Below are 62,426 nucleotides of genomic sequence, written 5' to 3' on the forward strand. Positions count from 1 at the left end.
TCCTTCGGCCAGTTCATCTGTTTAGCTATCTTCTCAAATGAACTAAAGATTCTTTCAACATCCCTTTCCCCAAACCTTGGAACACCATGTACAAATTTAAACATCTCCCTACTGGGTTCTGATCTGAAAATAAGTCCTGCCTCACTCTTTTTTTTCACTGCCAGCATTTTAAGCTGGAATTCTCTCTCTTTTCTCTCTCTGTTCTTTCCTGTTCAAGTTTATGGTTCTCCATTTCTAACCTCGCCATTTTTAAATTCCCTTTGAAATGCCTTCTCTCTTTCCTCTTCTTTTTCTGCCTGTTCCCTTTGGAATGCGTGTTCTCTTTCCTTTTCTTTTTCGTCTGCCTCTAGTTCCAATATTTTTATTTGCATCTGAATTTGAGCCCGTTCCAAAGAAACACCCCTTGGAGAACTCGGTCTCTCAGGTATTCCTTCCAATGTCAAATGCTGTGCCATCTCTTCGATTATCTCTGCCTTCCTAGCTTTGACAGGCAATCCTACTATTAACAAAAACAGAATTACCTGGAAAAACTCAGCAGGTCTGGCAGCATCGGCGGAGAAGAAAAGAGTTGACGTTTCGAGTCCTCATGACCCTTCGACAGAACTTGCGTTCGAGTCCAAGAAAGAGTTGAAATATAAGCTGGTTTAAGGTGTGTGTGTGGGTGGGGGGGTGCAGAGAGAGAGACAGAGAGAGAAGTGGAGGGGGTTGGTGTGGTTGTAGGGACAAACAAGCAGTGATAGAAGTTTATCATCAAAAGATGTCAACAGACAATAGAACAAAAGAACACATAGGTGTTAAAGTTGGTGATATTATCTAAACGAATGTGCTAATTAAGAATGGATGGTAGGGCACTCAAGGTATAGCTCTAGTGGGGGTGGGGGGAGCATAAAAGATTTTAAAATATTTAAAAATAATGGAAATAGGTGGGAAAAGAAAAATCTATATAATTTATTGGAAAAAAAAAGGAAGGGGGAAACAGAAAGGGGGTGGGGATGGGGGAGGGAGCTCAAGACCTAAAGTTTTTGAATTCAATATTCAGTCCAGAAGGCTGTAAAGTCGGAAGATGAGGTGTTGTTCCTCCAGTTTGCGTTGGGCTTCACTGGAACAATGCAGCAAGCCAAAGACAGACATGTGGGCAAGAGAGCAGCAGGGTGGAGTGTTAAAATGGCAAGCGACAGGGAGGTTTGGGTCATTCTTGCTGACAGACCGCAGGTGTTCTGCAAAGCGGTCGCCCGGTTTACGTTTGGTCTCTCCAATGTAGAGGAGACCACATTGGGAGCAATGAATGCAGTAGACTAAGTTGGGGGAAATGCAAGTGAAATGCTGCTTCACTTGAAAGGAGTGTTTGGGCCCTTGGACGGTGAAGAGAGAGGAAGTGAAGGGGCAGGTGTTGCATCTTTTGCATGGGCATGGGATGGTGCCATAAGAGGGGGTTGAGGAGTAGGGGGTGATGGAGGAGTGGACCAGGGTGTCCCGGAGGGAGCGATCCCTACGGAATGCCGATAGGGGGGGTGAAGGGAAGATGTGTTTGGTGGTGGCATCATGCTGGAGTTGGCGGAAATGGCGGAGGATGATCCTTTGAATGCGGAGGCTGGTGGGGTGATAAGTGAGGACAAGGGGGACCCTATCATGTTTCTGGGAGGGAGGAGAAGGCGTGAGGGCGGATGCGCGGGAGATGGGCTGGACACGGTTGAGGGCCCTGTCAACGACTGTGGGTGGAAAACCTCGGTTAAGGAAGAAGGAGGACATGTCAGAGGAACTGTTTTTGAAGGTAGCATCATCGGAACAGATGCGACGGAGGCGAAGGAACTGAGAGAATGGGATGGAGTCCTTACAGGAAGCGGGGTGTGAGGAGCTGTAGTCGAGGTAGCTGTGGGAGTCGGTGGGTTTGTAATGGCTATTGGTGGACAGTCTATCACCAGAGATTGAGACAGAGAGGTCAAGGAAGGGAAGGGAAGTGTCAGAGATGGACCACGTGAAAATGATGGAGGGGTGGAGATTGGAAGCAAAATTAATAAATTTTTCTAAGTCCCGACGAGAGCATGAAGCAGCACCGAAGTAATCATCGATGTACCGGAGAAATAGTTGTGGAAGGGGGCCGGAGTAGGACTGGAACAAGGAAACCGAGGTTTCCTTAACCGAGATTTTCCACCCACGGTCGTTGACAGGGCCCTCAACTGTGTCCGGCCCATCTCCCGCGCATCCGCCCTCATGCCTTCTCCTCCCTCCCAGAAACATGATAGGGTCCCCCTTGTCCTCACTGATTACCCCACCAGCCTCCGCATTCAAAGGATCATCCTCCGCATCTTCCCTTCACCCCCCCTATCGGCATTCCGTAGGGATCGCTCCCTCTGGGACACCCTGGTCCACTCCTCCATCACCCACTACTCCTCAACCCCCTCCTATGGCACCACCCCATGCCCACGCAAAAGATGCAACACCTGCCCCTTCACTTCCTCTCTCCTCACCGTCCAAGGGCCCAAACACTCCTTTCAAGTGAAGCAGCATTTCACTTGCATTTCCCCCAACTTAAGTCTACTGCATTCGTTGCTCCCAATGTGGTCTCCTCTACATTGGAGAGACCAAACGTAAACTGGGCGACCGCTTTGCAGAACACCTGCGGTCTGTCCGCAAGAATGACCCAAACCTCCCTGTCGCTTGCCATTTTAACACTCCACCCTGCTCTCTTGCCCACATGTCTGTCCTTGGCTTGCTGCATTGTTCCAGTGAAGCCCAACGCAAACTGGAGGAACAAGACCTCATCTTCCGCACTAGGCACTTTACAGCCATCCGGACTGAATATTGAATTCAACAACTTTAGGTCTTGAGCTCCCTCCCCCATCCCCACCCCCTTTCTGTTTCCCCCTTCCTTTTTTTTTCCAATAAATTATATAGATTTTTCTTTTCCCACCTATTTCCATTATTTTTAAATATTTTAAAATCTTTTATGCTCTCCCCACCCCCACTAGAGCTATACCTTGAGTGCCCTACCATCCATTCTTAATTAGCACATTCGTTTAGATAATATCACCAACTTTAACACCTATGTGTTCTTTTGTTCTATTGTTGTTGACATCTTTTGATGATAAACTTCTATCTTGTTTGTCCCTACAATCACACCAACCCCCTCCACTTCTCTCTCTCTCTCTCCGCACACCCCCCTCCCCCCCCCCCCCCCCCCCCCCCCCCCCCCCCCCACACACACACACACACACACACACCCTTAAACCAGCTTATATTTCAATTCTTTCTTGGACTCGAACTCAAGTTCTGTCGAAGGGTCATGAGGACTCGAAACGTCAACTTTCTTCTCCGCCGATGCTGCCAGACCTGCTGAGTTTTTCCAGGTAATTCTGTTTTTGTTTTGGATTTCCAGCATCCGCAGTTTTTTTGTTTTAATCCTACTATTAACTTACTTGCCAATTCAATTAACCTGGCTTTTGGGATCCCTTGTAAAATCGTCAGGGACGTCTCTTCTACTTGCAGGAAAACTTTAGCAGTTTCCAGTGGATCTTATTTTTGACAAACCTATTTTTAAATCTACACCAAATCATCGTTGTCTTTTGTTCCAAAACATCTTGGTCAAGCCCCCAAACTTTGTCACGACTCACTGGGGATAGTGCGCTGTAATATCAAGTCCCACTGCTCCCCAAGCTGTGACAAATGTGATGAAGTTTAATCAACCCATCTAATAGTTTAATTTAGGTTAACAGAATACGAGCACCAGGTTTGTAAACTTAACAAGTGAATAACTGTTTATTGAACAAATTGTCTTTAACCAGTGGCAAAAGAAAGAAATATGAACTGCTAATTTCTAACTCTATAACCTAAACTCTACTCCTTCTTAACTCCCTATATACACACATACAAGACACACAAAAACACGGATTTTAAGGGTGGGATAATACAGTTCAATAGCACCAATTCCAGAGTACAGGGTTCAATGGGTTGATTTTGATTGATGTCTTCCAAATTCCTTTCAGTTCTTTGTTGATGACACGAGGTGTTCTTCCAGCACTTTCAGTCTTTAGTTCACTGGTTGAGCAGTTGCCTCTCATGTCTCTTAACAGTGATATTCCCCTTTGCCTTTTGACAGAGGTTTTCAGAGAGAGTGCAGGTTATAGAGATATGAGGAGAAAAAGCCAGCTAGCTATTATTGTAGAATTACTGGAATCTTACACAGAGAGAGAGAGGTTTTACGTTTTTTTCCATTCAGGCTAGGAGTTATTCTGCTGCACTGCTGTCACACAAATCCTGGAGCCTTTTAAAACATTGTTGCCAGGCAGTTCCCCATTAGACCAGACTCCTCCTTGGCACCATCCTGTCTTTCATGGCACACTCTGTTCAAGGACAGCAACATTGTATATATCCCTCACTGTTTTGTCGACATGTCTTCAAACTGCAGCCATTGTAATTTTAATCCACATTCTGTTTTGTCCAACAGAAATAAATAGATATGTCCTTTACACAGGACAATAGGGATAACTCCCCTGCTCTTTTACGATGTAGTGTCATGGGATATTTTACATTCACCTGAGAGGCTAGACAGGGCTTTGGTTTAACTCATCTGAAAGATGGTACCTCTGACAGTGCAGCCAACTCTCAGTACTACACTGGAGTGTCAGCTTCAATGCTCAAGTCCAGCAGTGGAACTTGAACCCTCACCCGCTTGACACAGAGAACAAGGTTGTGGTACAAGTCCAACTCCAGATGTATTATTCCAGGAACCTTGATTCAAGTTGTTGTCAGGGCTACATGAATAATTCCTCAGGCTCTGGGATCTTTGTACAAACATCATTGTTGAAAACACAAACATGTCATAAAATGAGTGAAGAAATTATCCTGTAGATATTTACACACTGCAGTGATCATGAAGCCAATCAGATCACAATGTACCATCCTTAAATAAAACTGCTTCAGTCAGTCACACACAATTTAAAAAAACGTTTGTTTTGGTAAAACTCCTTGGCAAATTTGCAGGCACAAGTGCACAGGTTATAGCCGAGAGTTTACACTAGTTTGTGTTGGTTTTGACAGTGTAATCCAGTTGAAATTGACCATATCGAGAATTTTAAAAGTAAGTTACGTCCAGTGTAAATTGAACATTCATGATCTTTAATGCTAGTTTATTAAACATCACCCAGGAAGCTGGTACCAACCACAGAAATGACCACGGCCCCAGGTGGGAATAGTGAGTGATGAGTTTCTGCCGATTGCGTCTGTTTGAGGCAGCTCTTCAAATTATACTCAGGGTTTTTGGTCATTCAGGCACCAACAGTCAGTCATATTTCATGGCTCCAGTCTACATGTTGTGGTCAGCAATTATTTCAGCAAACTACAGGCTCACAGATAATAGTTTATTTCAGTTGTATCGTATAAACAGAAGAAATAGTTAAAAATAGTTTAATATAATAATAATTACATTATTACCTCAATAATATTATATGGAGTTTCGGCTTAGTTTTTTAATTTATAATAGTTTAAAATGGTGAACTTTCTATCCCTCTCATCTTTATAATGCTGGAGGAGGAGAGAGGAGAGGTGGAGAGAGAGGGGAGCAGAAAATATAGAGAAGAGGATGAGAGATAGGAGGAGAGGAAAAGGAGTGAAAGATCATAAGAAATAGGAGCAGTATTAGGCAATTCAGTCCCTTGAGCCTGCTCCGCCATTCAAGATCATTGCTGGTCTGATTGTGGCTCTCAACTCCATTTTCCCACCTCCCCATCCCCCTTAACCCTTGACTCCCTTGTAAATCAAAAATCTGTCTAACTCAGCTTTGAATATATTCAATGATGCGGCCTCCACTGCTCCCTGGGGAAGAGAATTCCTAAGACTAACAACCCTCTGAGAGAAGAAATTCCTCACTTCGATGTTAAATGGCAGAGCCTTTACTTTTAAACTTTGCCCCCTAGTTCCAGATATCCCCAAGAGGGAGAAATATAGAGGAGGAGAGAGAGAGAGAGGGATAGCAGAAAGGATGAGATTGAAAGTGGTTAGTTTGCAGGAGAGAAGCAGAAGGAGAAATAGAGAGGAGGAGGAGAGAGAGGGGAGACATAGTGTAGGCCTGAGGCCTGCAACCACTAATTTTTGCAATTTTATATTTTTTCATTTTATTTCTGCTTTGCTGTTGATTTTGAGTCATTGTTTTGATTATTAAGCCTGTACTGAATTTTTAAAACTTAATTTGTAGACCCTAATTTGAAACTAAGTATGATTGTGCTTTAAACCAAGCAATTAATTATGTAATCAATACCAATCAGTAGTGATATTATTAACTGCAGGCTTGTTTTTCACAAGGCTCCGTTTTCATACTGTCAATTCAGCCATGTTCACAGCTGTTATTTTGTCTAAATTACTGCTTTTTCCTCTGGCTAGACGTGCTAAAATAAAAGTTGTTATTGCTTAACAGTAGTCAGTTCCTTACTACATTCAGTGACCCTTTAAGTACAAGCCAGGGCAATGGAACACCTTGCACGTGATCAATTAAGGTGTGGAATCAGGAGATGGCGTTTGATTGATGGACAGTATTACCTGATAGATGGAAGGTGAGAGACACCATCAAAAGATGCGTAAACAACTTGAATATTGTGATAAAATTAAAAAACTGCAGATGCTGGAAATCCAAAACAAAAGTAAAAATACCTGGAAAAACAGCAGTTCTGTTGAAGAGTCATATGGACTCGAAATGTTAACTGTGTTCCTCTCCGCAGATGCTGTCAGACCTGCTGAGTTTTTCCAGCTATTTTTATTTTTGTTTTGAATATTGTGACGTCTGTAAACCTCGCTCTGCCTGTGAGAAGGATTTGATAAGGACTTATGGTTACCAGACTCCTGTTTTGAGAAAGTCTGGATAGAAGCCTCAGAAGGCTGGAATGGAACCAGAAATTGGAATTAAAAGAGGCACAGTCTCCAACGTTCAGGTCTGCAGCCACAGTAAGATTAGTCAACCACTCAAGACTACGGGAGGAAGGGCTGTTGACACAGTGATGGACCACCCCATACAAGATTATTCAGAGACTTGGTGATGAATGAACCAGGAGAAATTTCACCATTTTGGGGAATTGTATTGAACTGTCCAATTTGGGGTTGTTTTATCATCTTGGGGAGCTGTCATGAGCAGACCAATTTGGGGTTAACATCTGTAATATAGTATGTAGTTGTATGTATTTGTAATATAGTATGTATGTAAAGTTGTCTTTCTATCTTTTAAGATATATAGTGTTTTTCTCTTCCTTTCTTTCATTTTCTTTTAATCGTTAATAATTGTTTAATAGTTGTCGAATTAAGATTGTTGTTTCCATACATTGCTTCTTATCAAGTCTCTCATTCCTGTTCATCCAGAGTATGGCTCCAAACATAATTGAGACTCCACAAGGGACTCTTACGTCATTACACACCTCACACCTTAATGATTTCTCACCAGTGTGGATTACCTGGTGCTTCAGAAGATCAAAGGAGTGGGTGAAAGCCTTGTAACAAACATGGTACCTGAAGAGTTTCTCCCCTGTGAGAATCCTCTGGTGTCTCAAAAGGATTGAAGATGTCATGAAAGCTTCAACACAAACCTCACACTTGAATGATTACTCCCCTGTGTGGATCTTCTGATGGAGCAGGAGGTTTGATGACCGCGAAAATGATTTGTTGCACACCTCACATGTGAATGGTTTCTCCCCTGTGTGAGTGCGTTGGTGTGCACGGAGGTTCGATGACCGCGAGAATGATTTGTTGCACACCTCACATCTGAAGGGTCTCTCCCCTGTGTGAATGCGCTGATGTCTCAGCAGCCTCGTAGATATCGGAAAGGTTTTATCACAAACCTCACACTTGAAGGGGTTCTCCCCTGTGTGGATCCTCCGATGGGCCAGGAGGCCTGATGACCGTGTGAAAGCTTTGTCACACACCTCACATTGGAACGGTTTCTGGCCTGTGTGCATACGTTGGTGTACACGGAAGTATGATAACCGTGAGAATGATTTGTCGCACACCTTGCACGTGAAGGGTTTCTCCCCTGTGTGAATGCGCTGGTGTGCACGGAGGCCGGATGACTGTGAGAATGACGTGTTGCACACCTCACACGTGAATGATTTTTCCCCTGTGTGAATGGGTTGGTGTTCGAGGAGAGTCCATGACAGTGAGAATGATTTATTGCACACATCACATGTGAATGGTTTCTCCCCTGTGTGAACACGTTTGTGCGCGCGGAGGTGGGATGACTGCGAGAATGATTTCTCACACAGCTCACAAGTGAATGGTTTCTCACCCGTGTGAACACGCTGGTGTGCGCGGAGGTGTGATGATTGTGAGAATGATTTGTAGCACACCTGACAGGTGAATGGTTTCTCCCCAGTGTGAATGCGCTGGTGTATCAGGAGAGTCGATGATTGCGCAAAGTTTTTGTCACACACCTCACATTTGAATGGTTTCTCTTCCATGTGGCTTTTCAACAGATGCATCTTGTGTGTTAGATCTTATGAGTCTGTGCAGTCCTCCTCACTTGAACAGCCTCTCACCTGTAGGAATGAGTCAGTGGTCCATGAGACTCGATGAATGATTAAAGCTCTCTCCACACTTGGAGCCACTCACACTTCTTCACAGCCTCACCTTGACCGATCACCCACAGCCGAACCTTCAGAAAGGTTGGTTCTGATGGAAGGCTCCACACGACTGACCAGTTTCAGATCTGATGATATGTCAAAGCTCCCCTGACCCAACCGATTTCCAGATGATGGTTTCACTGCCCAACCTTCTCTGTGTTGAGCAATGATGTGAAGGGACTGGATGTCTTCCCACAGTTGTGCAGTTGTTCCTTGGGTGATGGTCAGAATCTATCTGTGGTGTCTATCCTCTCTGAATTCTCTGGTGCAGTACGGTGCAATCCTTCTGTAAAACAGGAAAAGGAAAAATGATTTTCCTCCAACTCCCTCTCCTCCTTTGCTGAAGGGGCTGACTCCTCAGTTAGAGACTATTCTACAGTGAATGCCAGTCTGCTATTCCCATGTGGGGGATCAGATACAAGTCATTTCTTTTTCCTCAATTGACTGTCACAGATCCTCTGTTTCCAACAGGGACACTGGACAGTGACCAGGAGCAGACAATGTGGCTACTTTCTTTCCTCCGCCCAGACCCCCACCCATCTTCCCAGGCACCATGAGGGCATTGGAAAAGACTGTCAGGTGGAGTGTAAAACGGGCTGTCAATTCACTACAAGCTCGATGCATGCTGGCAAAATTTTACCTTATGAGTAGTGATTAATAGGAACATAGGAACCAGTAGGCCATTCAGCCCATCGAGATTGCTCCGCCATTCAATTTGATCATGGCTGAACATCTACCTCAATGTCACTTTTCCACACTATCTCCTATCCCCTGATGTCAGTGGCCTCCAGAAATCTATCGATTTCTGACTTGAACATGCTCAATGATTGAGCTTCCACAGCCCTCTAGGTTAGAGAAATCCAAAGATACACCATCCTCTGAGTGAAGAAATTCTTCCTCATTGCAGTCTTAAATGGCCTACTCCTTATCCTGAGATTATGCCCCCTGGTTTTAGACTCACCAGCCAGGGGAAACATCTTATCTACATGCAACCTGTAAAAATTTTCTAAGTTTCAATAAGGTCACCCCTCATTCTTTGAAACTCTAGGGAATACGGACACAGTCTGCTCAATCTCTCCTCATAAAACAATCCTGCCATCCCAGGGATCAATTTGGTGAATCTCCGTTGCACTCCTTCTATGGCAAGTATATCCTTCCTTAGATAAGGGGACCAAAACTGTGCACAATACTCCAGGTGAGGTCTCAACAAGGCTGTATATAACTGCAGCAAGACATCTTTGCTGCTGTACACAAATCCCCTTCAATACAAAAAACTTAGCAGAAACATTAATTCAATGGAGATTTTGAAATTTCTCCACTCGTTTTCCAAAATTATTTGAAGAAAGCAGACAGGGCAGCAAGTGCTAGAAGCTAAGGAAACTATTGCTTCAGTGTAGCTGATTGAAGGGCTCTGGTTTATCCTGGGAAATTAGATACACTGCACTCGCTCAGACTGCACATCTCAAATTCAGCTATCAGCCACAGCACTGGGCAAAACTATCAAATCCAAGCCCAGGCTTTTGGGAAAGGCCAGGGCCTTCAGGTAAGATCTTTAAAGAAGGGATTAAAAGACATTTCAATAAATGTGTCTCCAGGTATGGCAGCCAAATTGCTCTGCTGCTGGATTATCAATCCAGAGATTGTGAGTTCAAATCCAAACACGGAAAGTTACATACTTAGAATTACAGTGCAGAAACAGGCCATTGGCCCAGTTGGTCCATGTTGGTGTTTATGCTTCACATGAGACCCCTCTCACCCGACTTTGTCCCACCCTATCAGCATCTCCTTCTGCTCCTTTCTCTCTCATGTGCTTATCTAGTTTCTCCTTAAAGGCACCTACAGTGTTCACCTCAACCACTCAATGTTGTGAAACTGAATTTAATACAGTTTAAAATTTGAGCAATAAAATCAACATAAAAACATGAAAACTTTCAGATTGTCCTAAAAACCCAAATATTCTCCTTCAGGGAAGGGAACCTGTTACAACTGCCTGGTCTGGTCTACATGTGACTCCAGTCCCACACAACATGGTTGACTCTGAATTGCCCTCTGAAGTGGCCAAGCAAACAATGATAAACAATCACTACAAAGTCCAATAATGAGGAAAATCAGATACATCTGGACAATCCTGACATTGTGTCAGAATAAGATTAAGGTGATCTCAGCCCAGTGAAATCTGTAAAGTCTCTCTTACCAAGATCTGAGGACAAGTACCCAAGTGAGGAGACTGGTCAAGTAGCAGTGATACTCACTGAATCGTATCAATCTGAAACACCCCAGACTCCTCCATCACCATCCCTAGGTATGTCCCATCCCATTGGCAGGTGGGGAAATCTCAATATTGACTCCATGGAGTCTCATGGCTTCAGGTCAAACAAGTTCAAGGGAAACTATCTCTCCCCTCCCAACTGATGAATGAGTACTTCACCATGTTAATCATCACTAGGGAGGTAAACTAAGTACAGATCCAAAAACTGGGTATCCATGAGATGCAGTGAGCCATCAGCAGCAGCAGAATTGTATTCCACCACAATCTCACAGCCCGGCACAGCCCTCATTCCATGAATATCATCACTAACCAGTAGATAGGCAGGAGCAGTTTTGGCTCCCTCTTTGCCTCTTGCCTCTCTGCCCACTGCCTCCTCTCTATTTGAGTTGAGATCTGGAACTATCCTCAACTCCACGACCCTCCATACCCCGTCCATTCAGGGACGAAGACTACGGTCTGAAGGTGCATCCTTCAGTGCTCCTTGACGCACTGAGTTTGAGCTAGTGTGCAGCCATTCCTACCCTGCTCTGCTGCCAGTTATACATTATAACCTGATCTCTCTTTACAATGAGTCTGCCCCTTCACTGGGAGACTGCCTCACAGTGAGGGTCAGCAGAGTGAACCATGAGAGGAATCACACTCATCCTACTGAACGCCTGGTCACTTCCTGACTTATTACACAACAGTAATAAACAACTTGCATTTGTATAGCACCTTTAACAACATTCAATGTCCCAAGGTGCTTTGCAAGGGTGTTAACAAAATTTGGAAGCTTGCTGTGTGCACTTTGGCTGCCTCATTTCCTACAACAGTGACCACACCTCAAAAGTGCTTCATTGGCTGTAAAGTGCTCTCAGGCATTTGTGGTCGTGAAAGGCTCTATGCAAATGCAAGCCTTTCCGTTTTTTTCTTTTCTGACGAGATTTTAGAGATAGGGTGGCGGTAGGTCTTGGAGGGATTTGAAAGGCAGGAAACATCCAGGTTCCAACACACAGACAGAACTGACCATTCACAGTCCACAGGATAATAATCAGCTCCCAACACACACACAGAACTCAACAATAGGAAATCAGTAAGAATCCTCAGGCACTCTGCACCTCCCAGATAATTACACCTCACCTTCTCATATTCAGTAATGACCCATCAACAAAACTCAGCCTGTAAATCAGTAGGGAAATGCTTCCAATAAACACACTCAATATCCAACACACAGCTCCAGTCAAACAGCTCAGCACAAAGCACCCAGTAAACAGCTCTCTCAGCTGGATCTTCTCACACAGCATAAGGGGCATTTCCACACCTGATTCCCCACAGGATAGTCAGACTGCCTGAACATTAGTGTGGATATTATGTGATGTACTTATTATAAATTCTGTTCCTTCACTCACCATCTCCTCACTTGGTTTTCAGTCCCTACAGGAAGTGAACCAGCTGTGGAAGAGGAAGAGGAGAGAATGGGCAGAGTGGGTGGGCTCTCTGATTGACGTCTCTCACAGCCAATCCAAATATTTCTGGAGTAAAATGAGTTTCCTGAAGCTTGGGAAACTGAATGGTGAAATGGAAGTGAATTTGAGCAGCAGGTCAGGTGGGGATTTAAACTTGTCATTGTCCCATCTGAATAAGACCTCACTTATTGCAGCTCCTGTCTCAGTTCCCCTGGTAAACGTTTGACAGAGATTTCTAGTGTGGGAATAGCATCCTTCATCCTCAGAGGCTTTCAAACTGATGACATCATGTGCAATGTGTATCCTCCGATGTGTTTGACAGCCAAACAGAAGAGGAAGACCAACAGTATCCAAGGTAGTGATGACGTGCAGTGGTGGGATCAGCTCATGCACAGGGAGAGAGAGTGACAGAATAGAGAGTAGCAACGAGATTGAACCAGTGTTTGGGGAGTCATTCTGCTCCTCGAGAGGTGACTCTGGGAATTGCAGAGTTACCGTGACCGGGGGAGTGAGTCTGTGCTCTGATACTGACTCTGTGCTTGGAGAGTAACACTGCAACTTGGGGAGTTACTGTAACCTCTGAGATGGAGTCCTGAGTGAACATCTCTAAGGAAATAGATTCAGGGACACTTCGACCATGGGTCCCAGGAGCAGGAGGGACAGTGTTGCTCGGGTGAGCAGGTTGGAAGGGGGGTTGGAATGGGTGGTGGGGGGGTTGGTGCTGGTGTGAACTGGCTTTATGGGTGCTGGTGAGGCCAGGGGCTGTTCGCTGACAAAAGGAAGAGCCGCCCAACATCCAACCTGGTTCCCGATGAAAGATCATCTCAAGCTGAAACCTTAACTCTGTTTCTCTCCACAGATGCTACCTGACCTGCTGAGTATTTACCAATGGTTTTTTTAATTCTAGTTTTTATTGCACAGAAACATAGAACTGTCAGTGGGGGAGCATTTCGGGGATAGTGACCATAACTCTGTAAGATTTAAGGTAGTTATGGAAAAGGACAAAGATGGACCGGAAATAAAGGCCCTGAATTGGGGGAAGGCCGATTTCAATATGATAAGACAGAATCTGGCCAAAGTGGACTGGGAACCACTACTTATAGAAAAGTCAAAATCAGACCAGTGGGAGTCAGTCATTCAAAAAGGAAATAGTGAGAGTTCAGGGCCAACATGTAAATGTGAAGAATAGAACCAACAAGTCCAGGGAACCCTAGATGTCAAGGAATATAGAGGATTTGATAAGGGAAAAAAAGGAGGCTTATGGCAGATACAGAGGGCTGAAAACAGCAGAAGCCCTTGAGGAGTACAGAAAGTGTAGGGGGGGGTACTTTAAAAAGTAATTAAGAAGGGGCATGAAAAAAACACAGCAGGCGAGATAAAGGAAAATACCAAGGCATTTAAGTATGTTAAGGAAAAGGGGATAAACAAGGAAAGAGCAGGACCCATTAGGGACCAAAGTAGCAACCTATGCGTGGAGCCAGGGGACATAGGTGAGGTTTTAAATTATTACTTTTCACTTGTGTTCACTATGGAGAAGAACGATGTAGGTGTAGAAATCAGGGAGGGAGATGGTGATATACTTGAACAAATTAGCATTGAAAGGGAGGAGGTATTAACAGTTTTAGCAGGCTTAAAAGTGGATAAATCCCGAGGCCCAAATGAGATGTATCCCAGGCTGCTATTTGAGGCAAGGGAGGAGATTGCAGGGGCTCTGACACTAATTTTCAAATCCTCTCTGGCTACAGAAGAGGTGCCAGAGAACTGGAGGACAGCAAATGTGGTACCATTATTCAAGAAGTAGGTAGGGATAAACCAGGTAATTACAGGCCAGTGAGTCCAACATCAGTGACAGGGAAACTATTGGAAAAAATTTCTGAGGGACAGGTTTAATCTCCACTTGGAGAGGCAGGGATTAATCAGAGATAGTCAACATGGCTTTTGTCAGGGGGAGATCATGTCCAAAAAATTTGATTGAATTTTTCGAGGAGGTGACTAGTTGTGTAGATGAGGGTCGTGTAGTTGATGTAGTCTACATGGACTTTACTAAGGCTTTTGACAAGGTCTCACGTGGGAGAATGGTCAAGAAGGTAAGAGCCCATGGGATCTAGGGAACTTTGGTAAATTGGATCCAAAATTGGCTTAATGGCAGGAGGCAGAGGGTGATGGTCGAAGGTCGTTTTTGCGATTGGAAGCCTGTGACAAGTGATGTACCACAGGGATCATTGTTGGGACACTTGCTGTTTGTAGTGTACATTAATATGAATATAGGAGGTATGATCAGTAAGTTCGTAGTTGACACAAAAATTGGTGGTGTCATAGTAGTGAGGAGGAAAGTCTTAGACTACAGGACAATAGAGATGGGCTGGTCACATGGGCAGAGCAGTGACAAATGGAATTTAATCGTGAGAAGTGAGAGGTGATGCTTTTTGGGATGACTAACATGGCAAGGAAATATACAATGAATGGTAGGACCCTAGGAAGTACAGAGGATCAGAGGGACCTTGGGTGTACTTGTCCATAGATCCCTGAAGGCAGCAGCACAGGTCAATAGGGTGGTTAAGAAGGCATATGGGATACTTTGTTGGCTGAGGCATAGAATATAAGAACATGGAGGTTACATTGGAGCTATATAAAATGCTAGTTAGGCCACAGCTGGAGTATTGTGAGCAGTTCTGGTCGCCACACAATAGGAAGGATGTGATTGCACTGGAGAGGATGCAGAGGAGATTCACCAGGATGTTGCCTGGGTTGGAGCGTTCCCGCTACGAAGAGAGACTGGATAGGCTAGGGTTGTTTTCCTTAGAATAGAGAAGGCTGAGGGGGGACCAGAAGAAGGTATACAAAATTATGAAGCGCACAGATAGGGTGGTTAGGAAGAAACTTTTCCCCTTAGCGGAGGTGTCAATAACCAGGGGGCATAGATTTAAGGTAAAAGGCAGGAGATTTAGAAAGGGATTTGAGGAAAAGAATTTTTCACCCAGAGGGTGGTTGGAATCTGGAACACACTGCCTGAGAAGTATTTAGATGAGCACTTGAAATACCATAGCATACAGGGCTATGGGCAAAGTGCTGGAAAATGGGATTAGAATAGATAGGTGCATGATGGCCAGCACGGACACGATGGACCTGTTTCTGTGCTGTATAACTTTGACTATTCAGCCCAACTGCTTTCTTCTAGTGCTTATGCTCCACATGAGCTTTCTCCCTCCCTTTTTTATCTCACCCTATTAGCAGATCCTTCTATTCCTTTCTCCCTCGTGTACTTACTTGGCTTCGCATCAAATACATCAAAATTATTTGCCTCAACCATTCCGTGTGGGGGCAAGTTCCACATTCTAATCATTCTCTTGGTGAAGTTTATCCTGAATTCATTATTGGATCTATTATTGACCATCTTATATTTCTGGTCCCTAGTTTTGGACTCCCCCACACAAGTGGGAATATCATCTCTCCATTTACCCCCAAAATGCAGGAGGGGGTGATGGTGGGGGTTGGGGGGGGGGGGGGGGGGGGTGGAGGAGGATAAAAGCAAAAAACTGTGGATGCTGGAAGTCCAAAACAAAAACAAAAATACCTGGAAAAACTCAGGAGGTCTGGTAGCATTTGCGGAGAGGAATACCAGTTAACGTTTCGAGTCCGAATGACCCTTCAACAGAACTAAGTAAAAATAGAAAAGAGATGAAATATAAGCTGGTTTAAGGCAGGGGGAGGTGGGGAATGGTAGAGCTGGATAGAGGGCCTGTGATAAGTGGAGATAACCAAAAGATGTCACAGACAAAGGACAAAGAGGTGTTGAAGGTGGTGATATTATCTAAAGAATGTGATAATTAAGGGTAGAAAGCAGGACAAGCAAAGTACAGATAGCCCTAGTGGGGGTGGGGTGGGGTGAAGGAATCAAAAAAGGCTAAAAGGTAGAGATAAAACAATGCATGGAAATACATTTAAAAATAATGGAAATAGGTGGGAAAAGAAAAATCTATATAAATTATTGGAAAAAAAGGGGGGTGGGGATGGAGGAGAAAGTTCACGATCCAAAATTGTTGAACTCAATGTTAAGTCTGGAAGGCTGTAAAGTGCCTAGTCAGAAGATGAGGTGCTGTTCCTCCAGTTTGCGTTGAGCTTCACTGGAACAGCAGCAAGCCAAGGACGGACATGTGGGCATGAGAGCAGGGTGGAGTGTTAAAATGGCAAGCGACAGGGAGGTCTGGGTAACGCTTGCGGACAGACCGAAGGTGTTCCACAAAGGTGTTCTGCAAAATGGTCACCCTGTCTGCGTTTGGTCTCTCCAATGTAGAGGAAACCGCATTGGGAGCAACGAATGCAGTAGACTAAATTGAGGGAAGTGCAAGTGAAATGCTGCTTCACTTAAAAGGAGTGGTTGGGCCCTTGGACGGTGAGGAGAGAGGAAGTAAAGGGGCAAGTGTTACACCTTCTACGGTTGCATGGGAAGGTGCTGTGGGAGGGGGTTGAGGAGTAGGGGGTGATGGAGGAGTGGACCAGGATGTCCCGGAGGGAACGATCCCTACGGAATGCCGCCGGGGGAGGTGAAGGGAAGATGTGTTTGGTGGTGGCATCATGCTGGAGTTGGCGGAAATGGCGGAGGATGATCCTTTGAATGCGGAGGCTGGTGGGAGGAGCTTGGGGGTGAAGGAGTGGAGTTGGGGAGGTGAGGGGAGATGAGGTTGAGGGAAGGGTGATAGAGTTGAGGAATGGGAGTAGAGGGGGTTAAACGGCTGCAATCCTGATCCCCGCCTCCTGGGGCTGGGATTTACAGCTGCACACCTCCAATTCCAGCCGCTTGGTCTCGCGCTTTCTCAGACTCGAATTCGCGAACGCTGGGCGCCAACCGCCATTGAGCGAATCAGAACTACAACTCCCATCAGGCACTGCGGGATGTGTTTCCCCCAATCCCATTGCAAAGTGCTGCTTCTCACTGCGCAACCGCAGGACCACCTGTTCCATTGTGTAATGCAGTTGCGATCGAGTGAGAGCCGGAAGGAGAAGCGAAACCGAGATGTCCCGGACCCCTGCTCTTGTGACTGGTTGAACGCAGTGATTGACGTAGACATGTGGGTTGGTTTGCAACATAGGTCTATACCTGATTGGATATCACAGACATCAATCAGAGAGCCCACCCACTCTGCCCATTCCCTCCTCTTCCTCTTCCACAGCTGGTTCACTTCCTGTAGGGACTGAAAACCAAGTGAGGAGATGGTGAGTGAAGGAACAGAATTTATAATAATTACATCACATAGTATTTGCCTGGAATGAGGACTGTATATTAACTAGGCTCGAACTTAGATTCTATAGTATGTGCAATGTTGCTCCTGACATGTCGATCTACTGGTTTGATGATAATCATGGAATGAGGGCTGTACTGGGCTGTGATATTGTGGTGGAATACAATCCTGCTGCTGCTGATGGGTCACTGCACCTCATGGTTACCCAGTTTTGGGATCTGTCCTTAGTCTGCTTCCCTAGTGATGATTAACATGGTGAAATACTCATTCATCAGTTGGGAGGGGAGAGATAGTTTTCCTTGAACTTGTTTGACCTGAAGCCATGAGACTCCATGGAATCAATATTGAGACTTCCCCACCTGCCAGTGAGATGGGACATACCCAGGGATGGTGACGGAGGAGTCTGGGATGTTTCCAGATTGATACGATTCAGTGAGTATCACTGCTACTTGACCAGTCTGTGAGGCAGCTCTCCTCACTTGGGACTTGTCCTCAGACCTTGGTAAGAGAAAGTTCACAGATTTCACTGGGCTCAGATCACTTTAATCTTATTTTGACACAATGCCAGGATTGTCCGAATCTATCTTGGAGAGGCAAGGTTTGATCAGGGATAGTCAGCATGGCTTTGTCAAAGGGAGGTTATGGCTAACGAATTTGATTAAATTTTTTGAGGAGGTGACCAGGTGTGTAGATGAGGGTAGTGTGGTTGATGTAGTTTATATGGATTTCAACAAATCCTTTGACGAGGTCCCACATGGGAGACTTATAAAGAAGGCAAATGCACATGGGATACAGGGTAATTTGATAGGGTGATTTCAAAATTGGCTTAGTTGCAGGAGACAGAGGGTGATGACAGAAGGCTGCTTTAGTGCCTGGAAGCCAGTATCCAGTGGTATCCCACAGGGATCTGTGCTGGGTCCCTAATTATTCGTTGTTTATATAAACGACATAGATGACTGTATGTGTGTGTGTGGGGGGTGGGTGGGGTGGGTGAGGGGGGGTAGGATTAGTAAGTTTCATATGACACAAAGATTGGCTGGGTGATCAACAGTGAGGTTGAGTGTCTTGGGCTACAGAAAGATATAGATGGGATGGTCAAATGGGCAGATAAGCGGCAGATGGAATTTAACCCTGAAAAGTGTGAGGTGCTACACTTTGAAAGGAGTAATTTGACAAGGAAGTATTGAATGAACGGCATGGCACTAGGAGTTCTGAGGAACAAAGGGACCTTGGCGTATGTGTCCATAGATCTCTGAAGGTGGAGGGGCACGTTAGAGGGATGGTGGGTGAAAAATGCATTTGGAACACTTGCCTTTATCAGTTGAAACATAGATAACAAAAGTAGGGAGGTCATGTTGGAGTTGTATAGAACCTTAGTGAGACCACAGCTGGAGTACTATGTGAAGTTCTGGTTGCCACGTTATAGGAAGGATGTGATTGCACTGGAGGAGGTACAGAGGAGATTCACCAGGATGTTGCCTGGGATGAAACATTTAAGTTATGAAGAGAGGTTGGATAGACTGGGTGGTTTTTTTGGAGCAGAGAAAACTGAGGGGCGACCTGATCGAGGTGTACAAGATTAAGAAGGGCATGGACAGGGTGGATAGGGAGCAGCTGTTCCCCTTAGTTGAAGGGTCAGTCACAAGAGGGCATAAGTTCAAGATGAGGGGCAGGAGGTTTAAGGGAGATGTGAGAAAAAACTTTTTTACCCAGAGGGTGACGGTCTGGAATGCGCTGCCTGGGAGGATGGTGGAGGCGGGTTGCCTCACATCCTTTAAAAAGTACCTGCATGAGCATTTGGCACGTCATAACATTCAAGGCTATGGGCCAAGTGCTGGTAAATGGGATTAGGTCGGTAGGTCAGGTATTTCCCACGTTTCGGCGCAGACTTGATGGGCCGAAGGGCCTCTTCTGCACTGTGTGATTCTGTGATTCTATCTGATTTTCCTCTTATTGGACTTTGTAGTGATTGTTTATCATTGTTTGCTTGGTCACTTCAGAGGGCAGTTCAGAATCAACTATGCTGTGTGGGAGTGGAGTCACATGTAGACCAGACCAGGTAGTTGTAGCAGGTTCCCTTCCCTGTAGGACAACATTTGGGTCTTTAGGAGAATCTAAAAGTTTTCATGTTTTTATTTTGTTTCTATTCTACGACTTTTGAAATTCGTTGAATTCAGTATCACAAATAGAGCGGTTGAGGTGAATAGCATTGATACCTTTAACGGGAAACTAGATAAGCACACGAGGGAGAAAGGAACAGAAGGATATGCTGATAGAGTGAGATGGAGAGGATTTGAGAGGAGGCTTGTGTGAAGCATAAACACCAGCATGGGCCAGTTGGGCTGAATGGCCTGTTTCTGCACTTTAATTCTCAGTATGTAACTTTCCGTGGTTGGCTTTGAACTCTGAATCTCTGATTTGTTAATCTAGCACCAGAGCAGTCTTATACTGGCAGGGAAAACTCAGCAGGTCTGACAGCATCTCATTTCTATTTTTCCTTAGTTCTGTTGAAGAATCATATGGACTCAAAACATTAACTGTGTTCCTCTCTGCAGATGCTGTCAGACTATTCCAGCTAATTTTGTTTTTGTTTCAGATGTCCAACATCTGCAGTATTTTGCTTTTATTTTATTATACTTCTGGCCCCTAGTTTTGGATTTCCTTACAAGTGGGAACATCTTCTCTCCAGTTACCCCAGTAATGGTGGGGGTGAGGAAGGGGCGGGGCTGCTGGGGTAAAGGAGGAAGGGCGGGGTAGAGTGGGTTAAACGTCTGAGATCCTGGTCCCCGCTTCCCGAGGTTGGGATTTACAGCTGCGCACCTCCAATTCCAGCCCCGCCCACGTGACAGTCCCTCGGGCTCGCGCTTTCTCAAATTCGAACTCCCGAACATTGGGCGGCAACCGTCATTGCGCGAGTCAGAACTACAACTCCCATCAGGCAGCGCGGGATGCCCCCCCCCCCCATCACATTGCAATGTGCTGCTTCTCACTGCGCAACTGCAGGACCACCTGCTCCATCGTGTAATGCAGTTGCGATCGAGTGAGAGCAGGAAGGAGCAGCGAAACCGAGATGTCCCGAGTCCCGGACCCCTGCTCTTGTAAAACAAAAACAGAATTACCTGGAAAAACTCAGCAGGTCTGGCAGCATCGGCGGAGAAGAAAAGAGTTGACGTTTCGAGTCCTCATGACCCTTCGACAGAACTAGACCTGCTGAATTTTTCCAGGTAATTCTGTTTTTGTTTTGGATTTCCAGCATCCGCAGTTTTTTTGTTTTTATCCCTGCTCTTGTGACTGGCTGAACTCAGTGATTGACGTAGACATGTGGGTTGGTTTGCAACGTACACCTGATTGACGTTTCTGATAGCCAATCAGAGAGCCCACCCAGCGTGCCCATTCTCTCCTCTTCCAAAACTGGTCCACTTCCTGGTGAGCAGACGGTGAGTGAAGGAACAGAATTTATAATAGTCACATCATATAATATTTGCCTGGAATGAGGACCGTATATTAACTAAGCTCGAACTTGGATTCAATAATATACCCAATGCTGCTCCTGACATGTCTATCTATTGGTTTGAAAATAATCATGGAATGAGGGCTGTGCTGGGCTGTGAGATTGTGGTGGAATACAATCCTGCTGCTGCTGATGGCTCACTGCACTACATGGATACCCAGTTTTGGGATCTGTCCTTAGTCTACTTCCCTACTGATGGTTAACATGGTGAAATATTCACTCATCAGTTGGGAGGGGAGAATTAGTTTTCTTTAAACTTGTTTGACCTGAAGTCATGAGACTCCATGGAGTTAATATCGAGACTTCCCCACCTGCCAGTGGGATGGGACATACCCAGGTGACGGAGGAGTCTGGGATGTTTCCAGATCAAAACGATTCAGTGAGTATCACTGCTACTTGACCAGTCTGTGGGGCAGCTCTCCTCACTTGGGTACTTGTCCTCAGACCTTGGTAAGAGAGACTTCACAAGATTTCACTGGGCTGAAATAACTTTAATCTTATTCTGACACAATGAGGCTCATGGAAAACACAAACATCAGCATGGACCAATTGGGCTGAATGGCCAGTTTCTGCAATGTAATTCTATGCATGTAACTTTCTGTGGTTGGATTTGAAATCTCAATCTCACGATTGTTAATCTAGCACCATAGCAATTGGTTGCCTTACCTGGAGATGCAGTTATTGAAATTTATTATAATGCCCTCTTTGAAGATTTTACCTGAAGGCCTCAGCCTTTCCCAAAAGCCTTGGCTTGGATTTGATAGTTTTGCCCAGTGCTGTGGCTGATAGCTGAATTTGGGATGTGCAGTCTGAGTGAGTGCAGTGTATCTAATTTCCCAGGATAAACCAGAATCCTTCAATCAAAGGCAATATTTTCTTTATCTTCTAGTAATTCCTGCCCAATGTGTTTTCTTCATATAATTTTGGAAAACAAGGGGAGAAATTTCAAAATCTCCATTGAATTAACATTTTCCTGAGTTTTTATATTAAACACATACTTTAGGGATAAAACTGATCTTCACCAGTATGACACGAGCTCATATTGAATTGATAACTTATTTTACACTCCCCCTGTCCTTTCCATTGCCCTCATGGTGCCTGGGAAAATGGGGCACTGTGCAAAGGAAAGAAAGTAATCACGTTGTCTGCTCCTGGTCACTATCCAGTGTCCCTGCTGGAAACAGATTGTGTGACAGTCAAGTGAGGAAAAAGAAATGACTTGAACCTGATCCCCCATGCAGGGGAATAGCAGACTGGCAGTCACCCTGGAACAGTTTTTAATTGAAGAACCAGTCCCTTCAGCTAAGGAGAAGAGGGAGTTTGAGGAAATCATGTTTCCTTTTCTTGTTTTACAGGAGGATTGCACCGTACTACAGCAGAGAGTACAGAGAGGATAAATCCTGACCATCACCCAAGGAACAGCTGCACAACTGTGGGAAGATATCCAGTCCCTTCACAGCATTGCTCAACGCAGAGAAGGTTGGGCAGTGAAACCATCAACTGGAAATCGGTTGGGTCAGGGAAGCTTTGACATATCATCAGATCTGAAACTGGTCAATGGTGTGGAGCTTTCCATCAGAACCAACCTTTCTAGCTGTGGACGATCGGTCAGGGTGAGGCTAGGAAGAAGTGTGAGTGGGCTCCAAGTGTGGTGAGAGCTTCAATCGTTCTTGGAGCCTCGTGAACCACTGATTTGTTCCTACAGGTGAGAGACTATTTAAGTGTGACGGGGGATCCACAGGCTCATAAGATCTCCAAACACATAAGGTGCATCTCTTACAACCACTGTTAAATCAAGGGCAGCCATATGGAAGAGAAACGATTCAAGTGTGAGCTGTGTGATAAAGCTTTTGTCACATTTTCGAGCCTGCTGATACACCAGAGAATTCACACGGGGGAGAAACTCTTAAGGTGTGAGTTCTGTGAGGCGGTTTTCACCAATTCCTCCAATCTCCTGAGACACCAGAGGATTCACACAGGAGAGAAACCATTCATGTGTGAGGTGTGTAACAAATCATTCTCGCAGTCATCAACCCTCCGCAGCCACAAACGCATTCACACCGGGGAGAAACCGTTCACATGCCAGGTATGTGACAAATCATTCTCATGGTCATCGAACCTCCTCAGCCACCAACGCATTCACACTGGGGAGAAACCATTCACGTGCGAGGTGTGTGATAAGTCATTCTCGCGGTCATCGGAGCTCCGTGTACACCAGCGAATTCACACTGGGGATAAACCATTCACATGCGAGGTGTGCAACAAATCGTTCTCAGATTCATCAGCCCTCCGGGAACACCGACGCATTCACACAGGTGAGAGACCGTTCACGTGTGAGCTGTGTGACAAATCATTTTCACGGTCATCGGACCTCCGTGTCCACCAACGCACTCACACAGGGGAGAGACCATTCATATGTGAGGTGTGTGATGAATCATTTGCGCAGTCATCGACCCTTCGTGTACACCAACGCATTCACACAGGGGAGAAACCGTTCATGTGTGAGGTGTGTGACAAAGCCTTCCCACAGTTATCGAAACTGCTGATCCATCAGAGGATCCACACAGGGGAGAAACCATTTATGTGTGATGTGTGCTACAGATCATTCTCACAGTCATCGAGTCTCCGCAGACACCAACGTATTCACATGGAAGTAACCGTTCAAGTGTGAGGTGTTTGATAAAACTTTCACAAAGTTTTCAAACCTCCAGGTTCATTTGGGTATCCACACAACTGAGTAACCCTTCAAGTCTGAGGTTTGCGATAAAGTTTTCTTGATGTCTTCAATGTGAAATATTGGTGTGAGTTCTGTAAGAAAACCTTCATACAGTTGTTAGACCTCCTGGAACAGCAGCAAACCCACATGGGAACTACCTAACCAAGTTCTTGCTAATCTGTCATCAGAGTGTGAACCTTTGTGCAATCTAACTGCAAAGGATGTTCAGTGATATTGTGGCACAGAACAAGAAGCAGCATCAAACAACTAGTAACAACAATCCCAGTGCTGAGGTACAATGATGCCAATGATGAAGTCACCCTGCAGTGAGATGCCAGTGAAACAGGACTTGGAGCAACCCTCATGTGGCAAGGACAACCAGTGGTGTTTGTATCCAGAGCATTAACAAAAATTGAACTATGCTGTGCAGATTGAGAAAGAGAGCCTTTACTTTACTTCTGAGCATTTCAACCAGTGCCTGTTTGTGAGAGAGTAAGTGATGGTGGAGTCTGACCACCAGCCATTTCAAAACAACTTTCTCAAACCGCTTCTATCTGCTCCAATGTGTTTGCAAGTGGTGTTACTTTGTTCAGAAGTGAAGACCTGAATGCATTAAAGCTTATGAGCATGCTTTTGGCTGCTCTCTAAATTTTCCCATCCCACCCCACACACAACAATGCCCGCTATTGGGAGGACCAGAAAATCCCACTCTGTGTGTAGTGCATGTGTTGGAACAGAGTAGAAAGAACAAAGTTTTTTGCTCATGTGTGATACTTTTCTTTATGGACTACGTGTTGTTTTCAATAGTTTGATCTATGTTTGATTATGTTAGTCAGTTCTCTGATCTATGTGACTGTGCCTGATTGCGTAAGCATGTGGTTGGAGCTTGGGAGCTAATTATACAGAGCTTTCAAAGAGAATACCTGGGTTCTGGCAGGGGGCACCATGTGGGTATAGAATCCTATAATTTATGAGATTTTTTAAAGTAGTGTAAATGAACTTGTTTAGATTTCAAACTAGTGTCATCTATGCATCGTGTTGAGATAAAGTAGGTATCTCAGGTATCTAGCAAACTGGTGAATAGATAACACTATGTATGTGGCAAATGATAGTGCATGCAATGTTTTTTTTAATGGAAAGTGGAATGTTTGGATGAATACTTTGGTACATTGTCATTAATGACCTAATGTTATCATATGTAAATAAAGGTTTGAGGGCAATAGCCATTTTTACACACCACATGGAACATTATTTAAATTTCAAATCACTCCATATAGGAGTAACATGAGTTTCCTGACGTGTAAAACAGACCGGTGAAACGGAGGCGACTTTGAGCAGCAGATCAGGGGATTTAAACTTGTCATTGTTCCATCTGAATAAAACCTCAACTATTGCAGCTGCTGACTCAGTTCCCACTGGCAACTGTTTGGCAGAGATTCTAGTGTGGGAATAGCATTCTTCGTCCTTAGAGGCTTTCAAACTGACATCGTTATGAGATGTGTAGCCTCGGATGTGTTTGACAGCAGATCAGAAGAGGAAGATCCACAGCATCCAAGACAGCGATGACGTGCAGTGGTGGGATTAGCACATGTACAGGTGAGAGGGGCAGGGGGCAACTTCCAGGTGATGGTGTTCCAACGTGTCTGCCGTCCTTGTCCTAGATGGTAGCGGTCATGTGTTAGGGTGCTATCAAAGGAGCCTTGGTGATCTTTTGCAGTGCATCTTGTAGATGGTGCAACTGCTGCCACGGTATGTCGATGGTGGAGGGAGTGAAGGGTTGTGTATGGGGTGCCAATGAAGTGGGCTGCTTTGTTCTGGATGGTGCCAAGCTTCCTGAGTGTTGTTGGAGCTGCACACATCCATCACACTACTGACTTGTGCCTTGTAGATGGTAGTCAGGCTTAGGTGAGTGAGGAGGTGAGTTACTTGCTGCAGGATTCCTGGCCTCTGACCTGCTCTTGTAGCCACACTATTTATATGGCTAGTCCAGTTCTGTTTCTGGTTAATGGTAACCACCAGGATGTTGGTAGTGGGGGATTCAGCAGTGGTAATGCCATTGAATGTCAAGGGGTGATGGTTACATTCTCTCTCATTGGAGATGTTCATTGCCTGGCACTTGTGCGGGCGAATGTTCGTTGTCATTTGTCAGCCCAAGTCTGGATATTGTCCAGGTCTTGCTACATTTGGACATGGACTGCTTCAGTATCTTGAGGAGTCATGAATATTGCTGAACATTACGCAATCATCAGCCAACACCCCCACTTCTGATGGAAGGAAGGTCGTTGGTGAAGCAACTGAAGATGGTTGGGCCTAGGACACTACCCTGAGGAACTCCTGCAGTGATGTGCTGGAACTGGGATGTTTGACCCCCAGTAACCACATACATCTTCCTTTGTGCCAGGTATGAACCAGTGGAGAGTTTTCCCCCTGATTCTCATTGACTCCAGTTTTGCTAGGGCTCCCTGATGCCATACTCAGTCAAATGCTAAGATAAAAGCAAAAAACTGCGGATGCTGGAAATCCAAAAAAACAAAAATACCTGGAAAAACTCAGCAGGTCTGGCAGCATCTGCTGAGAGGAACACAGTTCACGTTTCGAGTCTGAATGTACCCTTCGAAGGGTCCTGAGACATATCTGAGCAATTTTCTCCATAGCCAGTAGATGCCAGTATTGTAGCTGTACTGGAGCAGCTTGGCTAGGGGTGCAGCAAATTCTGGAGCATAAGTCTTCAGTACTGTTGCCAGAATATTGTCAGGGCCCATAGCCTTTGTAGTATCCAGTGCCTTCAGCCATTTATTAATATCACGTGGAGTGAATCAAATTGGCTGAAGTCTGGTATCTGTGATGCTGGGGACCTCCTGAGGAGGCCAAGATGAATCTCCACTCGGCACTTCTGGCTGAAGATTGTTGAGAATGCTTCAGCCTTATTGTTTGCAGTGATGTGCTGGGCTCCTCCATTATTGAGGATGGAGATATTTACGGAGCACCTCCTCCAGTGAGTTGTTAAATTGTCCACCATTATTCACAACTGGATGTGGCAGGACTGCGGAGCTTAGATCTGATCAATTGGTTGTGGACTTGCTGCTTATGCTGTTTGGCGTGCACACAGTCCTGTGTTGTAGCTTCACCAGTTTGACACCTAATTTTTAGACATGCCAGGTGCTGCTTCTGGCATGCCCTTCTGCATTCTTCATTGAGCAAAGGTTGATCTCCTGGCTTGGTGGTAATCGTAGAGTGGGGGATATGCTGGGTCGAGGTTACAGATTGTGATTGCTGCTGTTCATGGCCCGCAGCGCTTCATGGTTGCCCAGCCTCAATTTGCTAGATCTGTTCAAAATCCACTCCATTTTGTACAGCTGTAGCACCTCATCTCCACAATAACTGTATGCGGTCAATCCTACCTGTACTGTGATGGACAGATGCATCTGCGGCAGGTAGGCTGGTGAGGGTGAGGTCAATGCTGAGGACTCCCAAGGGAATTCCCTCTTGACTGTATACCACTGTGCTGTCACCTCTGCTGTGTGTGTCCTGCTGTGAGCTGGGACATACCTAGGGATGGTGATGAACATTATCTGTCAGGTATGATTTCCTGAGAATGACTAGTCTGTGAGACAGCTCCTATATGTAGGCCAGACCAGGTAAGGATAGCAGATTTCCTTCCCTAAGGGACATTTGTGAACCAGATGAGTTTTACTGACAATTGGCAGTGGTTTCATGGTCATCATTAGATTATTTATTGAATTTAAATTCCACCATCTGCCGTGGTGGGATTCGAACCTGGGTCTCTGGTCCAGTGACAATCCTACTATGCCACCTCTTGCCTCATAGGTTGAAAATGAATTTGTAATTCCTTCCAAAGTGCGCCAATAGCATGCAGTAAGAGCAGGGGAGATTCCTGGTCAGCCTTGTGATGGAAAGATATTGGAGCTTCTACCATCACTATCCATAGCTCCAAACTACAACATGTATGTAAAAGTGGATGGTGACACAGCAATTCAGACTCATTGGGTGGCCTATTGGCTCAGTTAGTTGGACAGCTGGTATGGATCAGATTAGTGCCAACAGCATGGGGTTCGATCCCTGTTCCATCTGGGTTGGATTCGGGACCTGCCTCCTTGCCATTCCTGTGGTGGAGCTTGTGGCAATGTACGTCAGACCTGCCTTTGGGCAGAGATGTCAAGGAGAAGATGGTTGGTCTGGAGTGTGGCTATATTTGAGTCAGTGGGATTTAAGATGTTTAGATTTTTCCTTGATGTGGGGATCCTCCATTAGTACTGAGTCTGTAGGTTGTTCCTCACTCCTGGAGTCTACCCACTTTTCTCCATCAGTTTCACTTCTCCTGACACAAGGGACTTTACCACCTTTCACAGCTTCAGGAACCCAGACACAAAGACAGCACTGACACTGGCAGATCTAACTAGTTACCACTTTAAATCAAATCAAACTTTCAGGCTGCCAGTTTACAGGGAGAATAGAATTCTGTATACAGCCTTGGGACTTAACCCTTTAGAAACTGAATCTAATGCAACAGAAATATCGACTTTTGCCAGCCGTGATTTAGTTAGCACACTTGGCTCTGACTCTGAGGTTGTGGATTCAAGTTGCACTCCAGAGACTTGTACTGTGGCTGACACTCCACTGCAGGACTGAGGGGGTGTTGCACTGTCAGAGGTACCAGCTTTGAGGTGAGTGAAACTACGGGTGGATGTAAGATGTCCCATGACACTACGTTGAAGAAGAGCAGGGGAATTATCCCTGATGTCCTGATCAATATGGATTCTGCAATCAATGTCAAAAACAGATCTAGTCATTATCACTTGCTGTTTGTGGGAGCTTGCTGGGTGCAAATTGGCTGCCACGTTTTTAAATTGCAACAGTGACTTCAAACATCATTTCATTGGCGATAAAGTCCTTTTGGACACCCTGAGTTCATCAAAGTTCATATATAAATGCATATCTTTTTTAGGGAAACATTATGCTTCCTGTGAACTGGAAATTATAAACCCGTTGATGGAGAAAGTATACCAGCCCACAGTGACATTGACACAGCGATATTGTGTACTGGACTCTTACTGTAGGCTTCTGAGTGTTTCAGTGAATAGGAAGACACCATGTTGACAAATCAGGTGGTTTGGGTTAAGTTAAAAAATGAATTTATTGTGAGTTATAAATCTTTCCAGAAGATACATAAAACAAGATGAACTACAACACAATATTCAGAACGTGGAATAAATCTTGGAAGAGGGTAAGGTGAACATATCACACCATTATTACATCAAGAGAATTCAGGTCTGCAGAAACACACCCCACTCCCTCTCCATACTCAGGATAGTAGTCCTCCCAGGCAGCAGAGTACAAACATTCCCCATGATATTAGTCAAACACCCATCACCTGAAGAGGATCTGTCTATAATGTACATCACCAACTAAAGCAGGGTCCGATTCTACCCCATGCCCACTCCTGAGAGCTGGCTCACTTTACTGTCACACCCACACTCTCTCAGAATACTACAGACAGAAGTTTCTTTAAAATCCCTGTGTTTTAGTCTGCCTCCCAATTCCGATGGTCATAAATTACACTGAACTTTAGAGCTGTAGAAGGAGCTCATTACCATCAAACAAATGCACCAATGGTTACAGAGATCCAGTGGTCACATGGACCAATAAGTTTCCAGTCCTGGAAGACACACTCCCCCAGGTGAGTTGGACAGCACTTTTAAATTCCAAACTCTGCCCTTTGGCCTGCCATCCACCACAATGCTTCTGTAGCTGTCAATCTGGTTTAACCACTCACTCATATATATCTTTTATACCCTTATTCCCAAAATTACCTTTATTCTCTTCCTTCCTGGTGGATCTCCCTGCTTCCAAAGTTCAAGGATCAAGATTTGAGCGTATCTGGTACACAATTGGTTTTGCCATCCATTGCCAGATCTGACTGGACCACATCAAGCACTAATGGTCCTGCTTTCCTCTGCCAAAACTGCTCATTACTCCAGGACCATCCTGAAGAGAAAAAATAACCCACAACTTTTCCTCCCCAAAACCAACTGTGTCCTTGTGGAAGTTATGTTCCAGCTGTACAGAGCTCTGTTTAGACCCTAACTTGAGAATAGTGTTCAGTTCTGGGCACCGCACCTCAGGAAGGATATATTAGCCTTGGAGGGAGCGCAGTGTAGATTCACCAGAATGTACCTGGGGCTAAAAGGGTTACATTCTGAGGATAGGTTGCACAGACTGAGCTTGTATTCCCTTGAATATAGAAAATTAAACAGTAATCTAATTGAGGTGTTTAAGATAATTAAACTATTTGATACGAGTAGTGAGATAGAAACTATTCCTCTGATGGGAGAGTTCAGAACAAGGGGGCATAGCATTAAAATTCGACCCAGGCTGTTCAGGGGCGATGTCAGCAAATACTTCTTCACAAAAAGGGGACTGGAAATCTGGAACTCTCTCCCCACAAAAATCTGTTCAGGCTTGAGGTCAATTGAAAATTTCAAAACTGAGATTGATAGGTATATTGTTAGGCAAGGGGATTAAGGGTTATAGAGCCAAGGCAGGTAGATAGAGTTAAGATACGGATCAGCCATAATCGAATTGAATGGTGTAACGGGCTCAAGGGATTACTCTAGCTCCTACATTCCTCAAATTCCTCTTCATTGCCCTCTCTACACTCATGTCCAACAACAGGCTCGAGGGATTATTCCAGTTCCTACATTCCTTACATTCCTCACGACTGCTGTCCCCATTGTCATCTCCAACTATAATTGGTCAGTGTCATTCTCTTCAACCTCCAGCTGAGCTTCCGACCCATAACCCTCTCCATCACATATATCGCCTACTTCTCCCTCTGTAACATTGCCCATTTCCAACACCCCCAACCCTCACATTAGTTCATCTGTTGAAATCCTCATCCTTGCTGTTGCTTCTAGACTAGACTAGAACATTCCATTGTTCTCCTGTCCAGCATCCCATCTTCCACCCTCCATTAACTTCAGGTCAGCTAAAACTCTGTGGTCTCTATCCTAATACACACACCTATCATCCCTGTGCTTGCTGACCTATACTGGTTCCCAATCCCCCAGTGCCTCCAATTTAAAATTCTCATATTCAAGTACAAATTGCTCCTTGGCCTCACCTCCTCCCTATCTCTGTCACTTCTAGCCCCATCTCCTTCCAAGATCTCTGCCTTACTCCAATTCTGGCCTTTAGTACAGCCACCCAGCCCCACTCCCTTCACCCGACCATGTCATCAAGGCTTCATGTTCATGAATTCCCTCCTTAAACCTCTCTGCATCTTTATCTCTCTCCCTTCCTTTAGGACCCTCCCAAAATCCCACCTTTTTGACCATATTGTTGGTCATCCCTTCCTAATATCACCTTCTTTGTTTCAGTATTAATTTTTCTCTGATTACATCTCTATGAAATACTTTGGGATGTTTGTCTATATTAAAGTGCTCTATAAATACAAGCTGTTATCCTCTCACATTCCCTCCAATTCTCAAGGTACTGATCCGGAGTATAGACTGTGGACATTGCTTGGCCTCTAGTGCTCTGTTCGAGTGACCATTCAGCATGTGTAGACCCAGACAGTGAATGTTTTGAGACAATGGAGACTCACAGCCAAGACACATCCTGCCCTCCCCTTGACTTCACAGCTGGGGTCACTGATGAGGAACAGCCGACTCTCCCCCTCCATAGACCAGAGATGCTACAGCTAATTGAAGTGCCTCTATTACTATCCCAGGAATTGTGCTGGTAGATCAGGAGCTGAAATCTTTCAAATCACTGAGTATCTGATTGTCTTCTTCGTCAGAATGAGAGTCAGTGAGTGACTTGTACCTGATGCTGCACTGAAAAGATACTGAATTTATACAGGAGCTTCTATACATATTGATGTCTTCTTCTGGTGATGTTTGGTGATCTGGTCAAAGGTTAAATTGCCTTCTTGAAACAATTGGACTGATAATGGGAGAGATGTGAGACAGAGACTGCTAAGACAGACAGTGCTTTAGAACAACAGCGAGCACTGGAGGGTAAACAAGACAGACAATTCTCAGTGTAACAGAAGCAGGTGACCCAACTCCAAGTCTGTGTGGAGACGTCGGTGTGTGGTGAGAGGAGGAGTAGGTGAAACAATCCTACACACACCACACTGGAAGGGTTTGTCTCCTGTGTGGGTTCACTGATGTTCCAGGAGGTCCAACAATTGTGTGAAGGCTTTATTACAGAACTCACTCCGACAGGGTTTGTACCCTGTGTGGGTGCACTGATGGACCAGGAGATACGCTGCCTGTGTTAACGCCTTGTCACATACCTCACACCTGAATGGTTTCTCCCGTGTGAATCCTCTGGTGTTGCAAGGGGGATGAAGATGCACAAAACCTCAAATTTTAGGCATTACTCCCATGTGGATTGTGTGATGTTGCATAAGGCTCGATAACTGTGTGAAGGCTTTTTCACAAACCTTGCACGTGAACAGCTTCTCCCCTGTGTGAATGCGTTGGTGTCTCACCAGCTCCGATGATCGTGCAAAGCCCTTATTACACACCTCACACCTGAAGGGTTTCTCCCTTGTGTGAATCCTCTGGTGCATCAAAAGCCTTGTGGATGTCGCAAAAGCTTTATCACAAACCACACACTTGAAGGGTTTCTCCCCTGCGTGGATTGTTTGATGTCTCGTAAGGCTCGATAATTGTGTGAAGGCTTGATCACAAATTTCGCACGTGAATGGTTTCTCTCCTGTGTGAATGTTGTGGTGTACGCGGAGGTTCATTAAATGCGAGAATGATTTGTTGCACACTTCACACTTGAATGGTCTCTCCCCTGTGTGAATGCGTTGGTGTGCACGGAGGCTTGATAACTGCGAGAATGATTTGTCACACACCTCGCATGTGAATGGCTTCTCCCCAGTATGAATGCGTTGGTGTCTGCAGAGGGTTGATGAGTATGAGAATGATTTGTCACAAACCTCGCACGTGAATGGCTTCTCCCCTGTGTGAATGCGCTGGTGTGTGTGGAGGTTCGATGACTGAGAGAATGATTTGTCACACACCTCACACTTGAATGGTTTCTCCCCTGTGTGAATCCTCTGGTGTGTCAGGAGCTCAGAGGATTCAATAAAAGACATCTCACAATTCTCACACCTGAAGGGTTTCTCCCCTGTGTGAACAGTCTGGTGCATCAGAAGCTTCGTAGATGTTGTAAAAGCTTTATCACAAACTTCACATTTGAAGGGTTTCTCCCCCGTGTGGATTCTCTGATGGACCAGGAGGCTTGATAGCTGTGTGAAGGCTTTGTCACAATCCTTGCATGTGAATGGTTTCTCTCCTGTGTGAATGCGTAGATGTACATGCAGATTTGATGACTCTGAGAATGATTTCTGACACACTTCGCACATGAACGGCTTCTCTCCTGTGTGAATGCGTTGGTGTGCATGGAGGTTCGATGACCGCGAGAAGGATTTGTTGCACACCTCACAAGCGAATGGTTTCTCATCTGTGTGAATGCGTTGGTGTTTGAGGAGGGTCCATGACCAGGGGAATGATTTCTCACACACCTCACATGTGAATGGTTTCTCACCAGTGTGAATCCGTTGGTGTACACGGAAGGTTGATGACTGAGAGAATGATTTGTTGCACACGTCGCACGTGAATGGCTTTTCCCCAGTGTGAGTGCGTTGGTGTGCGCGGAGGTGCCATGCATCAGACAATGATTTCTCGCACACTTCACACTTGAAAGGCTTCTCCCCAGTGTGGATCCGTTGGTGTCTCACGAGTGTTGATAATTGTGTGAAGGCTCGGTCACACACCTCACATTTGAATGGTTTCTCTTCCATGTAGCTGTTCAGCAGATGCACCTTGTGTGTTAGAAGACCTTATGAGCTTGTGCAGCCGTCCTCACACTTGAACAGCCTCTCACCTGTAGGAATAAGTCAGTGGTTCATGAGGCTCGATGAATGATTGAAGCACTCACCACACTTGGAGCCCACTCACACTCTTCCCAGCTTCACCCTGACTGATTTCCAGATGATGGTTTCACTGCCCAATCTTCTCTGTTGAGCAATGCTGTGAAGGGATTGGATGTCTTCCCGCAGTTGTTTCTTGGGTGATGGTCAGGATTGCTCTGCGGTGCCTATCCTTTCTGTATTCTCTGGTGTAGTATGGTGCAATCTCTCTGTAAAACAGGAAAAGGAAACATGATTTCCTCAAACTCCCTCTCCTCCTTTGCTGAAGGGACTGACTCCTCAGTTGGAGACTGTTCCACAGTGAGTGCCAGTCTGCTATTCCCCTGTGTGAGGGAATCAGATGCAAGTCCTTTCTTTTTCCTCACTTGACTGTCACACACCCTCTGTTTCCAGCAGGGACACTAGATAGTTACCAGGAGAGGACATGGCAACTTTCCTCCGCCTGCACCCCCACAGCCCCGCTGCCACTCCTGCCCCTGCCCCTACAAACCCTGCATTTTTGCAGACACATAGAGGGCAATGGAAAAGACAGTTGGGCAGAGTGTAAATAAGCTGGCATCACTGAATCACAGCAACTTGGAAATCTGGAAACATCCCAGACTCCTCCGTCACCGTCCCTGGGTATGTCCCATCCAACTTACAGGTGGGGAAGTCTCAATATTGACTCCATGGAGTCTCATGGCTTCAGGTCAAACAAGTTCAAGGAAAACTATCTCTCCCCTCCCAACTGATGAATGAGTACTTCACCATGTTAATCATCATGAGGGAAGTTGGCTAAGGACAGATCCCAAAACTGGGTATCCATGAGGTACAGTGAGCCATCAGCAGCAGCAGGATTGTATTCCACCACAATCTCACAGCTCGGCACAGCCCTCATTCCATGATTATCATCAAACCAGTAGATAGACATTTCAGGAACAGCATTGGGTCGAGTTTAGTGTCCAGATTTGAACCGAAGAAAGGGACTATAGAGGGCTACATGCAGGCTAAACACCACTATCTAGTGAAAAAACAGGTCTCAGAGTGAAGGCACCCCTGGGTAGCAGCAACCACAATATGATTAAATTTTACACCCACTTTGAACGAGAGAATAGTGGGTTTAAGATTAGTATTTTAAACTTAAGCAAGCACTACTATGTGGGCATGAAAGCTGAGCTTTCAAAGTACTAGGTTAGGGGATAGATCAATAGAAAAGCAGTGGCAGACATTTAAGGGGATATTTCAGAATACTCATGGTAAGTATTAGACTATACAAGAAAGAAAAATTCTAAGGGGAGCACCCACCATCCATGATTAACTAAAGTAGTTAAGGAAAGCATCAAACTTAAGGAAAAAGCATATAACTGCACAAAGATGAGTGGGAGGACAGATGACTGGTCAGAATATAAAGAACAGCAGAGAATGACTAGAAGGTGAATCAGGAGAAAGAAATTCAAGTATGAGAGAAAGCTAGCTAGAAATGTAAAAACGGAGAGTAAGATTTTCTACAGGTATTTACAAAGGAAAAACGTAAAGTGAGTGTTGGTTCTTTAGATAGCGTTAAAATGGGGAGTTAATAGCAGATAATGAAGAAATGGCAGATGAAATGAACAAATATTTTGCTTCTGTCTTCACTATAGAGGATACCAAAAATACTCCAGTAATAAGTGTAAACCAAGAGGTGGAAGAGAGAGAGGAACTTGGTGAAATTACAATCACTAGAAAAGCACTTCTGAGCAAATTGATTGAGCTGCGGGCTGAAAAGTCTCTGGGCCCTGATGGACTTGATCCTAGGGTCTTAAAAAAGGTGGCTTATGAGGCAATAAATGAAATGGATGTTAATTTTCCAAAATTTGCTAGATTATTGAAACATTCTATCAGACGGGAAAGTAGCAAATATAACCCCTTTATCAAGAAGGGAGTGAGGCATAAAACAGGAAACTACAGGCCAGTTAACTTGACGTCTGTCATGGGGAAGGTGTTAGAATCGATCATTAAGGAAGTACTTGGCTGGGTACTTTGAGAAACTCAGGGTAATTGGGAAGAGCCAGCATGGTTTTGTGAAAGGAAAATCATATTTAACTAATTTATTGGAGTTCTATAGGGGAGTGACATGTGCTGTGAATAAAGGGAAGCCTGTAGACATGCTGTTCCTCGGATTTCTTGAAGGCATTTGATAAGATGCCACATCAAAGGTTACTGTGGAAAATAAAAGCTCATCGTGTAGGGGGCAACATATTAGCATGGATAGAAGATTGGCTGGCTGGGAGAAAACAGAGTATGCATAAATGAGTCATTTTCTGATTCGCAAGACGAGTGGAATCCCACAGGGATCTGTGCTGGGGCCTTTTTACAATTTACATCAATGACTTAGTTGAGGGGAGTGAAGGTATGGTAACTAAGTGTGTAGACAACGCAAAGGTAGGTAGGAAAGAATGTTGTGAAGAGGACATAAGGTTGCGGATGGATATAGATAGGTTGAGAGGGGCCAAAAATCTGGCAGATGGAGCAAAATGTAGAAAAATGTGAAGTTGTTCACTTCGGCAGGAAGAATGTAAAAGCAGAACATCACTTAAATGCAGGACGGCTGCAGGATTCCAAGGTGCAGATGGATATAGGTGTTCTACTGCGTGAGTCACGAAAAGTTAGTATCCTGATACAGCAAGTAATTAAGAAGGCTAATGGAATGCTATCCTTTATTACAAGAGGGATTGAACATAAAAGAAAGGATGTTATGCTTCAATTATACAAGGCATTGGTGAGACCATGTCTCGAATATTATGTGCAGTTTTGTCATGTAAATGCATTGGAGGTGGTTTGCTAGATTGGTACCTGGAATGAGCAGGTTGACTAATGAGGAAAGGTTGGACAGAATGGGTTTGGTTTCACTGGAGCTTAAAAGAGTGAGGGGCAACTTGATTTAAGTGTATAAGATCCTGAATGGTATTGATAAGGTGGATGTGGGTGAGTCAAGAACTAGGGGCACTGTTTTAAAATTAGGGGTTGCCCCTTTAGGACAGAGATGAGGAGAAATTTTTTCTCAGAGGGTTGTGCAACTTTGGAACCACTGTCTCCCAAGGTGGTGAAGGTGGGAACATTGAGTATTTTTAATGCAGAGATAGATAGATTCTTGTTAGGCAAGGGAATCCAAGGATATTGCAAGTAAATGGGAATATTGAATTTGAAACACAAATAGATCAGCCATGATCTTATTGAATGGCGGAAAAGTCTCGAGGGGCCAAATAGCCTGCTTCTGCTCTTATTTCTTATGTTCTTATGTATCGAAACAGCCTCCCAACCAACAGATCAGAGCAAAACTCTGTACTCCTACCACGTGTTGCTTTGTGGACGTCCAGAATTGTGGACAACCAGTCAAGTAACAGGAGAAAGTAGCTCCATGAACACCTCCATTCTCAACCATATTGGAGTCTGGTGCAAGACAGAACATTAAAGTGTCTTCAGCCAAAAATAGTGAGCGGATGCTCTAACACAGCCTCACCCTGCGGTGCTGTCAGAACCCTCCAGACCACTGAAACCCCTCCCAGTGTTGAGAAGGAGTCAGGAGTGTGTTATGAACGCAAAGTTTGTAAGAATGTTATGTTTTAAACTGTCTTTGTAATTTAAGGCAAAATAGAATGTCCTGGAAAGGGGGACTCGGGAGAGGTTACATAACCCTGCCTAGCAACAGGTATCTTAATTACCGTCGCGATAGGTTGGGACTTGCCAAGCAAGATGTAATGCTGTGCTGAAGATAACAGCAGCTGGACTGTACCTATCTTCTGTCTCAAGATTTGGGATGGAGAGAGAGAGACCGAGACCAAACACTGCAGCAAATATGGTCAACAGAGTGTCCTTTCTGTGGTCTACCAGGCAGAATGCTGCAGAAAACACAGTCTCCAGCTGAAGAGATGCACCACATAGCAATCTAAATCCTCCAGAAGATTTTTCCTGGCATGGTCAGGGAAGTAATCGCTCAAGGGGGCTTCAATGTTGGCAGTCGGTTCAGAAGTTCTATGGAAACACAGAAATTAACATTTTGACAGACACTCAAAGTTACACTTCAGTGAAACAGGGAGAAACGAAGAGCTGAGGGTGACGTTGGACTGATTCCTTTAAAAACTATGATTCTGCAGATAGCGGGACATAAAGTATAAATGTGGTGTGGGGTGTTCGCTTAGGTTAATAGTTAATGGAGGGGATATCTTTTCTGTATTTTTATGTAATAGGTGCCTACTAGATATTGTTTAGTCAATATTGCTTCTAGTTGGTTTGTTCGAGTAAAAGTCTTAAAATTGTCATGCAATTCCTTTAAGGTGTTCACTGGGAATTTAAATATTTTTTGAAATTTTTCAGTCTCTACAGGTATTGCAACAATACCTTGAAAAATACCACGAGAAAAGAGTAACTGGTCATTATCACGTTGCTGTTTGTGGGAGCTTGCTGTGCGGACAGTGGCTGCCATGTTTCCCATATTACAACAGTGACCACTTCAAAAATACTTTGTTGGCTGTAAGTGGTTTGGGACATCTGGTTGTGAAAGGCTCTATATAAATGCAAGTCTTTTTTTTCTGAGGATGTTACAGAGATGGGGGTGTTAGAGGTCTTTGAAAAGACAGGAAATATCCAGATCCCAACACACAGACAGAACTGACCATTCACAGTCCACAGGATAATAACCAGCTCCCAACACACACACACACACACACACGGAACTCAACAATAGGAAATCAGTAAGAATCCTCAGACACTCTGCACCTCCCAGATAATTACACCTCACCTTCTCATATTCAGTAATGACCCAGCAACAAAACTCAGCCTGTAAATCAGAAGGGAAATGCTTCCAATAAACACACTCAATATCCAGCACACAGCTCCAGTCAAACAGCTCAGCACAAAGCACTGAGTAAACAGCTCTCTCAGCTGGATCTTCTCACACAGCATAAGGGGCATTTCCACACCTGATTCCCCACAGGATAGTCATACTGCCTGAACATTAGTGTGGATATTATGTGATGTAATTATTATAAATTCTGTTCCTTCACTCACCATCTCCTCACTTGGTTTTCAGTCCCTACAGGAAGTGAACCAGCTGTGGAAGAGGAAGAGGAGAGAATGGGCAGAGTGGGTGGGCTCTCTGATTGACGTCTCTCACAGCCAATCGAAATATTTCTGGAGTAACATGAGTTTCCTGAAGCTTGGGAAACTGACCGGTGAAACGGAGGCGACTTTGAGCAGCAGATCAGGTGGGGATTTAAACTTGTCATTGTCCCATCTGAATAAAACCTCATTTATTGCAGCTGCTGTCTCAGTTCCTCCTGATAAACGTTTGACAGAGATTTCTAGTGTGGGAATAGCATTCTTCATCCTCAGAGGCTTTCAGACAACATCAGTGTGGGATGTGTAGCCTTGGATGTGTTTGACAGCAGATCAGAAGAGGAAGACCCACAGCATCCAAGGCAGTGGGGTCAGCACATGTATGGGTGAGAGGGGCAGGGTGGGGAAGAGGGGGCCAACAGGGAGAGGGAGTGCAGAAAAGAGAGTGGGGAGGAGATTTAGCCAGTGTTTGAGGAGAAACCCTGTTGCTCGGTGAGTCTGACTCGGGGAGTGATTCTGTGCTCGGAGCGGAGGGATGAAGGGAGCGGGGAGAGCAGGGGTGTGAGCGGTGGGGGCTGGCAGTGAGCACGGAGGGGGCAGTGAGAGCAGTGTGCAGGCTGTGAAATCAGGGGGAATGCTGGGTTGCGGGGCCAGTGAGATCCGTGGGGCAGTGAGAGTGGGGTGGGGTGGTGAGAGAGATGTGGGGGGTGCAGCTGGTGAGAGCAGGGGTTGTTTTCTGACAAAAGGAAGAGCCACCAAATGTCCAACCTAGTTTCTGATGAAAAGTCATCTTGAGCTGAAACATTAACTGGGTTTTTCTCCACAGATGCTGCCCGACCTGCTGAGTATTTCCAGCTTTTATTGTTTTGATTCTAGTTTTTAAAGCACAAAAACAGATATACGAACATACAAATTAAGAGCAGAAATAGGTTATTTGGTCCCTCAAGCCTTGTTCCACCATTCAATAATATCATGGCTGATCCGTTTGTGTTTCAAATTCCACATTCACATTTACCCTGATAATCTTTGATTCCCTTGCCTAACAAGAATCTATCTACCTCCATCTAACAAGAATCTATCTACCTCCATCTTAAAGATATTCAGTGACCCTGCCTCCACCACCTTCTGAAGCAGAGTTCCAAAGTCACACAATCCTCAATGAAAAAAATTCTCATCACTTCTGCCATAAAAGGGCAGCCCCTAATTTTAAAACAGTGCCCCCTAGTTCTTGACTCACCCACATGAGGAAACATCCCTTCCACGTCCACCTTGTCAAGACCGTTCAGGATCTTATATACTTCAATCTTCAAAACTCCAATGGAAACAAACCCAGTCTGTCCAACCTTTCCTCATAAGACAACCCACTCATTCCAGGTATCAATCTAGCAAACCACCTTTGAACTGCCTCTAATGTATTTACATCCTTAAATAAGGAGACCAAAGCTGCACACAGTGTTTGAGATGTGGTCTCACCAATGCCCTGTATAACTGAGGCATAACATCCTTACTTTTATGTTCAATTCCTCAAAGGATAGCATTCCATTAGCCTCCTTAATTACTTGCTGTACTTGCATACTAACTTTTTCTGACTTATGCACTAGAGCGCCTAGATCCCTCTGCACCTTGGAATTCTGCAGCCGTTCTTTAAGTCATATTCTACTTTTTAATTCTTCCTGCCAAAGTGAACATCTTCACATTTTCCCACATCTTCCTCCGTCTGTCAGATTTTTGCCCACTGATGCAAATATCTATATCCGTCTGCAAACTCCTTATATCCTCTTCATAACATACCTTCCTACCTACCTTTGTGTCGTCTGCAAATTTAGCTACCCTGACTTCATGCTCCTCGTCTAAGTCAATTATTTAAATTGTAAAATGTTGAGGCCCCAACAAAGACCCCTGCAGAACTCCACTAGTCACATCCTGCCATTCAGACAAACACTCATTTATGCATACTCTCCTTTTTCTGCCTGTCATCCAATCTTCTATCCAGGCTTATGTGTTACCCCCAATACTATGAGTTTCTATTTTCCGCAATACCCTTTGATGTGGCACCTTATCAAATGCCTTTTGGAAATCCAAGTACAGTACATCTACAGACTCCCCTTTATCCACAATGCATGTTACTCCTTCAAAGAACTCCAATAAAGTGGTTAAACACAAATTTCCCTTTCACAAAACTATGCTGACTCTTCCTGATTACCTTGGGTTTTTCTAAGTGCCCAGTTATAACCTCTGTAATGACTAATCCTAACACCTTCCCCACAACACATGTCAAGCTAACTGGCTGATAGTTTCCTGTTTTCTGCCTCCCTCCCTCCCTTCTTGAATAGCGGGGTTATTTGTGCTACTTTCCATTCTGACGGAACTTTGGAAAATTAACATCAACGTATCAATACCTCATTTGCCACCTCTTTTAAGTCTCTAGAATAAAGTCCACCAGGACCCCAAGACTTGTCAGCCTACAACTCCATCAGTTTGCTCAGTACCGTTTTCCCAGTGATTGTAATTTCACCAAGTTCCTCTCTCCCTTCCATCTCCTGATTTACAGCTATCACTGGAATGTTTTTGTTTCCTCTATAGCGAAGACAGAAGCAAAATATTTTTTCATTTCATCTGCCACTTCCTCATGATCTACTATTAACTCCCCATTGTCACTCTGTAGAGGACCAACACTCAGTTTACTCACTCTTTTCCTTTTTAAATATCTGTAGAAACCCATGCTATCCGTTTTTACATTTTTAATTAGCTTCTCTCATGCTCTAATTTCTTTCTCCTGATTAATCTTTTAGTCATTCTCTGCCATTCTTTATATTATGACCAATTATCTGACCTCCCACTCATCTTTGTGCAATGATATGCTTTTTCCTTAAGTTTGATGCTTTCCCTAACTTCTTTAGTTAACCATGGATGGTGGGTCCCCATCTTCGAATTTTTCTTACTCTAAGTATTCTGAAATATCCCCTTAAATATCTGCCACTGCTTTGCTGTTGATCTATCCTCTAGCCTGGAATCCCAGTTCACTTCAACTAGCTCAGATTTCATGCCCACTTAGTTGCCCTTATATATGTTTAAAATACTAGTCTTAAACCCACTATTCTCCCTTTCAAACTAGGTGTAAAATTCAATCATATTGTAATCGCTACTACCTAGGGGTGCCTTTATTCTTGTCACATTACACAATACCAAGTCTAATATAACCTGCTCTCTGGTTGTTTCCAGAAGGTGCTGCTCTAAGAAACCATCTTGAAAGCACTCTGTGAACTCCTCATCCAGGCTATTACTTCCAATTGACACGTGGATTAAAATCACCCATGATTATTGCCATCCCTTTATCATGAACACCCAATATTTCTTCTTGTATACTTTGTCCTACATTGTGGTTACTCTTAGGGGTCTGTAGACCACCCCCACTAGTGACTTCTTTCCCCTACTATTCCTCATCTCCACCCAAACTGATTCTCCATCCTGATATCCTAAACCAAGGTCATCTCAAACTATTGATCCTTTATTAAGTGTTTCCCCTCCACCTTTATGGCACATCCTATTCTTTTTGAATATCATATATCCCATAATATTCAGAACCCAATCCTTGTCATCCTACAGCCACGTCTCCATAATGGCTATCAGATCATATTTATTTTCTTCAATGTGCACTATCAATTCATTTACTTTGTTATGGATGCTACCATTCAGCCCAACAGCTTTCCACAGGTGTGTATGCTCCGCTTGAGCTTCCTCCCTACCTATTCTATCTCATCCTATTATCAGATCCTTCTACTCCTGTCTCCCTAATGTACTTACCTGGCTTCCCATCAAATACATTGAAACTATTTGCCTCAACCATTCCCTGTGGTAGCAAGTTTCACATTATAATCATTCTCTTGGTAAAGAAGTTTCTCCTGAATTCCTCATTGGATTTATTATTCACCATCTTATATTTCTGGCCCCTAGTTTTGAACACCCCCACACAAGTGGAAACATCTTCTCCCCTTTTACCCCCAAATTCTTAATTTTATAATTCATAATTTTAAAGATTTCTACTATTTCACCCCTCAGCCTTCTGTTTTCTTGGGAAATGAGTGTCAGCCTGTTCAGTCTTTCCTGATAGTTGCAATCTCTTTAATTCTCAATATTATCCATATAAATGTTTTATGCACCTCTCCAGTTCCTTTACGTTCTTTTTCAATATGGAAACCAGAACTGTGCACAGCTCTCCAAGTGTGGTCTAACCAAGGTTCTATACAATGTCACTTGCCACTGTCAGTCCAAGCCTGGATATTGTCCAAGTCTTGCTGCATTTGGACATGGTATCTAGGAGTCGTGAATGGTGCTGAACATTGTGCAATCATCAGCGAACATCCCCACTTCTGACCTAATGATGGAAGGAAGGTCATTGATGAAGCAGCTGAAGATGGTTGGGCCGAGGACACTACCCTGAAGAACTCCTGCAGTGATGTCCTTAAACTGAGATGACTGACCTCCAACCACCACAATCATCTTCGTTCGTGCTAGGTATGACTCTAACCAGCGGAGACTTTTGCTCCGGATTCCCATTGACTCCAGTTTTGCTATGGCTCCCTTGATGCCCTACTTAGTCAAATGCTGCTTTGATGTCAAGAACAGTCACTCTCTCCTCGCCTCTGGAGTTCAGCTCTTTTGTCCACGTTTGAACCAAGGCTGGAATGAAGTCAGGAGCTGAGTGACCCTGGCGGAACCCGAACTGAGCATCAGTAAGTAGGTTGTTGCTGACTAAGTGTCGCATGATAGCACTGTTGATGATCCCTTCCATCAAGAGTAGATTGATGGGGCAGTTATTGGCCGGGTTGGATTGGTCCTGCTGTTTGTGTACAGGGTATTCCTGGGGTGAAGGGGATGGGGGGGGGTGGGGGGGTGGTGGTGAAGGAGGGGGGATGGGGGGGTGAAGGAGGGGGGCTGGGGGGGTAACAGAAGGGGATGGGGGTGAAAAAAGGGGATATGGGAGGGTAAAGGAGGGGGCTATGGGGGTGGGGTATGGGGTAGAGAGGGGGTTAAACGGCTGAGATGCTGGATCCCGCCCAAGGCTCAGATTTACTGGTGCGCACCTCCAATTCCAGCACCGACCACGTGACAGACACTCGGGCTCGCCCTTTCTCAGATTCCAACTCGAGAACGCTGAGCACCAACCGCCGTTGGGCGCGTCAGAACTACAACTCCCATCAGACGCGATTTCCGTGTCACCGATTCCACACTGCCGCACTTCAGGGAGGGTCACATGCAGCTTCAGGTAATGTAGTTCTGACCGATTGATTGAAAGGAAAGAGACGCCCTCTCCTCTGTGATTGGTTCATACGAGTGATTTACATTTAAATCATGGAAGAATTTCACTTATTTCTTTTTCTGATTGGCTGTGCGAGATGTCAATCAGAGAGCCCACCCACTCTGCCCATTCTCTCCTCTTCCTCTTCCACAGCTGCTTCACTTCCGGTAGGGACTGAAAACCAAGTGAGGAGATGGTGAGTGAAGGAGCAGAATTTATAATAATTACATCACATAATATCCACACTAATGTTCAGGCAGTCTGACTATCCTGTGGGGAATCAGGTGTGGAAATGCCCCTTATGCTGTGTGAGAAGATCCAGCTGAGAGAGCTGTTTACTCAGTGCTTTGTGCTGAACTGTTTGACTGGAGCTGTGTGTTGGATATTGAGTGTGTTTATTGGAAGCATTTCCCTTCTGATTTACAGGCTGAGTTTTGTTGATGGGTCATTACTGAATCAGAGAAGGTGAGGTAATTATCTGGGAGGTGCAGAGTGTCTGAGGATTCTTACTGATTTCCTATTGTTGAGTTCTGTGTGTTTGTTGGGAGCTGGTTATTATCCTGTGGACTGTGAATGGTCAGTTCTGTCTGTGTGTTGGGATCTGGATGTTTTCTGTCTTTTCAAATCCCTCCAAGACCTCCCAGCCTCCTATCTCTGAATTTTGGAGAGGGTACAGAAGATATTTACTCGAATAGTTCCAGGATTGAGGGATTACAGTTATGTGGTTAGACCAGAGAAGCTGGGATTGTTTCCCTTAAAGCAGAGAAGGCTAAGACGAAATTTTTTAGGGATGTTTGAAGTCATGAAGGGTCTAGATAGAAGAAATAAAGAGAAAGTTTCCATTGGCAGTAGTGTCAATAACTAGAGGTTACAGATAAAAGATGACTGGCAAAAGAATCAGGTGATGAGGGAAAACATTTTTACACAATGTGTGGTTAGTATTTGGACTGCACTGCCTGATAGGACAACGGATGCAGACTCAATAATCACCTTCACCAGGCTCAAACCTGGACTCTAAACTATACCCAGTGCTGCTCCTGACATGTCTATCTACTAGTTTGATGATAATTATGGAATGAGGGCTGTGAGATTTTGGTGGAATACAATCCTGCTGCTGCTGATGGCTCACTGCACCTCATGGATACCCAGTTTTGGGATTTGTCCTTAGTCTACTTCCCTAGTGATGATTAATATGGTAAAGTACTCATCCATCAGCTGAGAGGGGAGAGGTAGTTTTCCTTGAAATTGTTTGACCTGAAGCCATGACATTCCATAGAGTCAATATTGAGACTTCCCCACCAGTGGGATGGGGACAAACCCAGGAATGGTGACAGAAGAGTCTGGGATGTTTTCAGATTGATATGATTCTGTGACAATAGTTCAGCGTGAATTGATAACCCGTTATACACTCTGCCCAACTGTCTTTTCCATTGCTCTGACAGTGTCTGGGAGGTGGGTGGGTGGAGGAAAGAAAGTGGATACATTGTCAGATCCTGGTCACTATCCAGTGTCCCTGCTAGAAAAAGTGTGTGTAACAGTCAAGTGAGGAAAAAGAAATAACTTGCATCTGATCCCCACAGGGGAATAGCAGACTGGCACTCACTGTGGAACAGTCTCTAACTGAGGAGTCAGCCCCTTCAGCAAAGGAGGAGAGGGAGTTGGAGGAAATCATGTTTCCTTTTCCTGTTTTACAGAAGGATTGCACCGTACTGCACCAGAGAATACAGAGAGGATAGACACTGCAGATAGATCCTGACCATTACCCAAGGAACAACTGCACAACTGTGGGAAGACATCCAGTCCCTTCACAGCATTGCTCAACGCAGAGAAGGTTGGGCAGTGAAACCATCATCTGGAAATCGGTCAGGTCGGGGAGCTTTGACATATTATCAGATCTGAAACTGGTCAGTGGTGAGGAACCTTCCATCAGAACCAATCTTTCTGAAGGTTTGGCTGTGGGCGATCGGTCAGGGTGAGGCTGGGAAGAAGTGTGAGTGGCTCCAAGTGTGGTGAGAGCTTCAATCATTCATCGAACCTCATGAACCACTGACTCATTCCTACAGGTGAGAGGCTGTTCAAGTGTGAGGTGTGTGAGCAGGGCTCCACAGGCTCATAAGATTTCCGAATATTCAAGGTGCATCTTCTGTGCAACTGTAATCACAAGAAAAGCTTCATGGAAGAGAAACCGTTCAAGTGTGACGTGTGCAACAAATCATTCTCGTGCTCATCTCACTTCCTCGTACATCAACGCACTCATACAGGGGAGAAACCATTTACCTGTGATGTATGCAGTAAATCATTCTCTCAGTCAGTGACCCTCCGTGTCCACCAACGCATTCACACAGGGGAGAAACCATTCAAGTGTAAGGTGTGTGACAAAGCCTTCACACAGTTATCGAGCCTCTTGGTCCATCAGGCAATCCACACAGGGGAGAAACCGTTCAAGTGTGAAGCTTGTGATAAAGCTTTTCCGACATCTACAAGACTCCTGGAACACCAGAGCATTCACACCGGGGAGAAACCATTCACCTGCAGAGTGTGTGACAAATCATTCTCGCGCTCATCTCATTTTCGTGTACACCAACGTATTCACACTGGGGAGAAACCATTCACGTGTGAAGTGTGTAACAAATCATTCTCGCGGTCATCGACTCTCCGCGAACACCAACGCCTGCACACTGGGGAGAAGCCATTCAAGTGTGAGGTGTGTAATAAGGGATTTGCACAACTACCAGGCCTGGTGAGTCACCGGCGCATTCACACAGGGGAGAAGAAAACATTCACGTGTGAGGTGTGTAATAAGGACTTTGAACAACTATGGGGTATGTTGGACCACCGTCGTATTCACACAGTGGGAAAGCCAAGTGAGGTGTGTGACTGAATCTTCACGCAGTCAATGAGGATGAGGATTTCAACAGCAGATAGACGAATGTGGGGGTGGGGATCGTTGGAAATGGGTGATGTTACCGAGGAGGTAGTAGGCGATATTTGTGATGGAGAGGGTTATGGGATCAGAAGCTCAGCTGAAGATTGAAGAGGATGATACTGATCAATTGTTGTTGGACATGAATGTGGAGAGGGCAATGAAGAGGAATTTGAGGAATGTAGGAGCTAGAGTAATCCCTTGAGCCCGTTACACCATTCAGTTCGATCATGGCTGATCCGTATCTTAACTCTATCTACCTGCCTTGGCTCTATAACCCTTAATCCCTTTGCCTAACAATAAACCTATCAATCTCAATTTTGAAATTTTCAATTGACCTCCAGCCTGAACAGATTTTTGTGGGGAGAGAGTTCCAGATTTCCAGTCCCCTTTTTGTGAAGAAATGTTTGCTGACATCACCCCTGAACAACCTGGCTCGAATTTTAATGTGATGTCCCCTTGTTCTGGACTCTCCCACCAGAGGAATAGTTTCTCTCTAACTACTCTATCAACTCGTTTAATCATCTTAAACACCTCAATTAGATTACTGCTTAATTTTCTACATTTAGGGGAATACAACTCAGTCTGTACAATCTGTCCTCATAATTTACACCCTTTGAGCCTCAGGAACATTCTGGTGAATCTACACTGCTCTCTCTCCCAGGCCAGTATATCCTTCCTGAGGTGCGGTGCCCAAAACTAAACACAGTTCTCCAGATAGGGTCTAAACAGAGCTCTGTACAGCCGGAACATAACTTCCACAAGGACACAGTTGGTTTTGAGGAGGAGAAGTTGTGGGTTATCTTCTCAGGATGATTCTGGAGTAATGAGCAGTTTGGACAGAAGAAAGCAAGTTCACTTGTGCTTGATGTGGTCCAGTCAGATCTGGCGATGGATGGCTAAACCAGTTGTGTACCAGATATGCTCAGCTCTTCACCCCTTGAACTTGAGAAGCAGGGAGATCAATCAAGTAGGAAAAAAGTAAAGGGCTTTTTTTTGGGGGGAGGGGGTGGGGAGGAAATAAGGGTGTGGAAAGTGGATATGAGTGAATGGTTAAATCAGATTGCCGACAATAGAAACACTGTGGTGAATGAAGGGTCAAAGGGCAGAGAGTTGAGAATTAGTTTTTGAGTTTGTGTGTTAGTAAAGTGGGTATGGGGTAGAATCGGACCCTGCTTTAGTTAGTGAATTATAGACAGATCCTCTTTTGGTGATGGGTCTCTGACTAATATCATGGGCAATGTTTGTACTCTCCTGTCTGGGAGGACTACTATCCTGAGTATGGTGAGGGAGTGGGTATAAGTCTCTACAGACCTGAGTTCCCTCAGCCCATCATACCTCGATGTAATAACAGTGTGATATGTTCACCTTACACTCTTCCAAGATTCATTTCATGTTCTGGGAAAGATCTTGAGTCATTTTCAAATGCTTTCATTTTACTTGCTTCGAAGTTTATGCAAGCTGAATGTTTTGTTTGTCTGCTGTTTTATCAATCTTCTGTATACATTTATAACTCATAATAAATTCATTCTTTTAGCCTAACCCAAACTACCTGGTTTGTCAGCATGGTGTGTTGCTATTCACTCAGGAGCCTACAGTAAGAGCACTGTACACAGTATATTGGTCAATGTCGCTGTGGGCTCTATCAATGTGTTTATAATTTCCAGTTCACAGGAAACATTACATTTCCCTAAGAAAGAAGAGCTTGAATTTCAATATCAACCCTAACTTTTCCGTAAAAAAGAATGACTTGCATTTATATATCAAATTTCGTGAACTCGGCATCCAAAAGCACTTTACAACCAATGAAGTACTTTTGAAGTGTGCCATTGTTGTAATGTAAGAAACATGTTAGCCAATTTATGCATAGCAAGCTCGCAGAAACAGCAATGTAATAATGACCAGATATCTGTTTCTGTGACATTGATTGCAGGATCCATATTGGTCAGTACATCAGGGATAATTCCCCTGCTCTTCTACGATGCAGTGTCATAGGATCTTTTACATTCACCTGAGAGGGCAGATGGGGGCATTGGTTTAACTCATCTGAAAGATGGTACCTCTGATAGTGCAGCACTCCCTCAGTACTGTACTGGAGTGTCAGCCTCAGTGCTCATGTCTCAGGAGTGACACTTGAACCCGCAATCTTCTGACTCAGAGACGAGAGTGCTAACTAAGCCATGGCTGACAATAGCTTATAATACTTCTGTTGTATTAGATTCTGTTTCTAAGGGGTTAAGTCCCAAGGCTGTGTACAGAAAGCTTTTCCTCTGTGAACTGGCAGCCTGAAAGTTTGATTTGATTTAAAGTGGTAACTAATTAGAGCTGCAGGTGTCAGTGTTGTCTTTGTGTCTGGGTTCCTGAAGCTGTGAAAGGTGGTAAAGTCCCTGGTGTCAGGAGAAGTGAAACTGATGGAGAAAAGTGGTTTGACTCCAGGAGTGAGGAACAGCCTATAGACTCAGTACTGATGGAGGTTCCCCACTTCAAGCAAAAACCCAAACATCCAGATTCCCACTGACTCAAATAGAGCCACACTCCAGACCAACCAACTTCTTTTTGAGTTCTCTGCCCAAAGGCAGGTCTGACCCACATTGCCACAAGCTCCACCACAAGAATGGCAAAGAGGCAGATCCCGAATCCACCCCAGCCAGAACAGGGATGGAACCCATGTTGATTGTACTGATCTGATCCACATCACCTGTCCAACTAGCACCCCTACCCCAATGAATCATTGGAAAATAGGAGCTGGAGTTGGCCATTCGGCCCCTTGAGGCTGCTCTGCCATTTACTTGATCGTGACTGATCTTCTACCTCAATGCCTCAGTCTTTCCTCTCGGACAATCCCACCTCATAGGGATTAGTCTGGTGAACCTTTGTTGCACTCCCTCTATGACCAGTATATCCTTCCTTAGGTAAGGAGACCAAAATTGCACAAAATACTCCAGGTGTAGTCTCACCAAGATTCTATGCAGCAAGACTTCCTTACTGCTGTACTCAAGTCCCCTTGAAATAAAGGCCAACATCCCATTTGCCTTCATAATTGCTTGTTGCACCTGCCTGTTAGCTTTCAGTGGCTTATGAACAAGGACATCCAGGTCTCATTGGAGATCAACATTTCCCAATCTATTCCCATTTAAGAAACACTGTTTTTGTTTCTGTTCTTCCTACCAAAGTGGATAACTTTACATTTTTTCCACATTACATTGCAGTTGCCATGTTCTTGTCCACTCACTTAGTCTGTCTAAACCTCCTTGAGGCCTGTTTGCATCCTCCTCACAACTCACATTCCCATCAAGTTTTGTGCCATCAGCCAACTTGGACATGTTACATTTGGTCCCCATATCCAAATCATTAATGGGTCTGAGTTGCTGTGGCAACATCCACGTTTACATGCATGTTGTAATCTGGAGCTATGGATAGTGATGATTGAGTCTCCAGTTTCTTTCCATCACATAGCTGACCAAGCATCTCTCCTGCTCTTAAAGCCTGCCATTGCCGTGTGTTGGAAGGATTTACAAGTTCATTTTCAACCTGTTTGGCCGTGTTATGAACACTCCTTCCTTGGCCATGAAGTCTTGGCGTGGAACTTGCACCCGGAGCTTCTGGTTCAGAGGCAGGGACACTACCCACTGCCTCTCAAAATCCCCATTCAATAACCATCAACTGTCTGAAAATCACTGGTACTGCAATATTGGTCTGCAGTGTATACTGCCACCACTGAATGTGCTATATCTGGAGGACTGTCCATTATTTATAAAGGGGTCAGGTGAGGAGTGAGAGGCAAAGATAAGGGATATAGCATCAGCTAAGGGGCGAGAGGTTGGCAGAGAGCTCTGGTGAGGAGCGACTGATCAGTCTCTAAGTCACTCTACGTTAGAGAGTCAATCTCTGAATCACAGTCACTCCCCTCGTTACAGAGCCTATCTCCGAGTCACAGACACTCCCCAATGACCGAGTCACTCAAGGCACTTATGGAGTCACAGCATGACATCCCATCTCCTGTGTCCCCTCCCTCGTGTTCCCCCCCCATCATGTGCCCTTTCTCCTGTGACCCCTCTCCCTTGTGTGCATGTGCTGATCCCACCGCTGCATGTCATTGCTGCCTTGAACACTGTGGGTCTTCCTCTTCTGATATGTTACATAGATCAGAGGATGCACATCCCATATTGATGTTGTGAGTTTGAAAGTCTCTGAAATTGAAGAATGCTTTTCCCACTAGAAATTTCCCTCAAACATTTATCAGGGGAACTGAGATGGCAGCTGCAATAAGTGAGGTTTTATTCAGATGGGACAATGACAAGTTTAAATCCCAACTGATCTGCTGCTCAAAGTTGCCTCCATTTCAACAGTCAGTTTCCCAAGCTTCAGGAAACTCACGTTGCTCCAGAAATATTTGGAGCCATCTGAATTTTAAACACTGTTCCACGTGTTATGATGTGGTAAGTGATATGTGCCAGGCAGGCCAAATCCACAAGGGAAACTTGGCCATACTATCACAACAGTTTTACAATTTGTATTTGTTATGAGAAGATTTGTGCAATGAATTCAGAAGTAGTGAATCCACTAACACCTTTAGTGATTTTAAAAATTAAATTAAAACATTTATTCAGAAAAAAGAATTCAAACACAGACTTAAGATTACAGTTCCTTAATATTACAACAAATTCCAAAATTCCTAATTAACCTGACTCCCAAATACACATCCCCTTTAAGGCAACAGTCCAAAATAGATTTTAAATTCAAATAGGCATTCCAGCATGCACTCGGCAGTGGAATTCCAAAGGCTCTTAACTCGACTTTAGTTACTGGACACAGCAGACTTCTGCAAAAGTGGCTAGAGGCTTTTTCCCACGGCTGCTTTATATGGTGTACCTTTCAAGATGTTACACGGCCACCCCCACATAACCTTCCATCCTTCCTTATATATGTTTCTTTCTCTTTAATGTATAAAATCCCACTGTTCTACATGTCTTTGAAAATTTACTTTTCCCATAATATAAAAATCTTTCACGTCAATATGGCCTCTTTCCTTTTGGGAAAAATACACATAATAACCTTGCCCTATTAATCTTGTTCATTGTAAACATCCTACCATCCCTTTGAAAATCAAACAACCCTTTCACATACCTAAAAATTCAAATTTCATTCACATTTTATGTATGGAACCCTCATCTTCGCTTGTCCATCTCCATTTCAAAAGTCTGCTTTACACCTAACTCTTTTGGTCAACCTTGCAGTCTGTCTGACTCTAATTCAATTAAATCAGTCACACAGACAGAACCACCCATGCTCACACCCATAAGCCTACAATAATATGAAAAATATTATAGTTTAGTGACACCTCCATCCTTATCAAAAACTGAACCATCATAATTTTAAAAGACAGCTTCATTTTGTCAATCAACCTTACATTCTTTACTATATTTACCTATATACCCAAACCATTAAATTATCAGATGCATGCATTGGCATAAATATATGTACAAATCCTTTGTATCAACAGAGGTCTTTTCAGTCCAATTTTAAACATCCAATTTTCTTTGAGAAGTTTTGAGATTTCTGGGCATGAGTGGATTTTACTGTAAGTTTGTACCAAATTTTAGCAGTGTGGTTGCTCCATTGGCTGAACTAAAAAGAGAACAAAAAGTTTCAATGGACACAGGAGTGTCAGAATGCACTGACAGCTTCAAAACTATATTGGCAAATACACTAGTTTTGGCAGTACCTGATTATGCCAAGCATAATTGACAATGCATCTACAATTAGATTTTCTCGTCCAGCTACATGTCTAAGCTATAAATTAAATGGTTGCAGTAATAAACTCCATTTGAACAGTCTTGCACTTTGGTCTCGAAATTTGTCCAGAAATTTTAAAAGATTGTGGTTTGTATAAACAATTGTTTCAGACGAATTTGCTTGCAACATAAACCTCGAAATGCTGCAATGCTAACACCAGACCTAGAGTCTCCTTTTCGATGGTTGAATATTTTCTCTGATGGACATTTAGCTTTTGTTGAAAATATCCTATCAGCTTATCAATTCATGTTTCATCTTGTAACAATAGAGCACCAATAGCTACATCGCTTGTTTCAACTGCCAACTTAAACTGCTTGGCATAACAAGATACCGCCAAAACTGGTATCATAGTCAATATAGTTTTGAAACTGTCAGTGCATTCTGACAATACTGTGTCCATTGAAATCTCTTGTTCTTTTTTAGTAGTTCAGTCAATGGTCAGTGGAGCAACCACACTGCTAAAATTTGGCACAAACTTCCGGTAAAATCCACTCATGCCCACAAATCTCGATTTGTTGCAGGCACTGGGAAACACATGATGGCTTTTATTTTCAAATCTCTCAGAGCTATCTGACCGTGTCCAACCATATGGCTTAGATATGTAACTTGCGCTTTTGCACATTCACTCTTAGCCAAGTTCACCACCAAATTAGCTTCTTGCAGTTGATCAAACAGTTCTTTCAATTGCTGTAAATGCACCTCCCACGTTTGACTGAAAACTATCATCAATATAACTAGCACAATTGCTCAGCCCTGCAACTACTTTGTCAGTTTTTGAAATGTTGCTGGTGCATTCTTCATACCGAATGGCATAACTTTAAAATGATATAGTCCATCTGGTGTCACAAAAGCCGATATCTCCTTTGCTCTCTCTGATTAACGGTCCTTCCTAATATCCTCTCAGCAAGTCAATTTTTGTGATAAATTGTGATTGTCCCACTTTCCCAATGCAATCTTCCAACTGTGGAATAGGATATGATTCCACTTTTGTCACTATGTTTACTTTTCAATAATCCAGTCTTTGTGTTCCATCTGGCTACAATAGGCACACTCCAGTTACTACAACGAGACTCAGTTATATCATTCTGAAGCATGAATTTGATTTAACTTGTGAAAACTTTACTGGATTCAATTTATAAGTTTGTTGCCTTATTGGAAATGAATCACCTACATCTACATCATGTGTAACTAAATTTGTCCTCCCCAGCTTATTCCCACAATAGCTTTGTGTAACAGCAATAATTTCTCCAACTCACTTAGACAGTCTGGAAGGTAACTCAATATTACATTTAAATTTTTAAGTGCCAATTTGATTAGAGATAAATCTATTTCAGAATCTTTCATTTCTACCTCATTTTCCTTTTCTACCATCACTAATACTTCATTTTGGTTATTTTCCCTGTCAAAGTACCTTGTAAGCATATTTACATGACACGCCCTCTTTTTTTCTTTTAACTGGAGTATTTGCTAAATAATTTACTTCACTCCGTTTCTTCTCAATCCTGTAAGGTCCACTGAACCTGGGCTTTAATACTTCACCCAATACTGGTAATAAAACTGACACCTTTTCCCCAGCAACAAAGCTACAAGCTTTGGCCCTCTCATCTGCCTTCACCTTCATTACCTGCTGTAATACCTTTAAATGTTCCTCACCTGACTCACCTGCTCTGTTCAATCTGTCTCTGAAGTTTGTCACATAATCTAGGAGAGTAGTTTCTGAATTCTGATCCACTAAATTCTCCTGAATCAACTTCAGTGGTCCCCTTACTCATGACCATAGACTAATTCAAAAGGACTAAATGCTGTTGATTCATTAGGAGCAATCCTAATGGCAAATAACAAGAATAACAACAATCGGGAATTCCCCGATCCTAATCCTGTGGATAATCTTGATTATAAGCCCCTATCATGGTTTTCAAAGTTTGATGTCATCTTTCCCAAGCACCTTGTGATTCAGGATGATAAGCTAATGACTTAAACTGCTTTATCCCCAGCTGCTCATTACTTCCTTAAATTGCTGTGACGTGAAATTTGAACGCTGATCCAACTGTATTTCTTTCAGTAATCCATATCCTGTAAAAAAAAATTAGTTAACTCCTCCCACAATTCTCTTTGCTGTAATATTTTCTAAAGTTATCACTTCCAGGAACCTTGTAGGCACATCCATAATTGTCAGCAAGTACTGATTTCCACTTTTAGTGTTAGGAAGGAGCCCTACACAATCAATCAAGACCTGGTAAAAGATTCCTCAAATACTTCAATTGGAATTAAAGGCGTCGGTTTAATCATTGCCTGAGGTTTACCTGTCACCTGACATGTTGACATGGTCTACAGAATTTGACTACATCTTTATACAATCCAGGTCAAAAGTAATGTTTTTGTATTTTCACCTGAGTCTTCCTACTTCCTAAGTGTCCCGCTACTGGAATTTCATGAGCTACTCTCAATATTTCATTTCTGTACTCAGATGATATAATTATTAGATGTACTACTGTCCATTTCTCATCTGCTAGAAATTGAGACAGTCTCTACTTCTTCGTTAACACATTTCCTTTAAGGTAATAACATTCTAAAATATATTCTACTTCTGCTTCCGAATAAGCTGTCTGATATATCTGCTTTACTCGTGGTTCCTTCTGCTGTAACTCTACCAATTTAACTGAACTAAACACTTCTGCTTCATTCTCTACAAACTTTTCTTCCTTCACAATCTTTTCAAAAACAGCTCCAGCTAATTGGATATCAACATCTTTCCCCGTCTTTTAAATTCATCCTCTTCCTGTTTTAACCTGTGAGTTTGTGATCTCATTACTACACAACCTGGAAACAATCCAGGATGGTGTTCCTGCAACTCCTCTGTTGAATGCACTTCCACAGGCTGCTTGACTACAGTAGGCATCACAAACATTTGTGCCCCAGCTATTTCATTACCTAAAATAAGTTGAACCCCTGCAATGGACAATTTTTTCACTACTCCAACAGTCACGTCACCTGTTTTCAACTTAATTTTTAAATTTAACTTACACAATGAAATAGGTTTAGCATCTCCATGAATCCCAGTTATTACCACTTTTTCCCACAATACTCCCTCTGGACAACAAATATCCCATAACACTAAGGATTGACTAACATTATCTCATAACACAGGATTCACTAGCACCTGTGTCTCTTAAAATTTTAATAGCTTTGTCTGCTCCAGCCTGGACACATGGAATGACTTTCCCTTCACATACAAAACGTTTAAACATTTCTTTAACCTGCCCTTCAGCACTGCCTTGTGTAAATTGTGAACACATTCCCACTTCTTTACCTATCACTGATTCTTCCTGTTTCACCTGTACACAAACCACTGGGTTTTCCTGTGCCTGGATCTCAGAACTCACAGTACTCATATTTCTAGAACTTTTCTGCATTCCAAATACTGCAATGTGTTTTCCCTGTGATCTCCAGCCCACTGACTTCATGTGCCCCACCTTATTACAATGAAAACACCTCAGCTTTTGAGTGTCACTCACCTTCCTTTTTGGTCTGAAGAAAAACTTTCTGCAAATTTCCAATTGCTCCTTCTCTTCCTTGACTAGCTACCTTCCTTTCACTTTCCCACTTTTTATCTTTCTCTGATTTAGAAGGGTGACAAAAATGGTTTAGATCTATGAACTAACTCATAATCAGCAGTTGCTGCTTGCCTAGCTGTTTTAACCCTCTGTTCTTCTACATGAGCTCTCATTACTGAACGAATTAAATCTTTAAATTATTCCAAAAGAATTACTTATCTAAGAGCTACATATGTTGTCTCTACCTTTAATGCCCATATCCACAGGTCAAAACTACTTTCTTTTACTCTCTCAAACTCAATATGAGTCTGTCCAGGCTGTTTCCTTATATCCCTAAATTTCTGCCTGTACACCTCAGGATATGCACTCAAGATAACTTTTATTGCCTCATAATCCAGCGACATCTCTTCTGACAGTGATGCATATATCTCATGAGCTCTACTCACCAACCTAATTGTAACAACAATTTCTTGTGCCATTTCATCTGCTTAACTATCTTTTCAAATGAAATAAAGAACGCCAATACATCGCTTTCCTCAAACTTTGGAAGTGCCTGCACAAATTTAAACATCCCCATTGGGTTTTAGATTGGAAGTGGTCACATCATCCTCAGAACCTCCCTCAGCCTCTGAGATCTCTTTTTTAACTTCCAGTTCTTTAAGCTGATACTCCCTTTCTCTTTCCTTCTCCCTTTCCTTCATCACTAACTTCTCCCTCTGAAGAACAAGTTTTCTCATTTCCATTTCCCTTTGAAATGCTCTCTCTTTTTCCTGTTTCTTTTCTTTTGTCTCCAACTCAAGTTTTTTCAGTTCCATTTCATGTTCAAACTGCTTCATTTGCAACTGGATCTCAGCTAATTCAACTGACTCTGGTAGAACAATGGGATTTTACACATTAAAGAGAGATAAACATATATAAAGAAGGAGGGAAGGTTATGTTGGAGTGGCCATATAACATCTTGAAAGGTACACCATAAGAACCTGGTCTCTCTCGTATCCCTTCCAATTTCAAATGCTGTGCTATTGCTTCAATTATGTCTGCTTTCTTATGGTTCAAACTAACTGCAACCTATCACCAATTCTGTTTACTTAACCTTAGTTACTTTTTATAAACCAATCAGGGTTATATCTTCCAATCCCAGAAAAATCTTAGCTATGGATAAAGCCATATTTGCAATCTCAACACTTTAAAATCCCTCACACCAACTCGAGTTCAATGTTCCTTGAGTACTTGTAGCCTTAAGTTTCACCAACTCCAAGCCAATCAAGAAATTTTAAAAATCCCGCCATGAGCCCCCAATTTTGTTATGATTTGGCAGGTGATATGTGTAAGATGGACCAAATCCACAGGGGAAATTTGGCCAGGCTATCACAACAGTGTTGCAATTTGAATTTATTACAAGAAGATTTGTGCACTGTATTCAGAAGCAGTGAGTCTACTAACACCTTTAGTGATTTTAAAAATTAAATTAAAACATTTATTAACAAAAGAAAAGAATTCAACACAGACATAAGATTAAAGCTACTTTACATTACAACAGATCCCAAAATTCTAATTAACCTGACTCCCAAGTATGCAACCCCTTTAAGGCAACAATAAAATAGATTTTAAATTTAAATAAGCAATCCAGCAAGGTTACCACAGCACCCACTTGACAGTGGTATTCCAAAGGCTTTTAACTCAACTTTAGTTACTGGACACAGCAGGCTTCTGAAAAGTGACTAGAGGTTTTTCCCCAAGACTGCTTTATATGGTGTACCTTTCAAGATGTTATATGGCCACTCCAACGTAACCTTCCATCCTTCTTTATATATGTTTATCTCTCTTTAATGTGTAAAATCCCATTGTTCTACATGTCTTTGGAAATTTACTTTTCCCATAATATAAAAATCATTCATGTTGTCAATATGGCCTCTTTCCTTTTGGGAAAAACACACATAATAATCTTGCCCTATTAATCTTGTTAGTTGTAAACATTCTACCATCCCTTTGAAAATCAAATATCCCCTTCATTCACACCTTATCTGTGGAACCCTCATCCTCGCTTGTCCATCGCATTTCAAAAGTCTGCTTTACATCTAACTCGTTTGCAGGCTATCTGACTCTAATTCAATTAAATCAGTCACACAGACAGAACCATCCACAATCACACCCATAAGCCTACAATAATATTTTGAAAAACATTACAGTTTTGTGCCACGTGTGTAAAATGGCCACTGCCCTCAATCCTTTATTTACATATGATAACTTCAGAGGTCACATTAATATGAGAAGCCACAGTGTACAAAGGGATTTATCCAAACATCCCCCTTTTTGCTTGCAAGTTACTCCACATAAATAGTCCATGGAGAAGATGATCACACGAATAAAAAATCTATTTGTTCTTTCTAGTCTGTTCCAATTTTGTCTGCTCATACACACGCATTGCACATATAATCTTTCAAGCATTCAGGTCTTCACTTCCATATATCTCTGCAAATGAAGTGACATTATTTGCAAATGCTTTGGATTGGACAGAAATGGTCTGAATAAGATGCTTTGAAGTGGCTTGTAGCCAGATTCTACCATCACTTTCTCTCTCCAAAACAGCTACTGGTTGAAATGTTCACAAGCAAAGACATTACCCAGGTTCTCTTTCTCAATCTGTGCATAGCGTCGTTCAGTTTGTGTTAATGCTCTGGATATAAACACAACTGGTTGTCCTCACTGCATGAATGTTGTCCAAGTCCTGTTTCACTGGCATCTCACTGCAGGGTGACTTCATCGTTGACATCATCGTACCTCAGCACTGGTGTTGTCGTCAACAGTTGTTTAATGTGAGTGAAAGTTGCTTCTTGTTCTGTGTCCCAATATCACTGAACATCCTTTGCAGTGAGAGTGTGTAGACAGTCACACTCTAATGACAGATTGGCAGGATGTGACTATGAGTGAGGCAGGTAGAGGGATCCAGGAAGTAGCACTGCAGGAGCCTCAGCCCTTGCCCTTACTCAACAGGTTCGAGATTCTTCCTCCCTGTGTGGACGAGAGTGGGGACTGTAGGGAGGATGAGCAAACTGACCATAGCACCGTGGTACAGGGAGTCATTCAAGTGGGGGGAAAAAAGAGAAATGTAGTTGTAATCAGGGATAGTATAATTCGGGGAATAGATACTGTTCTCTGTAGCCAGGATTGAGAGTCCTGAAGGCTGTGTTGCCTACTTGATGCCAGGGTTAAGGATATCTCATCTGGGCTGCAGAGGAACTTGGAGTGGGAGGGGAAAGATCCAGTTGTCGTGGTCCATGTAGGTACAACGATATAGATAGAACAAGGAAAGAAGTTTTGCTAGGGAATACGAGCAGCTAGGGGCCAAATGAAAAAGCAGGACCAAAAAGGTAATAATCTGCAGATTACTATCTGAGCCACGAGCTAATTGGCACAGTGTCAATAAGATTAAAGAGGTAAATGCATGGCTCAAAGATTGGTGTGGGAGAAATGGGTTCAAATTCATGGGACATTGGCACTAGTACTGAGGAAAGAGGGAGCTATTCCATTCGGATGGGCTCCACTTGAATCATGCTGGGACCAGTGGTCCTGGCGAATTGCATAAATAGGGTTGTAGACAGGGCTTTAAACTAAATCGTGGGTGGGGAGGGTTCAGTTGCATGGAAATATAAAAAAATCAAAGTTTAAGGAGAGGGTAAGAGTGCAGGTTAGTGACGAGGCTGATTGATACCAAAAAGTGAAAGGATGGGACAGAGTGCGTGAACGCCATATTGCACCAAAGAATCATATAAGAATAGGGAAAATTGACAATAGGGCAAACTTAAAGGCTTTGTATCTGAATGCATGTAGCATTCGGAATAAAACTAATGAGTTAACAACGCAAATAGAGATAAATAGGTATGATTTGATGGCGATTACTGAGATGTGGTTACAGGGAGAACAGGTTTGGGAGTTGAATATCCAAGAGTACTCAGTGTTTCAGAAGGAAAAGGAGGTGGTGTAGCTTTGTTAGTAAAGGAAGAGATCAGTGCTATAGTGAGGAATGATATAGGCACTGGAGAGCAAGACGTAGAGTCAGTCTGGGTAGAAATAAGAAATAGCAAAGGAAAGAAGTCCCTGGTGGGAGTAATCTATAGGTCCACAAACAGTAGTTCAACAGGAGGGCACAGTATAAACCAGGAAATACTGAGAGCATGTAAGAAAGGCACCACAATAATCATGGGTGATTTTAATATGTATATAGATTGGACTAATCAAATTGGCAAGGGTAGCCTCGAGGAAGAGTTCATAGAGTATATTAGAGATTGTTTCTTGGAGCAACATGTTGTGGAACCAACCAGGGAGCAGGCTATTCTGGATTTGGTTTTGTGTAATGAGATGGGATTAATTAATGATCTCATAGTAAAGGATCCTCTGGGGAAGAGTGATCATAGCATGCTAGAATTTCAAGTTCAATTTGAGAGCGAGAAACTTGAATCCTACACTAGTGTTCTGGAGTTAAGCAAAGGTAACTACATAGGCATGAGGGCAGATTTGGCCCGAATGGACTGGGCACAAAGACTACAAGGTAGGATAGTTGATGAACAGTGGCAGATATTTAAGGAGATATTTAATTCCTCCCAAGTAAAATATATTCCAAAAAGGAAGAAAGATGGTAAGAGGGGGAAAAAGCATCAATGGCTAAGCAAGGAAGTTAAAGATAACATAAAGGCAAAAACTAAGGCATACCAAATTGCAAAGGTCAGTGGCAGGCTGGAAGATTGGGAAACTTTTAAAGATTAGCAAAGGGTTACTAAAAAATAATAAAAAGAGCAAAGGTAAATTTAAAAAAAAACTAGCGCAAAATGTAAAAACTGATAGCAAAAGCTTCTACAAGTATACAAAAGAAAAGAGAGTAGCTAAAGTGAATGTTGGTCCCTTGGAGGATGAGACTGTGGAGTTAATAGTGGGGAATGCAGAAATGGCAGAGATGCTTAATCAATATTTTGCCTCAGTTTTTACGGTGGAGGACACTAGTACCACCCCAATATTAATAGGTAGTGCAGAGGGTATAGAGAAGGAGGAACTTAGAGCAATCACCATCACTGGAGAAAAAGTATTGAGCAAACTATTGGGATTAAAGGATGACAAGTCCCCAGGACCTGATGGCCTACATCCCAGGGTCTTAAAGGAAGTGGCAACGGAGATAGTGGATGCATTGGCTATAATATTCTAAAATTCCCTGGATTCTGGAAAGGATCCAGTGGATTGGAAAAATGCTAATATAACGCCCTTTTTCAAAAAGGGGGGGGGAGGCAGAAAGTAGGAAACTGTAGACCAGTTAGTTTAACATCTGTCCTTCGGAAATTGTCGGAATCCATTATTAAGGAAGTAGTAATGGGGCATTTGGAACGTCAAAATGCAATCCATCAGAGTCAGCATGGTTTTATGAAGAGTAAATCGCGTTTGACTAATTTGCGAGAGTTCTTTGAAGATGTGACAAGCAAAGTGGATAATGGGTATCCTGTAGATGTAGTATATCTGGACTTCCCGAAGGTCTTTGGTAAGGTGCCGCACAAAAGATTAATACACAAGATAAGACCACACGGAGTTAGGGGTAATATTTTAGCTTGCATAGAGGATTGGCTAACCAACAGAAAGCAGAGAGTCGGGATAAATGGGTCTTTTTCTGGATGGCAAGCTGTAACTAGTGGGATGCCACAGGGTTCGGTCCTTGGGCCCCAACTACTTACAATCTATATTAATGACTTGGAATCAGGGATAGAAGGTACGATAGCTAAATTTTCAGATGACACCAGAATAGGTGGGAAAGTAAGTTGCAATGAAGAAATAAAAAATTTACAAATGGATATGGACAGTTTAGGTGAATGGGCTAAAATTTGGTAGATGGATTTAATGTGGATAAGTGTGAGGTTATCCATTTTGGTCAGAAGAATAAAAAGGTGACTTATTATTTCAATGAAGAGAAACTTCAGAATGCTTTGGTGCAGAGGGATCTGGGTGTCCTCATGCATGAATCGCTGAAAGCTAGTATGCAGGTACAGCAGGAAATAA

General features: G+C 43.6%; 2 protein-coding genes and 1 pseudogene across 4 annotated transcripts; 2 read left to right on the forward strand and 1 right to left on the reverse strand.

Annotated features, from left to right (window-relative positions):
- Positions 1-5,753: 5,753 nt before the first annotated feature.
- Positions 5,754-38,804, reverse strand: LOC121291237 (annotated as a pseudogene).
- Positions 17,470-25,011, forward strand: LOC121291787 (zinc finger protein 271-like). 3 transcript variants are annotated; one of them, XM_041213352.1, is made up of 2 exons: positions 17,470-17,522; positions 22,415-25,011. In XM_041213352.1, exon 2 carries the CDS (start codon positions 22,867-22,869, stop codon positions 23,728-23,730), a length of 864 nt encoding a protein of 287 aa, XP_041069286.1. In that variant the 5' UTR covers positions 17,470-17,522; positions 22,415-22,866; the 3' UTR covers positions 23,731-25,011. The 3 variants fall into 3 exon arrangements, with proteins under 3 accessions (XP_041069286.1, XP_041069284.1, XP_041069285.1); XM_041213350.1 differs by lacking the exon at positions 17,470-17,522 and adding an exon at positions 20,547-20,985; XM_041213351.1 differs by lacking the exon at positions 17,470-17,522 and adding an exon at positions 20,547-20,974.
- On the forward strand, positions 38,798-48,580 carry LOC121291795 (zinc finger protein 239-like). Its single transcript, XM_041213368.1, has 2 exons — positions 38,798-38,967; positions 45,812-48,580. The coding sequence occupies exon 2, from the start codon at positions 46,291-46,293 to the stop codon at positions 46,996-46,998; it is 708 nt and encodes a 235-aa protein (XP_041069302.1). The 5' UTR covers positions 38,798-38,967; positions 45,812-46,290; the 3' UTR covers positions 46,999-48,580.
- Positions 48,581-62,426: the final 13,846 nt, after the last annotated feature.

Source organism: Carcharodon carcharias, chromosome 19, assembly GCF_017639515.1.
Source record: "Carcharodon carcharias isolate sCarCar2 chromosome 19, sCarCar2.pri, whole genome shotgun sequence".
Lineage (NCBI taxonomy): Eukaryota > Metazoa > Chordata > Chondrichthyes > Lamniformes > Lamnidae > Carcharodon > Carcharodon carcharias.

Coding starts and splice junctions, on each gene's coding strand:
- LOC121291787 (XM_041213352.1), top strand. CDS start 22,867: ATGGAAGAGAAACGATTCAAGTGTGAGCTGTGTGATAAAGCTTTTGTC.
- LOC121291795 (XM_041213368.1), top strand. CDS start 46,291: ATGGAAGAGAAACCGTTCAAGTGTGACGTGTGCAACAAATCATTCTCG.